Raw genomic sequence first — 68817 nt, 5'->3', positions numbered from 1 at the left:
TCAGGTTCCCTTTGCCTCCTTGAAAAGCTGGAGTTTTTGCTTGAATCTTTTTCAACTTTCACAAGTATTTTGGGGAGGCTGAAGTAGATTAGATTTTATAGTTACTCTCTTCCACGTTCCATACCTTCTTGTCCCACCTGTTGCGATGTTCCTCACTTTTTGTCCCCTGCAGCATTGTGATCTCTAGGAAGGACTTTGCAATGTGATTTGGACAAGTCACTGATACAATGTAGGGAAAGATTTGCATCTTTCTCAGTTTGCAGCTGCTGAGATAACAACAGATGCTCTAAACCCAAACCACCTTTCAGCTGGAGCCTTCTGGCATTTGTAATCCCATCCCTTTTCAGCTGGGGAGCTCAGGCTCCTCGTGCAGCTCTGTGCACAGGGATCTGTGCTGAGCCTGGCCCTGCCCTGGGCTCCTGGGAGGGAATGTTCACACCTGAGGGAATGGGGCCAGGGCTGCAGGTGGCCTCTGCCAACACAGTCAAAACAGAGCTGGGAAAAGCTTCACTTCTCCTTCGAGGAAGATGCTGTTGAAGCCAGCTCCCTCTTTCCAGGCAGACACATGGAGGGGGCTCTGCTGCTCATCCCTCTCATCCCTGTGCTGCATGGCAAGGGCTGGTGGCCACACATCTTCCCCTTGGAGACATTTGGCTTTGCCAGCCCTGCAGTGAACCAGGGCCAAATCTGCTGCCAGAGCTCAGTGAGGGATCCACCCTGCCACCATGGAAACAGGAAATGGTAAGAGGCTGACCTTTTTTTTGGAGCTCAGTTGCCCATTGAGAAAGTGAGGAGTTATTTGTTGCTCTTATCTAACAGTGAGACTTTGCTTCCTGTGTTATTGTAGGTAATGCAGAAGTCGTCTCTGTGAACCTCGTTTCTGCAAGGTCTTCTCTCAGTTCACAGCTTCTCCTTCACACACCATTGTGTAAAAGTTCTCCAGGCACATCTGGTTCTGAAGCTGTATCTTGAAGAGATGCCAGAGATGTGGGCTGAGTGGGGCAGGGATAACTCTGTTTGGAGTGTGGGGTTTGGGGATTTGAAGCTCCAGAGCAGGCAGAGAGCACAGTGCCTGTGAACAGCCTCACGTGCACTGATGGGCATGTGGAGGGGCATGATGGGCTGGGCAGCACATCTCAGGGGGCTGGCACCCAGGGAGTGGGTGATGTGCACCCAGGAGGATGGGCCACTCCTGCACTGTGCAGCTGAAAGGACACCCTGAAGGACACCCTTGGAGGCTGCAGTAACCAGGCTTGCTCTGAGCTTTTATTTCATTAAGTGTTAAGAAACATGTATTTGATCATCTTCTCTGGCATGGGGGAATTCTAAGCAAATAGATTTGGTGACATTTAGAATTCTTAGAAAATGTGCTGAAGGGTGCAGGAGAGGGGAGGGCTGTGTTCCCTGTGCTCTGAGCTGGGCAGGCTGCAAGGACAGATGTTCTTCCCCCTCCTTTAATTAGACAGTTAATCACCTTTGGAGGGAAAGCCTCGTCCCTGGAGGACCTGCAGACATCCCGGGAGGATTGGTGAGGAGCCTTTGTTCACTGAGCACTGCAAATGTTCTGACATTTCCTGCAGCACATCACTGCTTGCCTCTCTTCACCTTTTGGACTCACAAGCCACCTCCCTGGCAGGAGATAAATCATCCTTGGAATGGCAGCCCCCAAACCTGGGTGAATTGCTGAGCAGATCATAAGGGCACCACAGCCATGGGGGTGATGGCTCTCGTGGAACCCCTGGCATCCCTTCCCTTGCCCTGGGGCTGTCTCCACACAAGTCCCTGGAGAAGGGTGTGCTGCCTTTGCTGCCCCTTGTCCTCAGGAGCAGGAGGAGAGGGCTTGGCCTGCAGCTTGTGTACTTCCTCATCAGCTGTACAAGTGTGAAAACAATGGAGAGCAGGAGCTCAGAGGATGCTGAGCCTCTGAGCTGGCTGTGAAGTGCTCACGCCTGTGCCTGAGCCTGGAGAGTCACTGCTTCCCACCACAGAGGGGTTTGGCCTGTGTCACTGCCAGAAACAGTGTTTCACACACTCTGCCCATGCCTGCATGGAAATGGGATTTCCTGAGCTTGAGACAGGCTAAGAGGAAGCAGTGAAAGCAGTCTGGCAGGGAAAGCATGGGCAAGAGGCTGCAAGGGGCAGGGGAGGCATTGCTGAGCAGCCTGCAGCTCCAGAAATGCTCCAGAAAGCCATGATCACAGCCAGGCAGGCATAAAAATAACATGTGGAAAGGTTACGTGGCATGGAGACAGAATCAAGTCAGAAGCACTTCAGAATCCAATGGGAGCAAGTGAAAAAAGAGCCCACGTGTAGGAGATATGAGAAAGGCACCTTGCAAGACAGTGTGGGCATGAGGGCTGGAGTGTTCCTCATTATAAGTGGGAAAATATGGGAAAAGAAAGAGGGCAAGGCTGCTGTCATACCTATAAGAACTAAGTGTTAAATGCATGAAAAACAAAATTGTGGTGGCATTAAAAATAAAATATATGAAGAGAGCATGGGCCAAGCAGACAGCACTTAAAACTTGTGAAAGAAAATGGTTATAGCAACTGTGAAGAAATATGATTCTACACACCCAAATGATGGTAGAGGAGTCGGGTTCTTGTTGGCACTACAGAAAATCAAGGTAACTGGGGTCAGTCTTGCAGAAAGCAGTGGGTGAGACAGAGACTGTTTTAGAACAGGCTGAAGTTTCTCTGATACACCATTTGTGCTTCAGCGACTGGAAAGGGAAACGGGTTAGGAAGTGAGCAGGGAATGGAAAATGTTTGCCATTTTCCTCAACTTTAGAAAGTTTCCTCTTAGCTTTGTGAGGAGGGAAAGCAGTGGAATTACAGTGAAAGCAGCAGCAGTCACCCAGACGTGTGCAGGGTGAGAGGTTTCTGCATTCCTCATCAGGCTGGGAAGGAGGTGACAGTTTTAAATCAGTACCAAGAGGAGACAGCGGGTTTTTATTTTCCACACTGCATTTAAACCTCCTGCATCAGGCAGTCCCTCCTCTGTCTGAAGAGGTGCATCCATACTGTGAAAAGGGGACACAGGGCACATCCTCACCCTGCCATGGGCCTGGCAGAGCTGAGCTGCGAGCGAGGGGATGAGGAGCAGAGGGTTGGTGCCTCCAAGCTGGGTGTGCAGCTGTGCTGTACAGCAGGGCAGGGCTGGCACCCTGGCTGTGTTTGAACACAGCCCTCCATGCCTAGGGACAGTCAAGGCTGTGAGCTGGAGACCTCTTTGTGTCAGGCACTTTGAACAGGCTCCCTCTAAGGCAGGAAGGTTGCACCTGAGCTCTTTGAGTGTTCTGTACAGAAGCAGCGAGGTGTTGAGGCTGTTCCGTGTGGATGTTTGGGAGGCACCTGTCGCCCTGAAAACTCAGCTTCTGAGCTTGCTGACATGGTTTTCTAAGGACTTTCCCAGGACAGTAACTGTAAACATAGATATGTGTACATTCTTTCTGTTACACGTCTTGTGATGGGCATCTCTCATGGCCAGTGCAGTGAGAAAGTGTTATCCTGACCACCCAATCCCTGGCTGTGGTCAGAAACCTATAAATCCTGGGAAGAAAAATAAACTTTCTCTTTCTTTCACCACATCTCGACCTGTGTCCGTGTGATCTGTTCATCTTCAGCGGCAACAGGCACCTCTCAAACACTTCCACAGCAAACCAGAGCAAATGGCACGGGCAGGGTGGCCTCAGGAGGAAGGAGTGCTGCCTCCCAAATGTTTTGCTTGTGGCTGTAGTTTTGCAGTTAAACATATCAGTCAGTAAAAATCACTGTCTGAAATTCCTCTACATGCGTTATCAACCAGTGGCATCTTTATTTTCCCTGACTCCTTATTTATCTGGAATCTCAAGGTCAGAGGAGAATCCTGCATGTGTTTTCCTTCAGCACCATAAACATCACCTCTCTCTTGCCTCAGCTGTGTGCTTCCCAGTGGGCTGCAGGTCCCCAGGGTAATTCTGGTGCTTTCTGGAATACTGTGCTGTACCATAAGTGCTCTGGTGCCAGTGGGCATCCTGCAGAGCAGGGCTGGCCATCAGCAGAGTTCTACAGCAGCAGCCAGAGCTCTCCTCTGACCCTTGAATCCTGTAGCAGCTCGGGGAGTGGTCCCTCCTGGTGCCTGAAGGATGAGGCAGGACCAAGGCACAGGTAGCCTGGCTGTCAGAGCCTGCACTTTGCAGGACTGATGCCTTAAGGTTTAGCTTTCATATTTCCAGATTCTGCACTGCCTTAGTGTGTGACTCTGAGCTCCACAGAAAGTGGTAGCAAGTTCTCCTCACAGCTCAGTCAGACACAACAATCCTTTCCCAGCCCCAGAACCAAGGACACCGCTGCAGCTTCAGGCCCAAGAGGTGCAAACAGCAGCAAATTGAGGAGAGCAACCTGGGAGGATGGGACTGCAAACCTGGAGCTGGAATTGCACAATTAACCCCAGCATGGAAATGGAGCACAACTCATAAAAGTGTGAAAACTCATGGAACACCATCCTGGCTCCATCCTGGGCCCATCCTGGCTCCATCCTGGCTCCATCCTGGCTCCATCCTGGCTCCATCCTGGATCCATCCTGGATCCATCCTGGGCCCATCCTGGCTCCATCCTGGCTCCATCCTGGGCCCATCCTGGCTCCATCCTGGCTCCATCCTGGCTCCATCCTGGCTCCATCCTGGCTCCATCCTGGCTCCTTCCTGGGCCCATCCTGGATCCATCCTGGCTCCATCCTGGGCCCATCCTGGCTCCATCCTGGATCCATTCTGGCTCCATCCTGGATCCATCCTGGCTCCATCCTGGCTCCATCCTGGGCCCATCCTGGCTCCATCCTGGATCCATCCTGGCTCCATCCTGGCTCCTTCCTGGGCCCATCCTGGCTCCATCCTGGCTCCATCCTGGATCCATCCTGGCTCCATCCTGGCTCCTTCCTGGGCCCATCCTGGCTCCATCCTGGGCCCATCCTGGCTCCATCCTGGCTCCATCCTGGGCCCATCCTGGCTCCATCCTGGCTCCATCCTGGCTCCATCCTGGCTCCATCCTGGCTCCATCCTGGGTGTATCCTCAGCCAGGCTCTTGCACTGCCCAGGGTGTATCCTTTGAAGGCCTTTTAATAAATCCCCACTTTATTCCTTTAACTCTGGCCAGCCTCTGTTCCAGGGAGCCTCTCTGGGCACCAGGACAGTAGGAAGAGGGAAGTTTTTTTTTGATCCTGGCCCACAGGTGTAACCAGTATAACCTAGAGTTCCAATATTTTATTTTGGTTACTTTGACAAGTTATGCTGCTGAAGTTTCACAAGGAAGTGCTGGGTCTGTCCTGCACTGTATGCATGGCATGAGTGGAGCCACACTTCCAACAACAGGGCTAAAAATCTATCTGTATCTGCTGCTTTTGTTATTTTGTTTTTGCACCTTTTCTTTCCTTTTTTTTTCAATGAGAAACCAGCATTCACCTGTACTAGTGCTGCTGGGTGAGTCCAGCAGCAGCATGGTGAAGGACAGCAATTTTAATTTAATTTAAATTTAATTAAATTAAAATTTGATTTAATTTTAAAGACAGAAAACTTCAATTATCCTTGTCATACAAGTGGCAGTGGCCATGGAGTGGTCTGACACACAGGAGCCATTTGGTGGCCAGGCACTGGAGCAGTGACAGACTTTTTCTCTGAGAGTATTTTGGAAGTCACTCCCAAAAAAGTGCATCTTGAGTTTAAATTATAGTAATGGACTGACAAACTTTCCTGACAACCAACCTCCATGCTCTGTTTCTAGCAGAGGAAATTCTAGATATTTTATTAAATCACAAAGCTGTGGGGGTCAGGGTGAGCACGGTCCCAGTCCTCAGTTTGTCACATCAGGGCTCATTTGGAGTAAATTTTGCTGTGATTCTGCCAATGCAACCAAGCTTCACAAGCATTGTCATTCCTGGAAAGTGCTTTTCCAGGCACTGCTGAAGTAGGTGCTGTGTGAGCTCTTTTTAGGCCTGTTTTGGACATAGTTTAAAAAGTCAGCACAACAGATAGCTGCATCCTGTTGGATACCTTGCCTCCCCTATTGTCTTTTCTTACACAAGGATTCAAAGCATGGGCACAGGACGTGCTGTAATCAGCATTTATGGCCCCCTTACAATAACCTCCTCTTGCACTTCTTGAGGAAACCAACATCAAGACTGAGCATAAAATAATTTTATTTGTTGATCTTAAAAATCCCCTGAATAGCAGGCTCCAGAATTAGGAGGAAGTACACTTGAATTTCCAGTGAACTGTGACAACATGACAAAAAAACCTCTCACTACCCCAGACAATTCTCTGGAAATCTTAAAAATGCAGAATCTGCACGTTGCTTTGTTAAGCAACATCTTTCTGGGACTATGGGGTGGAGCTTCTTGCCCACAGGAGTGTGGGTCAACGGGATAAGGGCTTTAAAATCTATCCCTGGACTTCCACATTGGAGACTTGAAAGTGCAGTTATTTATTTTGCATACCTCAGGATGATGAGTTCAGCACCTGAAGGTGTAGAGTGTACGAAGGATTCAGGTACATGTATGATAATAAAACTATACCCAGGAGAACCAAAGGGAAATTGCAAACTTAATGTGAGTGATGCATGGCAAAAATATCCTGCTGCCTCCCTGCTAGGGGTGGTGGAAAGCACAGGACTGCTCAACACCAGGTAACTGATTACTGCAGGAGGAAATGTTACACCTTCATCAATTCAAAGCACAGTTCTGGATTTAGAGGAAAGAAGGGGTAATGTGAAGTTTGTAGAAGCAGGCAGGAATGGTGTGTATTTGGACATGAGTTGGCTTATCATGAGCTCACTGCAAAGGAAGGTCAGCAATAATTTCTTAATTTTTGCGTAATACATGCTTTACCTTCAGCCCTGGAGCCAGACAGCTCCATCAGTCAGGTGAGAGCCCTGCAGAGGTGTGGATGGAGCCTGTGCAGGACCCCCAGCGCTGGCTCTCTTTGCCAGGGACAGGCAGGAGCTGTGAGAGGTGACACCCTCGGTGAGCACAGCCCAAAATCACTGCTCCAGCCCAGCCCCTGCATACTCTGGGATCACAGAGAGGCCACAAAAACACTTCATGGCCCAGGGGACACTGAAAATGGGAGTTTCTGTTGAGCTCACCTTTCTCTGTTCAGTGTGTGCTGAGTTTTGATGCATCTTTAAAGATTTCTTAGACTGACTGGGCTGAGTTCAGCTCAGATAAGCTCCTAATTCTGCAGCTTCACACAAACACACAACAGACAGGGTATGAAACAGAGAGTCCAGACACACTGTTTCTTAATTCTGGGCTGGGCTGGAACATCTCTGTAGGAGATGTTGCATCTGTCAAGGATTCTGAGGATATCCTGATGAGAACTGCTTTAAAATGTTTTCTTGAATTTATTTTTCCAATTAACTAACCTTTTGCTGGTTGTTTTGAGTGGGTTTTTTTTTCCCTAACAAATGTAAGAAAAATATTTTTATTAAATTCCATCAATAAAAGCACTTTGAATTGAGTGGTTTTCATGTTGGAGTTTTTGGTTTTCATTAAAATGTTCTGTTACCACTAATGGCAGGTGCTGACCAGAGTGGCTGAAGTTTTTTTCTCGTGGTCTGACTCTGGACTGCCTTGTAATGAAATGGTTTATTGTGCATAGTCTAATTACTATAGACTGACAATCTGGATGACTCAGCCACTCTCAGAATATTCCTGGCTCACAATATTCCTCTGCACAACAAAAGAAAGACCCTGCACAACTTCAGGGCACTGTGACCATGTCAGATGTGCTTTTTATCTTTGACCTGTGATGGTTTAGTAGAGGAGAGGGGAGGAGAGGTTTTGGTGTGTTACTATTTCAGGACTGTGCAGTTCACATTCATGGGGAAGGCAGTTGTCTCCCCAGTCACTCCTTTCCCCACCCCTACCCCCAAAAAAATGAAAATAAAAGTGCCAAAACACACACCCAAACACTTCAGAGACCCAGAGAGTGAGAGACTAGGGCCTGTGGAAGCTCTTCACTCAAGTGCAAAGTCAGGCAGATTTGGGCTGGCTTTGCAGAGAAGCAAACTGCCACTCTCAGAGAGGCAAGGGGGATAATCCAGAGCTAACTAAAGTCTGGATTACCATGAAGTAAGCAAAATTTTGGGACTGTCTTCTACCAGGAGAGCTGATGGTCGTGTCTTGGCTGTGACAGCTGCACTCTGCATCAACAGAGGGAAGGGCAGCTCTTCTGCAGGCAGGAAATCTTTCAGGGATGGGCACTGGCCTCTGATGCCCCCAGGAATGAACACTGACCATGGGCTGCCTGCAGTCAACTGCACTCTTCCTGCCAGCCTGAAAAAACAAGTGTCCAGGAGAAAGAAATGAGACTCTGCACAAGGGCTCCTCTTGCCCAAGAGCCTGGGCTGGAGAACTCTGTTCTTGTCCAAGGAAATTTCTCTTGCTCATCTCTTGACCTCCCAGACTGTTGGCTGTGCTCCAAGAAAAACCTCCTCCTCCTCCTCCTCCTCCAGAGCACTGATGGGGCTGCAGCAGCCTTACCTTCAGGAAATGAGTTAGTGAAAACTTCCCAGTACTCCCTTTCTGCTTGTACAGCTTCACTTCAGCTGGGAAATCCCAGCTGCCTCCTGCTGCTGCTGCCTTCGTAGCTTATGGCTCACAGGGTAGGTGACACTGGACTTTCTTCCAGAATTAGGACATTGCCTTAGATGTTCAGATGATCATTTGAGGATGTTTCAGTTACATTCTGAATTTAACCAGTCTACAAATTGGTCTTTGGAAGACAGCAGGTTCTGTGGCAATAGCAAGGGCCTCAAGTTCCCCCCTGCAGATGTTGTGTAACCTCTGTGATTCTGCAGAAAAGGATTTCCTTATTTTCTTTGTAGAAAGGCTAACAGGCCACCCCCCTTTTCTTTTTTTCTAACCGTGATCAAGATAATGTGCAGGGGTTAGGGGAAAAGTGTCACTCATAATCTGATTCTGTTAAGCTTAAAAGTATATGAGTTCTTCTCTTACCTAAATAACTCTTGGTGCCATTTCCTTCCCCACTTTATAGTCTCAAAGAGCTGAAGACATCAGCAATGTACATAATCATGGATGATGGTTGCAGGAGTCATTCTAGGTCTTCATTGTTCAGACTCCAATCTTCTCTACCGTGTGAAGAAAACAAAGAAAATTCTACCCACAGTTTATTTTTAGCTTGGCTGGAACATAACAGTGAAGGGAGTGGTGTGATTTTTCTCACTGGCACGTTGCTGTGCATCATGATCTGGCTTCAGAGCAACCTTCTCCAGTGCCAGCATGGGAGGAGGTGGGAGGTGAGTGGGGCTGGGTTACCTGTGTCTGTGCATTTGCTGTTCTGCCCCACTGCTGTAAAATAATAATCACAGCCCTGGGAGGTGATAAAACAGTGTACTTGGGGTTGTGCTGTGCCCAGAGCACAGCGTGGGGCCCCTGAGGCAGAGGAGCAATGTGGTCATTCCCTGTGACCAAAAACCACATCTGAGAAAGCCCCAGATGCCGTGACCTGCCACACTGGGTTTCACCCATTCTGCAAAGATTCCAACGCCCTGCCAGGCCCTGGGCTGTGCAAAGAATCCTGCCAGGGCCTGGTAAATGCAGAGTCTGAGCAGAGCAAAGACTGACTGCTGTGTTTAATGTGTGCTGTACTTGACTTCACACCTTTCCCCCTGCCCTCACCCCTCTGCTGTGCACACAGGCAAACTTGGGCTGCCCTGGCAGGGAGCTGAGCACAAGGACATCCCTGCTGAGCCACATCCCAGCTCTGGCTCAGGCCCCCTCTCCTTCCTCTGACAGATGAGGGATGATGAGCTGCTGTGCCATCCTAAACTCTGTGTTTGTGCTGGAAGAATTGGAGAGGAAGCTGTGGCCCACAAGCTGCTGGGATTTGTGCTGACCCGTTCGTTTGCAGACAGGATCCTAGCTCAGAGTGAAATATTGCTTTCTTCCATGGGAGGCAACTCAGTGACACAGAATTTTCCAGCCAAAAGATGGGATCTGCCTGTTTTAGTTTGGGCTGTGTGTAGACTTGCATTTGTAACGTCTGCAACTGAGATCTGAGACAATTGAACCTGTCTAATTGTTGCTGTGTGTATATGCTGTGTGTGTGCCAGCATGGGTTATACATCCTCCCTTCTCCTTGCTCCTGCTGCCTGGGGAGTGCTGTTTCTGCCACACTTAAATGTGTCATATTTTTATTGAATAGCAACATCCCAACCAAAGAGATAAATACAACACAGGCATAATGAATCATGGGCTCTGTGGGCTTGCTCAGCCCCAGGAGGCTGGAGCAGGCCAAGGGATGAAACACCATGGTCTAACTCTTGTTTTCTTCAGTTTTGCCTGCTAAGTCCACCCATGGGAATTCAGAGAACAATATTCATCCTGCCTGTGCAAGAATCCAGGGATGCTAAAGAGGCCAGGAGAAAAGCATGTGCAAGGGTCAAGAGGGCTAAGTGGCATCGTGCACCCCTCTGCTCAACATCCCTGTCTGAGGAGGGGTCTGGCTGCTGCTGCTGCTGCTGCTGCTGCCTGGGGAGCCTGGCCAGGGGCTGGAGGACACTGATCTTACCAAAAAATCCTTGCTCGGGCTGAACATGAGCCTCTAACAACACTCCCACTATGAGAAAAATAAATGAAATGAAATGAAGAATACAGAAGTGCAGCCACTTGCAGGCTTCAGGACAGATGTCAAAAGATAAGGCCTGGCTGGGGAAGAACCAGAGATGGGCAGAAAGGAAGAGTGGAGGACTTGGAAACATGACCTGTGAGGAGGAATGACCTGGCATTGGTGAATCCAGAGGAATGAGGACCAGGGAGACCAGCTAAGCCTTTAAGTGTATAAAACACTACCACAGAGAAAGGCAGTAAATCAGCCTCCCACTGGGGACAGGGGAAAACTACAATAATATTTTTGAAAAGAAATTGAGAGGAACTTTCAAACTTCAGGATAAATAAGGACTGGAAAAGATACAGGTTGGCATATCTCCACCATCAGTTGTTTTTAAGACCAGGTTAGACAAACCTCTATCAAGACTGCAGGTTTTGGCAGCAAGGAAGGACAATGTGGGGTGTTAAGATTAATTTCAGTGTTTTTTTGTTAGCTGGTTTCACTGCACAGAAGCCAGAAGCTTCTGGAGAAGATTTCTGCCTTTGCAAAGGGTGAAGGTATTCCTGCACATCCTGAGCATGGTGGGACTTCCCTGCCACTGCTCTGCCCAGCACGTGTGGTTTCCCTGCAGTTCAAGGACAGTCAGGTCAGGCAATCGAGGAGATGGCAACTTTTTGTCATAAAGCTATTAGAGCTTTAAGCAAAGAGCTAAGAAATTGAAGATGTAGCAAAATATTTTTTCATATAAAATCCACTCAAACCCACCTTTATGAGCCTCTCAGTAAAGGAAGGAGTCTTTGAGGAAGATTCCATTTAGAAGCCCCATAAAATAATTGTTCTCAAACTTCTAATATTAGCAGGCACAGAGCATAAATATTAATCACTTCATTGAGCAGCTGAGTGCTGCTCTGTGATGTTTCCAGCACTGCACAGCTAAGTGTGCCCCTTCCCCACTGATTCATGACTGGATGTCACACACGTACAGCCCAGAAAATCAGTAGTGGAGGGACACACAGCAGCAGCTGCTGATGCTGGGGGTGGTACAGGAATCCCTGAACTGGCCTGGGATGTGGCTGGGACAGGAGAAGAGCATGCTTGGACAAGAGCCACCTTTATATGCTGTTATTCTGACTCTGCCCGTCTCTTTAGAGTGACAAATCGAGAGGGGTGACGATGACTCCCAGCCCTTTTCCCTGAAGTGCTTGCTCTGCAGCATAGGAAAAAATGACTTGGATGAAGATTCTGGTGCCAGCTTTGTTCTCCAGAAGGAAACTCTGCTGGAAGGTAGGAGTCATGAGCCTGAAAAAGCCAGCACTGCTCAACACAGCCCTCCGGAATTTGGATGCTCTCCCTCACTCCCCCTGTGGTCTCCTGTTGCTGCTTGCCTGGGGGCATGGCAAGGTGAGTGGGTGAGGTTCACCCTGCAGAGGCTCCTGGGCTCCAGCACATTGCTTTAGGTTATCTGCAGATTTTGTAAGAGTTTCCAAAGGTAGGGGAAAGGTTTTCTCCACCATGGGTGGTCCCTGTTCAGGTACCCTCATGATCTGAAACCCCCTTACAGCAAGAAGGGAGGGATGAGCAGTTTGTGAGTGTCTGTGGGTGTGGATGTTGGGGAAGTGTTACAGTGGTTTGGGGATTTCTGTACTATCCAGGCAGGTGAAATTGTTAAATTATGCTTCTTTCTGCAAGAAGCACAGCACAAGGGGAATCTGAGCTGGAGCCAAGCAGCAGTGAGAAGGGGACTTGTGCAAGAGGGGAGTGGGTAGAGGGAAGAGGCAGAAAGCAAGCCCCATGTTCCTGATCTGAAGCCCTGAAGGGGAGGGCAGGGGGCTTTTGTGCAGCTCCTTGCACTCACAGGAGGTACCTACCTCCACATGATCTAAGTACAAAAAAAACTGAGAAGATGCTGAGTGAAGGATCTCAGCCCAGGCTAAGACCTTTCTGAGCAAACATCCACATAAACATACCCCAATTAGTGGTAAGTGTGGGCTGGCCAGCTGCCCATCTCACCTATGTCCGCAGGAACTCATCTGCCTTCGGGTTCAGCACATATGCAAGGCTTAACCACCTTTTAAATGTCCTAAACCACTTTGTCTGTCCAGGAAAGAGTCTGCATGCTGTGAAGCCACAGCTTCAGCGCTCATGTTCCAAGAGCAGCACTCTCAGCCAAGGGTTCTGAAGGGCACGGGGTGTGTAAACCCACCTAAGACCTGAGTCCTGCACCTTCTCCAAGCAAGCAGGCTGTGCCTCCCTGATTCTCCAGGGCAGTGCATCAGGAACATCCCATCCAGCCCCTCTGCAGCCAGGGAGAGGCACCGGGAGACACCAAAGCCTCTCCCCATCAGCTCTTCCTCCAGCCCCTGGCTCAGGCTGCTTCCAGCCGTAACGGGAGAACCTGGGGAGTGCACACGCTTGCAGTGTGAACCTGAACGCTGCAACAGCTCTGGAAGCTATTTATTTTCTGAGTGTTTATTTTGTAATACTTTATGTATCCTTGCAGGTGTTTCATGTTCTCTGGTGTTGGAAAGCCCTTGTGAAGACCTTGCTCTGTCTAGCCAGAGCAGAGAGGTACATGGTGCGAGGGAACATCATCTGCAGCCAAGCTGGGAGTAATGCACAGTGAGATGCTGATTTTGGACACAAACTTGCAGGATATAACCCCGCATCAGATGCTGACTCCTTTCAAGTTGGAAAAACATGGATGAACCCCAGAAACAGCTTGCTTGCTCTTTCCAGTTAAGCACTGGAAGCACAGCAGCCGAGACAGGCACAGTGGTACCGTGTCCTGCAGCCCCAGTGGGGACTGGCACTGATTTAAGCAGGGCACTTGTTCTGGCTTGCTTGGCCAGGGCTCAGAGTTTGAGCTTTTACGGTCACAACAATCAGGTTGCCTTGCCTGGACCCTGATTAGTACATAGCTTGGCAAAACGTACTGCATGCACTGATCCCTGCTTGTGCTTTTGTTCGACAGAGAGGAGGCCAAAAGTAGTTTAAGGCTGTAGCCAGTCGCAGGCAGTCAGTAGCCATGTGCCCCATTTTCCAGCTGTGGCATCCCTGGGGGTGAAGGAGCTGGAGGAGCCATGGCCCGGAGGGCTCTCCCTGGGCACCACTGAAATAGGTGCTGGGGAAGCTGCCTGCGGCTCGCTAATGAACTATTGATGGATCTGCAGCGTGTATTCAAAATGAGCCCATAGTGATGGGATTGGCAGCTCTGCCAGCGCGGGGCTCTGCCCGTGTCCGTAACGGGCTACGATGGTGTTTTGTGCTTTTCCCCGCAGAGCAGGAGGCAGGGCCGGCGCTGGGGCTGCAGCGAGGCGCTCCGGGTGCGGGGTGTGGGGTGCGGGGTGTGGGGTACGGGGTGTGGGGTGCGGGGTACGGGGTGTGGGGTGCGGGGTGTGGGGTACGGGGTGTGAGGTGTGGGGTGCGGGGTGTGGGGTACGGGGTGTGAGGTGTGGGGTACGGGGTGTGTGGTATGAGGTGCGGGGTGTGGGGTGTGAGGTGTGGGGTATGAGGTGTGGGGTACGGGGTGCGGGGTGTGAGGTGTGGGGTGCGGGGTGTGAGGTGTGGGGTGCGGGGTGTGGGGTACGGGGTGCGGGGTGTGAGGTGTGGGGTATGAGGTGCGGGGTACGGAGTGCGGGGTGTGGGGTACGGGGTGTGGGGTGTGGGGTACGGGGTGTGGGGTATGAGGTGCGGGGTGCGTGTCCCGGCCGTGTGCGGCACCGAGCGAGCCCCCTGCGCTGGGGCTGAGCCCCGCTGCCCGGCGCCGCTCCCCGGGCGCACCCGGGCCGGGCTGGGGGGCGGCTCGGGGGCTGTCGCTCCCGGGCAGCCGCTCCTCCTCCCCGCAGCTGTGCCGTGAGGGGCGGAGGATGAGGAGGGCGAGGAGGATGCCCCGTGCCGAGGCTGCCGGGCTGGCGGCGCCTCCCCCGCGCGGCGGCCCCCGCCTCCCCCCGCCTCAGCGCCTTAAATGCCTCGGCCGCGGCGGCAACAAAGGCGGGCGGCGGCTGTGAGTGAGGGGCCGGCGGTGAGTGACCGAGAGCCGGTGGGGACTGAGGGGCTGCGGGGCCGCGGGGCCGGGCTGCCGGTGAACGAGCCCCCGAGGGTCGGCGAGGGCTGAGGGGCCGCGGGGCTCGCAGGTGCCGCGGGAGGACGGCAAGGGCCGTGCCCGGCCCGGACCCGCCGCTCTCGGGGTCTCGGCTCTGGCGTGAGGCGGCCCCCGGCTGTGAGCGGGCTCCGGTGGGCAGCGTGGGGCGGGCGAGCGCCAGCTCCGCTGCGGCGTAACTTCTGATCGTTCTTCTTATTTATGTTTATAACCACGTCAATATAAACTTCTAAGAGCGGCAGATGTGTATGGCGGCTGCCGGGGCTGCCGGTCCCCCCTGCTCCTGCTGCTCTCCCCGCTCGCCGGGGCTTTGGCGGCACAAAAGTCCTCGGTGGCTGCGGAGCCCGCCCGGTGGAGGGAGAGAGGATGGCAGAGGGGGATGAGGCAGAGCCCGACCCCTGCCTGCCTCCGGTTTGTGCTCACCCTCTCCTGAATTTGACAGATCCCTGCTGGCCTGGGTCAGCCCGCAGCGACCCGCGAGTCGTAGCAGGGGATTTACTCTGTAAGTAATTTTAGAAGTAGCTGCATTCGTCTCTACTAGCGCACAGCAGGTCAGGCTGCAGAGAGAATAAATAATGTGTAGCGTGTTTTTTGTGCTGCTGTGTACTAGTCTTTCAGGGTTAATCTCTGTTCCTGCGTTTATGAGCCCCTGGTAAATCAGGGCAGTGGACGGGGACCAGGGGGTGAAGCAGTGGGAACTGCTGCTGCTTTATGCTGTTCCCATATCTGCTTGCTGCAACTGGATCTAATCACTGACAGTGTCAAAACAGATATATCTGCAAGGGGAAAGGTGCCGTGGCAGAGCAGCTGGATGTAGCAGGAGATTTTCTTGGCTGTGAGGGAGTGAGAAACCAGAGCTGCCTATTAATGTGTGAGGAATGAGTCTAATTTGTGTGAGATCTCCTTTAGTGGCACCCGCACAGGACTGCACTTGCCTAAAGACTGGTAGCTAACCTGAAATACTTTTTCTGAGCTGGGATAACTTTAAATAGATGGGAGTGCTGTGATGCAAGGCTGCATCATCCCCCTGCTCTCAGAGGGGAAGAGTAGAAGCAGACCCCAGCAGAAAAGGGTAAGTATACATAAGGTGTGTTACTGAGGGGGAAGGGGTCAGCTTTCTGTCCTTGGCTTTTGCTGCAAAAACTTGAGTATTGTACTGACCTTGGTTGTGTATCTTTGAAAGTTCTCCTCATCTCCTGGTGTCCAGGACAAAATGCAAACACTCATCCATTGTGTTTCATCGCAGCACTGTGGTTACTGTGTCCCGGAAGGTTTAGGTGGAGTTCTGAATGCCTGAGGAGCTCGTTAGATGTGAGTGATGCTAAATCCTCCCCAGGAGGAAGAATATTACCAGGAAAAATCTTCCCCAAAAGGCCCCTGGGACAGAGGCCAAGAGTGTCTAATGAGGCAGACTTTTCCTGTTAGCTGCAGCTCTTGATGTGGGAGGGTGGGGGCCTGGGGGGTTGGGGTGAGCCGATGTGGGGATCCCAGAGGGCAGGCAGCCCATCGCCAGGTTTGCTCTGCTCTGGGCAGCTGATAGCTTCACCTGGGCATAAACCACTGCTCTGGAGGTGATGCAGCTGCTGAGTTGAGGCAAATTGCCTGTTTTCTTCTGGTTCAGCAAATAAATTGTTTGGTGATGGTGCTGCAGGGATGAGCAGCTCTGTAGTGCCAAGGTGTGTGCTGTGTCAGTGTTGGGGATAGGACAGCCATGCAAGGCTGCAGCTTGGCTCCAGATAAATCTATCCACTGCTTTTCTTCTCTCGCTTAATGCTTGTTTCTCTTGGGTAAGCTAAATGCGGTGGAAAGAGCTGTGTTTTGTGGGTTTAGGGGGAACATTGTGGGGTCCCCTGCCAAAATGTGTGCCTCTGGTAAAAGTGATGTGTGGCCTGAAAATGGAGATGGGTACAATAGTGAGCTGCCACATTATCACTGGAGCTGCAGCACTCAGCTGGGCGTGTATGTGTCTCTTGCTGGCAGCAAATCTGAGGTTAGGTTTCAGAAGAGAGGAATATCTGATCATATCTACTTAATTCCTGGACACAAAAATATTTGTTGATGTGGCTTTGAGCAGGCTGCCTGCTCTGGTGGCTGCTGTTCGTGTGCTCTGTAACTTGGTTAAAACCAAAGAATGGAAATGCAGGTGTATCATTGTTCATGGAGACCTGTATTTTTAGGGACAAAATAGGTGAGTACTTAAACCTTGTTTAGCAGTGACTGCTGGCAGAGTCATCTCCTGCGGGAGCTGGGAATACACGAGAGGAAATGGAGGTGCCAGTATGAGATGGTCGGGGTGGTCTAACAAAGGGCAGAGCAGATGCAGCCGGTAATGTTCTGTATCTTAACTGTCCTTGAGACAGTGGTGCAAGAGAAGCTGCTGCAGGAGCAGATCACTGTGCATTCAGAGCTGTATGAGGCTCTGTCGGAGGTCAGGCGGGCGCTGAAGGGCAGCCCTGCGCCGAGGAGCGTGTCCCCAGCACCCACACAGGCACCTCAACCACAGCACCTGGGCAGCACAGTCTCACCCAGCTCCTGTCCTGCTCCAGGCTGGAGGAACCAGCCAGGAATGGGAATGGATCAGGTTGTGTTGCCCTTTGCTCTCAGGCTGACTGACGTGGAAGAGACGATTGAATTCAAGTTCTTCGGCTGTCAGTGCTTCTCCTCCCACCCTTACTCTGCTGCACTGGCAGGTTTTGGAAGGGCAGAAATGATGCTGCAGTCGTGGTCCTCATCCCTTTCCACAGGAGAGGTTCAGTGGCATGCACAGCTGCCTGTGACAATGTCCTTCTTCTGTTCTGTACTCAACATTCTGTAAAAGGTCTGACAGAATCGTTTTGATGATACTTTTTCAAAGTATTCAGACCTTTTTCACAGCCCTCAGATTTTGGAAGAGTGATGTAAATCAGAATTCTGCACAGGATTAGCAATCGGAGAGCATTATGAATCAATCTGATACTTTGTCTTAGCCATAGCCCTTCTGAGAACACTGACCTACATATTACAGCTTTCACTGTAGCTGCTTCACCAAGGACAGGCTTTGCTCCCGAGGGTAAGGTGGCCTGGTGGCTGGACATGTTTGTGTTTGAAGAGCATTCCTGGTGGCTTCAGATGTGCTTCAAATCTGTGCTGCTTGACTGGGGAACTTGTCAATGAAGTGTGAAATACAAGTGGTTCCTTTGAATGTTCTTTTAATTATAATTGTGGTGATGAAAAAACTAGAAGATGAAATGAGATGCTTTCTGTATAAAGTGCTCTTAGATGTCGAGCCAGCAGGGATTGCTGTTATCAGATCCTCTAATCACTTGTGTGATTAAAAACCTTGCAAAAACTTATATGTTTGAGCCACTTGCTTGTAGGTAAAAATTGAGGTTTACTGCCTTTCTGAATGTCTGCTGCAGCTCAGCCTTTGGTGAGCTGTGAACCCAAAGCTTCTGTAAAATCCCTCCCTGTGGCTCACTGATGGCACTGAATGTGAATGCACATCTGCTTGTTCCACTTGCAGATGAGTTTTCCTGATTCCCAGAGCCACAGGGTGAACGATGGTAAAAAGTGGTGTCTGCAAAGCAGTGACTTGTCAGGCTTAAGTGCTGCCTTAAACCAATTTCTACCTGTCACTATGATTCCAGCTGCACAGGATAGATGCTTTGGTTTGAGGGCTGCTGGGAAGCCATGGGAAATGTGTGTACTGGTGTGCATGTGCTTCCCAGCACATTCCAGTAGCATGGACCATGGTAAAGACCCTTCCAGGTGGAGTGTGCGTAGAGCAGTCTGTTCACATGCAGATCTCATGTACAAAGTTGTGTGTGTGTGTGTGTCCAGGAGCTCTTCTGTGAAACCAGAGGAGGTCTGCCCTGTAGTTTTTTGTCTCAGCAGGTTCCAAGCTGTGCCTTTGCCTAGTTTGGGTTTGCTCATCACTGCAGCATTTGGAAGCTGCTTGGGGTGTCTCTGAAATAAAAGCTCTGCCACCAAGTCATGCGATGGTCTTGAATGTTTGCTTGTGGTCTGTTGCTCACAAGTTCCCACAAGCAGTGTTCTCAAACAGAGGTTGGTGTAGAAAGCTGCAGCACAGCATCTCGCAGTTTCTTTCTCTATAAATAGCTAAAATAAAAAGTCTGTTTGCAAGATTGGAAACAGTGCTCATAATATCTCACCTTCTAACAGGATGCTGAAGTGTGGGAACGCCTCTACTTTTTACCTTGTCTCCTGTGCCCCAGACTCCTTTGCTTGGGAATGGTTTGTCTTTACAGGCAGAAGGGAGCTCTGTGCCAGACTTTGCTAACATTTCTCTGCACTCCTGATGCGTGTTAGCTCTGGGAACTGGCAGCTACTGAAAATGAGCTGAGCAAAGCTGCTCCTGGTACCTCGGTGCTGCTGAGGAAGTGGAGAAGCCGAATGCACCCGGCACAGGATGCCAATCTGTCTGGCTGTACATCCCACACTGATCCCTGGGCACTGGCAGGCATGTTTGTCACAGAGCCCAGCTTGTGCCTGCGACTCCTGAGGCTGGTGGAAACTGGAAACAAGCTAATGCTCCCTTCTTAAATATTGCATCCATTCTGCTTATAGTCATTGCAGCCCTTTGGATTTTCAGCTGTAAAATTTTGTAGAAAAATAAAAGTTCTTGACAGCAAGGATGAATTTTTTAACATGCATTGCAGTTTGCCCTTTGTGTCTTTGTGGTACAGCACTTGCTGATTGGAAATCAGAGGGGTTCCAATAAACCTGTGTTCACTGGATTTTCTGCAAATACCCTGTGAGTGCCAGCAGAGTCCCAAGTGTGTGGGGAGAGTGTGATGACCCTCATTGGTATTGGAATGACAACAGAAAATGCCAGGGCAGTTGTGCAGCAATGACAGCTTTCTAAAATGGATCTCCTGCAGACTAAAGGATGCCTGTGGTCCTGGTTTCCCCCTGCTAATCTCAAGGACCTGCTTTTACTGTGAAATAATGTTTGAAGTATAACATCAGAGTAATGACTTTTTGTTCTGAATTTGTTTGTAAGGCAGAATCCTTAGGAAAGGCTGCAGCAGAGCTCTGTTGCCTGAGCTGCTCTCTTCCAAAGGCACGGAGCATCCCAAAAGCAATTAGTTTATATCTTAAATTAATATAAAACTTATCAGAGATGATGTCTTTATGCTGTGAGCTGCACAGCCTAGCAAGACTGAAAATTTGAGTGTGATCCTTTGTTAACTAAGTTGGGTTAATGTTTATTTATTTGGCTGATTTTTGTTTTAATCTCCTTCTCTTGTGTTTATTTATTTGGTTGGTTTTTGTTTTTATCTCTTTCTCTCACAGTTTAGTTCTTCCTAAATTCAAGATTTTACTTTGGTCCAGGGATGGATGATCACTCTGTTAATTCTTGGTTATCCCTGTGACTGTGGTCTGCCATTCTTTGTGCTTGCAAGGGGTCTTAAAGAAATTAGAAATTTAGATGTAAAATATTGTAATTGTTAGGATAAAACCTCCCTGTTGGTCTCATGAGACCCCACTTGGAAGGCTGCACCCACCTGGTCTGAGGTTCCCAACACAGGAAGGACATTGGCCTCTTGGAGCAATTCCAGAATAGGCTGCTGGGATTATTGGAGGGATGGAGCATCTCTCCTGTGGAGAGGCTCAGAGAATTGGGATTGTTCAGCCTGGAGAAGAGAAGGCTTCAGGGTGACCTCATTGTGGCCTTCCAGTGCTTGGAGGGAGCCGCAGGAAAGGTGGAGAGGGACTTTTTACAAGAGCCTGCAGTGACAGGACAAGGAGAAATGGCTTCAAACTGACAGAAATTAACTTTAGATTGGGTATTGGGAAAATTCCTCCCCTGTGAGGGTGGAGAGGCCCTGGCACAGGTTGCCCAGAGAAGCTGTGGATGCCCCACCCCTGGAAATGTCCCAGGCCAGGCTGGATGGGGCTTGGAGCAGCCTGGGCTAGTGGAAGGTGTCCCTGCCCATGGCAGGGAGTTGGAACAAGATGATTTTGGAGGTCTCTTCCAACCCAAAACCTTTTATGATGATTCTATGATACTTTATACTTTTTGGGTTGCTTACATTTTTATATAAATTTATATTTGTACTCCAGCTCTTACTTTTCCAGCAGAGCTTCAGTGTAAATAATTGTCGAGGAGTTGGGTGCTTTGTAAGTGAAGTCCATTAGCAGAAATGTAGCAAAGATGGAAAAGTTGTGTTCTGGCTCCTCTGGGCTGGTATTTCACAGGCAAGTCTGATGAATACTTTATATGTTTTATGAGGGTCTGGAAGGTGCTGGATGATTTTGTTCTCATCCAGATGATGGTGTCTGTGAGTATAAAGCTTGTTTCTTATTAACAGCTGTTCTTGAAATCCATTTTTCACAAATCCTTATATAGTCCATGAGTGTTGCTTTCTTGGGAAGATTGTCAAAGGGTGACTGGTTGTGTCTTAACAAATTCCTTCCAGAGCTTGATAACATTTATTTTGTGAAGTGTGTAGCTGCCTAGGGAGCTGCCTTGTAGCTTTCTGAACAGAGCCCATAGTGGAGAGAAACCTCCTCCCCAGTGAGGGATGTGTTGTGACTTGACTCCAACAAATGCTGCAGGGGCGGGTTTCAACCGGACAGGAATGGCATCTGGGGGAAAGAATTGGGAATAAGAAATTAAGTAGTCCCAAGGATATGTTTTAGTATTGGGGGCAGGGGGATTCCCAAAGACAAAAATGGAATTGGTAGAAATAAGTATTGCTTGTGCCTGTGACATGAAAGGGTATTTTTAGAGATATGGGAGTCCCCTGGAGAGGAAGGAAGAGCAATGGCTGGAATGCCTTTGTGTGATGGGTTGGTCAGACTTTCTGCTAATGGGACAAAGTGAGGGATCACTGGCATTTTTAGGCTCTTCAGATTTAATTTAATGTTTGTTTAAAGAATAGCTGTCTTGAATCCTGCAGACTGAGCAGCTTCCTGGGGATTGAAGTGTATGAAAAGGTGATGGAGCCTTGGAGCTGGGCAGTGGTTCCATGTTCATGGAGCACTGCCGGGCTGCCTGCTTTTCCAGAGGTGTCTGAACAGAACAGAAAGGTGGGGGAGCTGTGTGGATGTGATGCCATTTTCCGTAGATTTATCTGCTGATTTTCAGAGCAGTTGTTACTTGTATCTTCTGTTTTATTCTTTTACAACATAGTGTGGGTGTGGAGTGGCAATTATTTTAGGTTCTGTGGATGTGGCTCAGCAATTTCAAATGTGGTTAGAAGTGAGTTTTTAAAAATTGAGGTGAACTCCTTAAAGTCTCTACCTGGGGTAACAGTCAAATTAATTTTCAAGTGTGATACGGCACCCCTCTCCCTTTCCACTCTCAATTTTGGAGACTTCTCTCCACTTTGTAAAGCACTTTGCAAGGCACCCATCTCTTTCAGATTAACTGCATGTTCTAAGGTTAAGAAGCTTACCTAGTTATTAGGGGAGTGCAGTTGGGTAACTATTAGATATTCATGGATGAATTGTTTAATTTGATCATCATATGCTTGCAATCCAAGGAGAAAAATACAGAAAGGTTAATTAAGGAATGGTTAGAAAATTTGATGTCAGAAATGGTGTTAAATTTCAGCCTGGACTCTCTTAATTAAAATTAGTTTAGTTCATGCTGGAAATGAAGGAAATTTATCACGGCTGCAGATGTGGGAGTGTACCAAGGTCAGCGATGCATATTAACTCATACTTTTAAAATTATTTTCTGGCATTAATTTAGCTTGGCTTTTCCCCATCTGTCTTCATGTAGATAGCAAACCCTGTGGGAGCCTCACTTACTCGAGGTATTGCAGAAACGCCTTCTTCCTCCCCACTGCACCTTTGTGCCCTCTGAGCTGAGATTTTACTGAGCTGGGTGAGGACAGCAAGTCAAACCCTGCAGGTGATGTTTCAAATGCTTAATTGTGCACCTAAACACTGTCCTGCTGCTGCCAGCTCCTCGGCTCTGTGAGGAATTCCCACATGTCCTGCCACATGGAGGGGAACCGAGCATGGAAACAGCCAGCCTCGCTGGACAGGAAAGGAGCGGCTCTGTCCCTGCTTTGTCACAGCCGCTTGTCCCGGCTCAGCCCTGCGCAGCCCAGCCCGTGTGTCACAGCCCGGCTCAGCACCTCTGTGGATGCTAACTGTGAAACAGGGAGCACAGTGCCTGGGGAATAGCAGGCCCTTTCTCTGTCTCGCCTGAGAAAGTGGCCTGGGAAATCATAAGGAGGAATTAAAACAATCCTCAGAGACAGAAAACAGCCTTGCAGGTGCTGTTTGTCTGTTCCTTGTTTTCTTGCAAGAGAAGGTGGAGGAGTGGGGTACCCCACTGACCAATGATGGTGATGTGTTAGTTTACTAACCAGTAAGAGTTACTTTTCTGTACTTTCACATATCAGTCTATAAAAGGAAGATCTGAGGTAATAAACCTTAAGGAAGAAGAGAGGGGAAGAGCTCTCCTGTTAAACTCACAAGAGAGTCTGTGTCGTTCTTCTCGTCATTCCCAATAGAGCGACACGCCTCGGCCGGGGGCTGAGCTCATACAGCCAGTCACTGCTGTCAGAAGATCTCTCATCTTCCTTCTCACCTTCTACCCACGTGGATTTCCCCTGGTTGCTCTGACTCCCTAATCTGGAGGAAAACTAACGTGGGGTGTAGTTAAATGCTAGGCAGGGCTCCCAATAAGTGGGGAGAGCAGCTGGGAGCGTGTTGCCAGCCCCCCACATTCCTGAATGCTCGTGTTGTTCCTGGCCAGCTGGGGCAGGAGACTGCAGGATGCTGGTGATGACTTGGAGAGCCTGGGCCACCAGGGCTGCCCTGAGCCCACCTGCCGGGGTCTCAGTAACCACAGTCTGTTTGTGGCTTGCTTTTTCCATCATTGGCTGTTTCTCTGAAATGGAAAACTCAGCCTGGGTGAGAAGGTGGTCATATCCTGCTTCTCCCCATCTGAGACTGCCTCACAGGTGTGTTTTAATGCTGTGTCCTGCAGTCTTGAAGTTGTTTTAGAGCATTTCCTTTGACCAAATTCCTGGCTAGCCATATGAGCCAAGAAACCTTCTCATCTTAGAATGAAGTAGCATCGTATTGCTCCTTCTAGCCCCTTTCAGCCCCTGCAGATCCCTAAGCAGCCATCTCTTAGACAGCTTTTGGTTTCTCTGGTCCCTGAGCATCTTTTAGCCCTCCCACATCCTTGGCTTCCTTTCTCTTAGGTTTCATGAAAACAAACTCTTGGGGAAAAAAATCCAAAACCAAAAATACCACTGCGAAAACCCCTACCCACTCTCCAAATGTCCAAATGATTTCTGTCTTTTTTCTCTGTAGTTGCACTTACTATTTTTCACAAAACTGAATTTAGCTGTTGGTGTTATCAGTAGTTCTAATGATTTTTTTTTTATAGCCAGTTACCAGGAGACTATTAGCTGTGTGTTTGTGTCAAAAAGTAGGTGTAATGGTTTACAACAGATGAGCTGCAAAAACTACCCCCTTAAAACAGGCCTGTGGAGAAGCTAATTTGGTGTTGCTCACTGGAGAAAGAGATTCTTTATCTCTGGTTTGGGGAGGAGGATCAGGGAAGTTCAATTCATCCTGAGCAAGATGGGTTTGAAATGGAAATATTGGTCTTTGCAGTAGCTGGGAAAGGCAGTGTGAAAGTTGGGAGGTGTGGGAAAAGGCTCTTGCTGGGGCATTGCTGGGATGAGGCTGTGACTGGGTGAGAGGTTGGATCAGCCATAACTTGCACAGGTCATCCTTTTCCATGGCCACGTGTAGGTCCTGCTTGAGCTGTGGCTCTGGGCTTGGCTTTGTCCCTGTTGCTGCATTGTATCCTGGGGACGGTGGGAGATACAGTCCTGCTTCAGCTTGCCTTGCAACAAGTGAGTTTCTCTGTTCCTGGGAAAAAAGTCCAATAGCAGGAGATTTCCTCTCTAGGGTATCTGGATAATGGCCTGAGAATTGAGCCAGCCTAGCAATCAGTAACTGGATTTTCAATTCCTAGCCCTGTTCTGGGTAGCAGAGGTTGAGGTCTGGCAGCAGTGATCACATCAGTCTCAGATCCCCGACTAAGGCACTGCCCGAGTGCTTGTGCCGCTCTCTGTGCTCTTGATTCCTGAGCCTCTCTTCTGCAGAAGGGATGGTTTGGGGTTTCTTGCTCTTCTGTGGTGCTGCTGAAGTTACAGTATTTGCACAGAGCCAGTTCCTCTGAGATGATGATCATTCTTCTGTTCAAGCACAAGCTGCCAGCTTACAGAATTAATTGCCAGTGGTCTGCAGTAGCCCTTGACTTGTCCTAGAGTTTGCTTTAATAAAAGGAAATAGATCTTTGATAAAAGTGGAAGGAGTTCTGTATTTTCTCTGGAAATACAGAAGGGGTTGCAAAGCCAGGTTCTCAGAAGGCAGGGCAGCTTTTAATTTATACAGACCAAATTTGGCCTCTGTGTGTCTGCAGGTTCTGATTGCGTGGTTCCACAGCTGCTGCTTGGCTTGATGCTGCCTTGCTCTTTGTGCATAATTGATCTGTATTTGTGGTTCTTTGGTGGGGTTTTCATTTTCCTTTTTACAGCTCTAAGGTTGTGCTTTACTTGTGTACTTAAACCTTGCCCCAAGGACGAGTTGTCCAATGGGCCCCTCTGCAGTGCTGCTCATAAATGTGTGAGCAGCTGCAGTTCATGGTGTGTTTGTGGGAAAGCAGCTCTGTAAGTGGGGAGCTCAGTTCTTGGCCAATTCTGGGTGCTCTTCTGGGAAGCTGCCAGGAATTCTCTGCTCCTAATTTCTGATGTCCGTGAAATGGAGCTCTGTGGCTGAGAGCTCAGCTTGTGTGCAGACATGATCATGAGTCTGTCCTTCTGCAAGGGTCTGGCAACAAGGGATGTGAGTTTATTCTAAGGTTTGTTTGATTTCATAGCAGCTGTAGAAGAAGCAAGGCAGAAATCACTTTTTTGTCAACTTTGGCTTGCCTTTCCTGAGACTTTATTTGGCTTTTGTGACTTATTTACTACACCCTAAGAAAAAAAAAAAAAAAATCTACTGGAAAAAAACCCACCCAGGCAGAAAGTTATTTCATCACTGTCATTCAGTGAGTGCTTCTGCTGTGTGAAAGGAGTATGCTGGGACAAAATGAGGGACAGGATTAGGTCTTTTTTGTGTGTGTTTTATGGGTAGAGGAGAGGGCTGGGCTGTCCACCACACAGGCTCATCCTGCTTGAATCATCACCAGGCAGTGCTGATGAATCACTGTCCTCCCTGTGGAGCCTGAGTGGGGAGGATGGGCTGTACAGAGGGGATTTGTTGGTAGATTGACACCAGGAGAGCCATGGGATCTACCAGTGGCCTGAGAGCAGGCATTTGCTCCAGTCATTACTTCTCTTCAGGCCTGTTCCCAGCCTGCCTTCCAGTCCTTGCCTTAGTGCTCTTCATGGACCAGTCCTGGTCTGAAGCTCTTCAGTGTCTCATTCCACTTCCTTCTCGTCTGCAATGTCTGGGTTTCACATCCTGCTCCTTGTGTCTGGTAGACCTGCTCCATCCTGGTTTCTTTATTCCTCACATCTTCTCATCTGACTGATATGACCAGAGGGTACTGCTATCCCTGCCAGTGGTGGCATTGTTCATGTCCCTGCTCCCTCCCAGCTGTGCTGGCCCCTGTCTGATCCTCTGCTGTGGGGCTTGGGGGCATTCCTGGCTGGTGCTCAGCTCTGTAGAGGCTTTAATGATTTTCCATTTAACTGTGATTAACCTGGCAGGCAGGGCTTTGCCTATTGCATTCTGGAGGAGTTGTGGTGCAAGATTTCTAACTTTGGGATGAATCAGCATTAACAATTAAGCAATAAACAGATACCATTTCTTTTACAAGATGACAGACAGCAGGATGTTTTCCTCTGCCAAAGCATCCATCAGGCTGTTGGTTAAGCTGTAGCTGGTAAGGTAGGAAGGAGAAATAATTCCTCACTCATAGAAAAAAAAAAAGTCACAAGTCTGCATTGACTGCCAGTGGGAGGAATGCTGAATGACAGAGGAGGCTGTTTCCTCCTCCTCCTCCTGGTCCCAGTCTGGTGATTACTGGCTGTTAGTGCACAGACCTGTCACACTGGAGTCTGGATGTTACTAGAGTGCAGTAAATCTCTGCAGGCACCTGGGCTGGCACTTCATTTACAGCACTCTCCAGGATCTTTCCATACAGATCCTCTTAGGAGGGAAGAAGAATTAATGATTAATTAATGAAAACTTTTACGTTGTTCTGAATTGGGGAGTAATTTTTGGCCCCTAAATAACTTTGTCATCTTTCAAGCTATTGTCTCTTTTACTAATTACCTGCTTGTATTCGTGATGGGGAAATTTGCCACGTGGAAATGTTGTGTAGCTGAGTTCCTCATATTCTGATTTGGCCAGGAGGCAAGGAGGCCTGATCACTCATGTCCTCATGGCTTTCAGAGCAAGTGCTGAGGATTCAGGCTCTGCCAAGGGACACTGCCCACCCTGCAGCTGGTGGCTCACAGCCCCAGCATAGGCTCTGTGCACATCTGGAAGGTGCTGGGCTGTCAGAGGTGCTCCTGAGCAGCCACTCTTGCTGTCCTGCTCTGCTCAGGGGCACATGTCCCCTTGATCCTTTTGCCTCCCAGAGATGCTGGTGAATATTTTTGAGCATTTTTCCCTGTTAGCAGGAAGGAATGGGTAGATGACTGGGAAGCTCCCATGGCCCCAGCCTGGCTGATGTTCACCCTCTTACAGCTCTGTGGCTGCCCAGGCTCTGCCACAGCAGAACTTGCATTGCCTCTGGTGGCATCTCTGGGCTCACTTTCCAGTCATGTGTAAAGGCAGACTTCAGCAGGGAGAACGTAGCCAGGGGTGGATTGTTGTATATTTTTAAAACTGCTGCCCCTGAAGAAGTGCTGCCTGGCTGGACAACCAGTGTGCTGGCCTTTTTCAATTGTCTGTGCTTCTCTGCATACCTTTTACCTCCTGTTTGCAACATTTTTCTCACTTAAATGCACCCTTTCTGCAGGCCACAAAGGCTGGTGTGAGCACAGCCTGCAGCGAGGGGATCCTGCTGAGCTTGCAGGCTGGGGACTTCCTAGGCTGGCATGTGAAAGTGCTGGGGCTCTGGCTCACTATTACTCATGCAGCCTTCCTGGGCTGCCTTACAGCTGTCCTGGGGGTCTGCCTGTGCAGATTTCCTCACTTGCTGTGATGGCTGACCCCTTGCTCCATGAGGTACTTCTCAAAGATGCAGCCATGGCAAGACACTGCTGCAGGCTGGTGGACACCAAGAATGATATTTTTCAGTCTAGCAGGTAGCTGTTGCTGGTTTTTCCTTTCTCACCTAACCCTCAAGTATCTTTCTAGTTTCACTCTCTCATATGGCAGGAAACTTCACCACCCTGTACTGGTAGGACCTCAGTGCTTGAAGTAGGGCATTGTGTGCCTACGCTGTCCTACACTGCTGAACATGTCTTTGCATGTCTTTTCAATATCTTCCTCCTTTCTTGCTTTTTACCTCTCTTTTCTTCCCCATCTTCCTCCTTTTCTTCGTCACACAAAATATATAAAGCCTAAGCTTACCTTTTTCCTGCTTTGCCTCCCCTGCTGTGGTGTGCTGCTGTGGCTTAGGGTCCCATGGATGCTTCAGGCTGGCAGTAATTTGGGATATGGACATACTGGGACCTCTTATTAAGCTGTGAGTGCTTGGGCTCCCTACTGAGAGCAGAAAGCTGAGCTGCTGAACTTGAGATGGAGCATATGCCAGGCCATGCACATACACTGGAAACTTGCCCAGGGCAGGATAATTATGGGAGGTAGTGTTTCCTCAAGCGGACTGTGTGCTCTTGCTTGCTAAACAGTCTTGTGATTAATATCTTATTTAAGAGGATTTTAGGTTGTGTGCTGCAGTTACACCGAGTTTCATTTAGAAGTAGGCAAGAGGTTGGAAATAAAAACTCTGTAAAGGCTCTTTTGTGTTTCCAGCAAGGGTCACCAGGTAATTGCACTGCATCCCTCCTCTGTTGTCAGTAGGCAGTAGGTTTTGCTATGGATGGCTCAGTGGAAGAGGGATCCTTGAAGAGCTTTGCACACATTTTTGTACAGGCTGCATTCTTAAAATCTCCTTAGGGACCCATAGCTCCAGCACTCAAGGTCAAGTTCTTCTTGCCCTGATGTCAGCATTACCAGCTTTCCCTGGCTCCTGGCATTAGACTGTAGTGAGTTCTGCAGCCAGCAGGTGTTCACCAGCAGGTTTTGCCTTCAAAACAAGGCTCTGTGTGGTGTTTTACTGAAGTAATGTTTGAAGGTGTCAGCAGCTTGATTGTTGGCCTTATCCAGGACACATGGTGTGGACACAGCAGTGTCTGCATGCTCTGGGTGTTTCTGTGCCACTGCTGATTTGCTGTCTGGTCTTGGCTGGTGGTTGTAGTCTCCTGATCAGTCTGATGTGGCTGTCTAACATCTTCACCCTAATTTCTTTCCTAGGCAAGAGCACTGAGCTAAAAGGGACATGGGAGCATGAAGAATTGCATGGAGACCACAGATGTGCTGCTTGTGGTGGCATCTCCTACAGCTCTTACCTGGCAATCTGCTGCTGCCTGGAAGGGATTGACAGGAACCTCTGTGGACAGCAAAGGAACCTGGAGATGAAGGTGAATGACCATAGCTCTTCCTCTTTTTTTTCCTTGTGCCTTTTTTCACTTCCATGTCTGCAGCAAGAGCAGGGCTGCTGTCAGTGTGACAAGGCCACATACATTGAGGCACTGCTGTTTGCATTGAGGCCATCTCATGTTACAAGCAGAGTTGGGAGGATAGTAAAGAAAACAGGGAGGGCTCCCTGATACTCCCTTAGCAACTATCCTACATTTCTCCTTTAAAGCAAAATAAAACATTCTGCTTCTTGTGGGAGCCCTTGTAGAAGCTGACATGTATTGGTTTTGTGCCAGAGATAAGAGTCTGATATCCAGTATTTATTCTGACTTGCATAAAATGCATATGAGATGTTATAATACTAATAATGTTAATACTGGGGCTCGTTTTGATAAAGCTTTCCATAGAAACCCTTGGGGACATTGCCTTTGGCTCTAGGTTAGAGTGATCAGCTGCCTGCTTACACAGCTGACCTCTGCTGATCATGCCTGAAGTGCTTCTGTTGGTGGTGTCACTACTTTTCCTATCACTCTTCCCCACTGGTATCTTGCCCCTTATCACAACACTGCAATCCTTTGGCTGTTGCCCTCAAGGATGACAAGTGTCATGTGAGCCATTGCAGGGATTATTGCTGATGCTGGGACCTCCTTTTTTCTCTTGTGCACAGGAAGGCTAACTTGCTAGGAAGCACTTCTAGAGGCAGCTGCAAATGTAGGTATTGGGTTTATGCCTCTTTTTGTGCTTGAAGAAGGTTTGGGAGGACCTCATTGTATAGCTGCTTCTCTAAATATTTAACTTGCTGGCATCAAGAGTTCTAGCTGTCGCTCCTTACTTCCTCTTCTGCTGGAAACATGCTAATGTCCTCTCCTCCACTTAAAATGTGACCTTTAATATGGAAAATGCACCTCCCTTTCTTACTTTCTGGCTGAGCAACACTTCTCTCTCCCAGTGTTGTGTTACCTTTAGCATTGCAAACTAGAACACTTGGGTGAGGGTAGTGGTGTTCCAACAGCCTGCTTGCCTAGGGCCCACTGGACTTGTAACCCCAAAGAGGGCAGAGAAGAGCCAAAATCTGCAGAGAGATCAAGACAGAGCAGTGTGGAGCCTGGGGAGCATTGGCAGGAGTGGGAATGCTCTGCTGGAGGTGAGTGGAAAAGAAAAGGCATAGCCTTAGGCATCGCTGGCAGCTGCTCTTTTCTTGGGGAAAGAAGAAAACTAAGCTGGAGACAGTTTGATTTCTGGTTAGGTGGGATTTGGGTGGAGAATAAAGGATTAAAGAAGCAGGTCAGCCAGTCCTCTGCTGCAAAACTTCTTGTTTTGGTTGTTGTACAGAAACAAATTTTTTTTGTTCTGTTTTTCTTATTTGTTCCTCTGTGGAAGTCATCTGCTAGCTGGACAAAGATGTGACTTGAGGTGTGATGCCAGGTGAGCTGGTGAGTTGGCTGGATCTCATGTGGATATGGGAGCCATCCTCTCTGAGGCTGTGGCAGTGCAGAGCACATCCACGTGCAAGGCACAGGTAGGCAGCAGGGACTGGGACTGCTGGCCTTGATTGGGTGCCTGCCTTTGGGACAGCTGAAACTCAAGGCCAGGTTGACCTTTCAAGCTCAGATACACCTTCTTGTGTGGAGATATTCCCTCTCTTAATGAGCATTGGTAGCACTGAAGATTCACCTTCTGTTTGTGCCAGAACAAAATCTTGAGCCCCTTTTGAAATGCTCAGAAGTCTTCCTTGTTGAACAGTCAAACCCAGCCCTCTGTTACCAAGTCTGGTTTTAGACTAGGCAGGCCTGGTTAGGCCTGGCTTGCAAGATGGCAAGGCTGCTGGAGGAGATGGATATATGAAAACCACCAAAGTGATATATTTAGTCTGTAATATCTGTATATCTACCTACCCCCTTCTCAGCAGTTACATTGTTTTATATGTTAATATCTGAAGTGGGAAAGGGACTTACCTCTGAAATAGGGAAGTAAAACCAAAAATTGGCACACACCCTCCTTGATGCCCCTGTGGCTGTGTGGGGGCCTCTGACCCCCTCCTGCTTGAGGAGAAAGGGGCAGAGCCTGCCTGTTGGAGCAGAGGGTTTGTTGTGTGTTGGTCACAAATGGACAGAGGAGAGGGATGTGCTTCAGTGTGTTGTGTCCAGGTTTAGGAGTGGTTTTCCACAGAGGGTGTCCAAGCAAGTGGACACCAGCAGCAAAGCCTTCAACCATATACTGAAATAATTCCCATTAAGGTAATAGGATGATGCACCTGGAAAGATATTGTGTAGGATTAACAGTGCAATTCATTCTACTTGTGCTGAAGTGCAGTGTGAACCCATCTGCATCTGTTTTGGCTGCAGTTTTGTGTGTGCTTTAGAGACAGTCCCAGCAGTGCTGTGAGTTTTGGGCAGCTCTGTCAGGAGCTGGGTGTTGGTGTATGTGGCTCTGTGACCTCTCTCCACACTGCTGGCCACTCTGTTTTTGTGTAGTTGTGGCTTCTCTGTCTGAGGTCGGTGCTGTGGCAGGTGACACTCGTCTCAGGCACTGCTTTGCACTTGAAGCATTTTGTGGGACTTGTGCAGAAGCTCTGAAATGCCTGGATGAACAAGCACTGCATACAGTGGATCTGGGAGAGCTGGGGGGAAAAGCTGACCAAAACTGAAGGAAAGGACTTCCAAAAAGGAATGTTAGTGGAGGGTGGAAGGAGAGCTGGTGGTAGGATCTCACCAAGGCAGGAAGGCAGCTTCACTGTGGGGAAAGGCCACAGAAATTAGGGCATCCCCTTGTGCAGTGTGGATGCTGGAAGGGATGTGAGAGGCCTTAGGGGAAGATTTCCCCGGAGGAAGAGGAGAGTCCCGGGGATGCTGACACAGTAGGGAAGCACCACAAAGCACCTTCAGCCTCCTCCTGTGCTCCAGGCAGCGCTGTGTGTCCCTGGGCTCTGAGCACAGCTCTCACACAAATCACTGTGGTTGGTGATGGGTGCTCAGCACCAGCACTGCTGCTCCCTGGGCTGGGGCAGAGAGCAGAGCCCAGAGCTTTCATCTGCCCTGGCAGCAGCAGCACCATGGCCACGTCCAAGGCACTGGGGGAGCCAACACCTCCAGACCAGTGTGTGTGGTGAATTTCTGCTCTGCTCTCACACAAGTGGTTTTTCATCTCTTTGGGCCATAATCTGCCAAGATATCTGAAAGAACTCTGATGTTCAGTCAGCTTTAAAAGACCTCCCAAAAATGGCATGGGAGGTTTGCTGCAAGTTTCTGAAGCACTGGTGCTTCCCCTGTTTGAGATGCCTCTAGATAATGCTGTACAGAGATCCAAACATGATACAGAACCTATGAACTGGGGCTGGTTTTCAATTTTTAGCCTTGTACTTTGGGGAAAATACCCTTAAATTACTGTTCTAGCAGACTTCAGAAAATATTCATCAGGCTGATGCATTTTAACTGGTGATTTCTATATTTGTTACTTTGGAATGAGGAAGAAAAATTCAGACCTAATGACATGTGAAAGTAATTTCCTTTGACAACATACAACTCTGGCCTATATGCATGTTGGACAGCTAATGAAAAAGCTTTTATTTCTGAAATGTCACTGTATTATGAATACATTATTTCTTAACTCAAAAATAGATGAGGCTATGTATGTAAATATGTAAGTATATATATCTGTTACAAATCTGAGAGCATGTTTCAGTGGAACAGAAGTACTTTAGCTGAATTGGCCTGATTCTTCAAAAATAATTAGAAAAAAGCCCCAAACCAAAAAAGAAAAACCTACAAAAAGACCAGTGAAATGCAAATTAAAAATCTTAAAATAGTTTGACAACTTTGCTAGGCTGCTCTGCTGTTTTTCTTTGCTTTAATAGTAAGATGCTGTGGTTCTTCCTACATGAGAGGAGTTATTCTCACCAGCATACCCAGGGCTTGAGGATTCTCTACCAGTTTGGCCTCAGGGGATACTGGTACGATAGCATGAGGAGCGAGAAAAAAAAATTGTGTGCCTCTTGTCAGGAGATATCCAGGACTTTTTATCTTCAGATGCCTCTGCAAGCTTAAAGCACAGTGTGGAAGCAGCCAAGTTCCCATCATGTTCATCTGGAGGGAGTTTGTGGAGAGGAGAGTGAGGTACCTTACTGTTAAGGTTTCTTTTGGCAGGAAAAGGATGGAAGGGGGAGATGAAGGTGTGGAGGCAGGTGAGCCTGCCAAGGCTTTCCCTTGGAGAAATGTGCCCTGAGGGACCTGTAGGAAGGTCTGAGTATCTCAAGGCTCTTCTGGAGAGGTACCTCTTGAACAAGACCATCCTCTGTTGTCATGGTGAGAGCTCCAGCTGCCCCACCATGCTTTGATGCCGGTGTTGATTCTTTGTAACCCATTGGTTTTTCCCCCTTGTACCACCCTGGCTTTCCCCCATAAAAACCCCAGCTCCTGCCTGGTTCTGGCTCCCCTTTGCAGAGCTGCTGGGCAATAAAGGCTGTTTCTGTGGAACTGCCACATGGTGCTCCTGGCTCTGACTTGGCCCAGGAGAACCTCACAGGGTGAGCTGAAATCACTCACAGGCCACAGGCTGCCCCTTGCTGAGGTTACCCAGGGGCCAGGGATTGCCAGAGACCCCTGAAGCTGTCTCCTGCAGGGGCCAGGGATTGCCAGAGACCCCTGAAGCTGTCTCTTGCAGGGGCCAGGGATTGCCAGAGACCCCTGAAGCTGTCTCTTGGGGACCTCTCTCTAGGAAGGATGTGGCATCCTGGGTCAGACCAATGGACCTGGCCTGGCCCACCACATGAAGGGTCACCTGAGATCAGTTCCCATGAGACTATGGTGGCATTCCCATCTGAGGTGTTTAAAAACTTGTCCCTTAGCAGTGTACTGGAGTGAAGGTAGGCAGATTTGTTTAAATAAAATGAATGAGTAACTTTTAACCTAAAACTTGGTCTGAGCCAGGTCAAAAGTCAGCCTTGTTTAATGTTCAGTGAACTTTAAGCCCAGTGCTTTTCCACTTTGAGCTTGGATTGGATATTGAGCAGCAAGAAGAAATGGCCTTGTGCTAGAGGTGGCATCAGATCCTCTCCTGGTCTGGACCACTGTGGGATGTTGTGGGACTGAGTGAGATCACTGCTGTTGGAAACACCCATCAGATCTTGCTCCAAAGCAGTTAGGCATGGTGTCCCTTCAGGGTGTCCTGGGAACCATCACCAGCATGTGGAACATCTCTGCTGGATTTCTGCAGGCTCTGGATGCACTGGGGTGCATCCATTCCAGGTGTGACAGATGCCTGACTTCTGTGTCTGGGGAGAGTTCCCTTTACCAAGGAGGAAGTCTGGTGTCTTTGTGGCCAGGTGGCACTGGGTGGCCAGAAGGAGCTGTGTGCTTTTGAGCAAGACTCAGCCCTTGGCAGCAGCATCCTTCCCCCATTCCTCCATGAATCATCCTTCCTCCTGTATCACATCCATTCCTCCAGCATACAGCTGGCTGGTTGTAGGAGAAGATGAGGACCTTTCATTGCTCTGGGAGGCTCAGAGAGCTTTTTTAAGTCTTAGAGCCTCTTTCTAAGACCGCAGAAACATGTTATACTAAGGGCAGTATGAGAGCCAATGTTTAATGGAGGAGGTACAAAAAATGTCTGGTGCCTCCTTCATTGCTTTAGGGAGTAACTTCTGTTTTTGTTGGAATTATCTGTCTAGATCTCTCAAAGTCTCATGTACATGAAATGTCTTAAATAGCAGGGGGCAGAAATCTGCCTTCTTCAAGGAGTGCGGTTCAGATCCATGATGGATCCATCCACTTGTCATCTGCAAGCTCTGCTGCCAGACTTGGTTCTGAAGTGCTGACTGTAGGAAGTGAGTGATGTGTTTGGGAGCAGAAGCTGGGTAGTGCTTTCCAGGCTTTCCACCTGGTTTTCTGATGCTGAAGAAAGCAGGCTAAAAACTCTGGAGGAAGTGAAAAAAGACATTAAAGTGGCCTTTATTGCCTTCTTGGCCCCTCAGAACCACAGTGAGCTTTACATGTGTTTCAGGCGTGGTGTTTTCCTCCCTTCAGCAACTGTGTAGACTTGTTTCAGATCTATTCATGCCATGGCAACACTGATCCATCACTGGGATGCTGTCAGGGTATGTAAGTGGGGAGAAAAAAGGGAATTCTTTGGCTGTGATGTACGTGGCACCACAGAGCTGCCAGATGGGTGACATGCTCTGTTTGGGAGCTTCCAGCTGGACGTGGTGCTAGGCTTTGCCAGTCCTCCACCCCACCAAAGAGTGGGCATTGCACATCAGAGAGGCACCTCCTTGTTCCTGCAGTGTTCTCCATGCTGGATCCTTAAGCAGAGGACATAATCTTGGGTTTGGGTAGGAGGTGCTGCTGAACCTGCTTTTCTTTCCTAAACATCTGGGAGGATGCTGAGGGAAGAAAATAGCAAGGAGGTTTCAAATGCAGGCTTTCTCAGGAAGGTTGCATTAATGTTTTCTGTTCTTCTAAATACATATGTGAAACTTTGAGAGTGGAGGGGCATCTTAAGCTCTTTAAATGTATTCCAGTATGTCTAGGCACCTAGTTTTGTGTTACACATTTATATTGCTTATGATTTATAAAATTGAATTGTATTTAGGCAAAGTTCCTTCCCTGGCAATATTTTTGTGGGATTGTTGACAGTAGATACATTTGAAAGGCTGATACAGGAGCACAGTGTTCCCAGACACTAGAACAGGGCAGCTCTTGCTGTTACTGCTGAAGTTCAGCCATGCCAAGAGCTCCCTGTGGGAGGATGTGACTTGATGTGCCTTGGCAAAAGATATTTGACATCTGCTACTGCAGATACTCTGACTTTTGAGAACCTGGCTGCTGCTTCAACAAGGAACAGAATCCAGGATCTTGGGGTACATGATTGGTGTTTATCTACTGCAGCCTGACACTGAGCTTGGACCTGGGCTTTCTCAACTGCTTGTGTTGAGTTATACCTGGCATTCCTCTGGTTGTTTCACTCTGCTTAACCAGTGGAAATGGTGATGTGTGGTAGAAGTGGTATCAATTAATCTTTTGTATTGCTGGGGTTATGGAGACCAAAACCAAGTGGTTTTGATTTGTGGAAAAACATCTGATTATCGTAACATGGGTTTTTTCCTGCCTCATTTCTCCTTTCTCTATCAGAAATAAAATAATTAACTCTAATTTTGAAGTTTCCATTTGTCCTCTATGCCTCAAATTCCATAAAAAGGAACTACTCTGATTTTTGCTGGATAAATAATTGAACTGCTTATTACATTGTTGTTTTTACAATTTCTCTGGTAGTGTTTTCCTTTGCTGGCTTCTAGCTGGTGTCCTTTATAATTTTCTCTTAATTGCCATCAGGACCTGCCTTTTTTTCAGCACCTGATACTTTTTGATAAGCAGTCTTCATATCTGTATGTGTCTTTTCATTATAAAATATGGCTTTCTTAGTGAAAAACAATTTATTTTAAATACAGTGCAGGAAATGTTTTGCTTAACATTGTTTGAACGGGCTTTCTGAAGTCAATGGCTGGAACTGACACTTTGCTGCTTTCTTCCAGTGAAGTTGGTGTGGTAGAACACTGCTGTTTGTTGAGTGCCAGCTCTGCCATCCCCAACAGGGATGAACTCTGAGTACGTAGAGAAAAATAAACCTTGGTAGCTCTCTTGGACTGAAAACCAGCATTGGTAGATCCAGACTTGTGCAAGTTTATTTCACTTAGTGAAAGACTAGGTCTTAGGTTAAATTAGAGTCTTCTTTGAGCAAGTTGTGAAGGGCTACTGCATTGTCCTTGAGACAGACAGACACACAGACATTGTCCTCACCTGCAGAGGGTTGGTGTCAGATGTGTTATCCTGAAGGGCAGTGTCCCTGCAGCTGGCACACAGGGAATTTTATTGTCCTGGGGCCACAGAACACCAGTTATGTGTCTTGGTGCACAGTGATATTTGCAGAGGTGTTGAGGTGTTGACCTGCCACATGCTGATAATTTAAAATAAAGCAGCATCTCCTGTTCATTCTGAAGGATAAACGTCACAGAGGAACACATGCTTGGTGGGGAATGATCTGAAGGTGTAATGTTCTATGTAAAGTAAATAGTCACAAACAAATGATTGCATCTTGGACTTTAAAACTGGGCATGGTAGGGGGATTTTTGCTGTTGGCTTCAGTCTGGGAATGGTTGTGATAAAGCTGACTAATGATGAAATCCTCACTTGTAAAGCCCTGACACGGGGGCTCTGGGTATGGAAGAAAAAGCAGCATTTTCAGGAGTTAGTGCTATTCATGCATGTACTTTTCTCCAACTGGAGGTGAAACTGGCAGTTTTAGAAATGGAAAAGGTTTGTTCCTGGGAGGGGTCTCCAGGTATCCTGCTGAGTGAGAACCCCATGGGCATGTGCCCATCAGGAAATGGCTTGTGTGTTGAGCTGCACTGGGAGCTGCCATGGCAGATTGCATCCAGCTGGGAGCACAGCTGGCCTGGGGCATACAGACACCCCGGGCAGGTGGGCTCTCTGGGCCATTACTGCTAACAAGGAATATTCAGCAGGTGTCTGTCTGTCTGTGGGGTAGGAGAACAGGACCCACCAGCTGAGGGCTGGGTCCTTTTATGGAGTTCACAAACATTCTGTCCCTCTGGGTGAGTAACCCACCAAACAGGATGCTAAGCATGTTCCTCTATATTCACTCTTTATTTACCTCAGTATATTTCCTAACTGGAATCTGTATTATGAGCCACTAAAAGCACCCTATATAGCAAGACTAAAATGTAAACCTTTAATTAGATGAAGCACTGATAAATCTGATATCCTGGATTTGTGTGGCATCTTGTGACTCAGAAAGCAGTTTTAACATATAAATATTATTATCATTTAGAATACTTTCATGGTAAAAAATGAATACATGTATACAATGGTTAAGGTACTAGATCCATATAAAATACTTATTATATATAAAAAAGCTGCTGCTTTTTTATATAATGAGTTATAAGGGGAAGCAGAGTGCTGCTAGGCACAGCCACCCTCCAAAACCAACATGGCATGTAGAAAAGAGCAGGAGTAAAGGGCTGACAGAGTCAGAAATAAAGGCTTCTGACTTATATTAAATCCCAGTGTTTGTTGACATGTAAAACCAAAATGAAACACATGCTTAAACTTTCCCTGCTGCCTCCCCCAGAATCTGCCTCTCCTGTTCTCCTGGGAAGTTTTTTTTTTTTCAGCTGTGATAGCAGCATATTTTCACTGGCACATGCAAAGATTTTTAATGCAGGCAGGACTAATGGAATTATTTATTTCATTACAAGTGACCTGTATAGCTCCTCAGCACCTGAAATTTAACCAATGCTTTTTTTCCCTCAAATTTCTGTGTAAAGTTTCCTTATTCTCCCTGTTCTGTTTGGTGGCATTGGAAATGCCTAACTGTATGGCTCAACAGATGTTTTATTTTCACAGCACAGTGATATTTTGGAAAGAAACCAAGAATTGCTAGAAGCAAGCCTTCCCTGCTTATATATTTACAAAGTCATGATACACACAGTTGAATTAACAGGCTGAGCTAAATAAGATATCAGAGGGATCTGAAACTTGGCTCCAGAGGGACAGACCTTTAGCTTGGAAAATGTTTTATTGCCTTTCATCTCGTGCATCCAGCATGTGGAAAGTGTAGCTTCTTCATTTGCAAAATGACATGAACATAGTTTGTTTGTTACTGTTAAGGCTCATGATAAATATTTTTACCTCAAGACAGGAATAGGGAATTTTCAGAGCAGATGCAGTGTGGAGGTTACTTTCTGAATCCAAATTTTTTCTTGTGTTAGGTTTTCTTGAGTATGTTATTTTGAACAGAAGAATTCCTGACCTACATTTTCATGTCTTTCCTCTTTTCCACACACATAGGAACTTATTCAGCCTCTGGTACCAGCCACTTCTCTTTTCAGAGGTTCTTTACAGAGGGCGTTGGGTGGAGGAAAGGGTTTGCATTCAGAATGTACCAAAAAAAGAATAGAAAGGTGTAGTTAAGTAGAAAATGTTCATATAGGGCAGCATAAAAACATTTAAAAATGCATCAGCAAAAGTTGGGAACAAAGCTTTCCTACTTTGTGGGCAGGCACAGCATTGTGGGTGCAGATAGAAATGCATAAATGAAGGAAATCTGGAAAGAAATGTAAATGCTCGGAGTTTAAATATGAAATAGTTAGCACATTATCTAAAAAAAAAAGATTGAGGAAAAACTTGCAAAAGTAAAAAGCTTCTGTGCATTCATCAGATAGAAGAAAACTTCAGCTGAATGATTCTGATGTATGAATGGCAGGACCAAGGAGAGGTGTGCTAGACCACAGATCCACCAGTGGATGTGATTCCTGCATATCCTGTAATCCCCTGGGGTTATATCTCTCAAGTCATCATTTAAATTAAATTAAAGGTGTCATTGACATGGTTACATTTCAGAGGGACTCTGAATTGCTTCAGACTAGTAAGCATAATAAAATGAACACCTGTAGACTATGTAAGAACTAATGAAGAAGGCTCATCATGTGTTTGCAGAAGGGTCACATTTCAAATCTGTCTTTCCTCTTCTCTCATTTTCAGAAGGTCTTGAGCATGGAGAGAGGGAGACCTTGAATTTTCAAGGTTTTAGTGAGATTGCTCACCAGGAGCCTCAGAAGAAGCCAGCCTGAGGTGTTGTGGGATGAGACAGTTCCTGACTTGGATTAGTGGCTGCCTGGCAAGGGGAAAGCAAAGAGTCAGGTTTCACAACATCATAGAAGTCCCGCAGGGATTTTCTGGGATCCCCACTCTCGAATGCTGCCAAGGGCTCTGCAGCAGAGAAGAGGAAGGACTGAGCTCTGAGCTTGGCTGTTTTTGTCACCAGAGGGGCTGCTGGAACCAGGGGAAACCCTGAGCAGCTGCAGAGGAGTCTGGTGATCCTGGGTGGCTGGGTAGCACAGGGGCAAAGGAAACTTCTGCTAGCAGGAGTAAGAGAATGCTCTTTAGATGTATTTATTCCTGCACCAGGGGCAGCTTGCAAAATAACCTGAAGTCATTGCAGACTGTGTAGAGCTCAGGGCTCAGAAGTGGTCAGGAAGGGAAATAAAGGCAGGAAGTTTCACAAGGAGAATTAATCAGCCCCATTGTTGTGTTGCTGCTGGACCATGTGGCGTGAGCGTGTTCAGCAGGGGTGGCTGGTGTGCCTGCCTTGAGGGATGCTCACACTCTGCTGATGGTGCTGGAAGGTCGATCAGGAGCATCTGAAATATGGAAAAGCTGCTGTGTGAGGAGGAGTTGGAACGAGTGGGACAGAGCCTGGAAAAGCAGAGGGAGGAGGGGTTGTCTGTGCACTGTGTGCAGCTGCAGAGTTCATTGCCTCGAGCTGTTTGGGAGGTGTGAGTGCTTTCAAGAGCCAATTAAACAAATGTGCAGAGGATGGGCATTGGTGCAGCTGATGACACAACTTTTGGGAAGCTGTGTGCATTTCCTGGAAGAAATATCATCATACCTTTGTCCCTACTCGTGTGGTTGTCTGTGTGCTGGCTGTCAGGTGCTGTAGGAGACAGGTAAAGGCTGTTTGAGATGAGGATATTGTTAGCATTTTTAGGGTAAATCTGCTTTGGGATGTGGAAATCAGCATTGCTGAGTGTTCCCTGCCATGGCACTGCTGGATGCAGCTCCCTGGGCAGACAGCAGCCTCTGGGACACCAGAGGAGCAGGATTTTCATACTCCTGTGTTCTTTGCTGGTTAAGACCTGAGACAAGTGAGATAATTGGACAGTAAAGGTTAAGTATAAGAGTATGTGGACAGAATGTAATTCCCTGACTGCCTTGAAGATATCACATCCCTCACTTGTGTTCTCTGCACGGGATTAATTTACCCATGAAGGACTTGCTGTGTGCTGTACCCTACAGCTGTGTCAGGTTCTGGGTTTCAATAAGGCAGCTATTTGTTTAAGTATTTTTTCTAGGTATGGGGGATTTAATTTTTTTTTTGTCCTTTCTTTCCTCATACTCATAGCTGTCACTGTGTTTTGTGTATGTGGCAAGCTTCCAACACCTTTGGAAAAGTACCTTTGTACTGACCACTGCCAGACAGAAGTGCACACAAGGGGCCACTTGTGGGCTATCCTACTTTGCCAGGAAGAGCAGATGCTTTCCTTCTCCACAACAGTTTTGGTGGCAGAATGCTTAAGAGTGACCCCATCTTAGGGCACTGCTTGTGTAAATAAAATAAAATCCCATCCTATGATGTAGTAGTAATAATTAAGCTGAATTGCAAAGCATCCATGGTGAGCAGAAGGTATCTTGAAATGTTGTGGCTCTGCTAGAACATGTTTGCAGAACCTATTTTGCCAGCTTAAAAATCAAAGCAAATTAACTGTTCACATTGCAGCAGTGTGTACAGTCCAAGGTGGGGATAATTTGTGCAGAAGGTGAGTTTTCCAGGTACCTTTGAGTGGCCTCAAAAGGAGAGGAGTTGTTGTGACTTGCTGGGCATCCTGTGCTGTGCACTACCACAAGGAGTGTCCCAGCAGGAACTTGCAGAGCTGTAAAGTTGCCTCACTGTAATGAACCTGCCACCCTTCTAGATAATTCAAGTGTGAGAAGCAAAACTGATGGTTACTGAGATGTGCCTGCTATCACCTGCACCTGGAAACCCCTCAGGAGACCTTTTTAAGTCAAAGGAAGGGCAGAGTCCTGCAAAGAGCTCTGCTCTGCAGGGTGGTAGGCTCTGGGCACCTCTGACAGCACTGAGGCTGTGTCCTCCCTGCACAGAAGGTCTCAGTTGCATTTTCTGGAAGCCAGATCCTTGTCCCTTGTACAGGGAAATAGTGTGAATAAAAGGTTCACAGGCTGGGGGCTGTGGGCAGAGGGAGGTGTCTCAGAGGTCGGTAGGAAGAGCTGACACTGGACAGCTGTGTTTTGGTGTTCCTCTGGATTTGGAAAGCGTTGCTGTGTGTGTGGTTTGCCAGCAGAGCCCTGACAGTGTGGAGGCTGACTCAGCACTGCTCTCCCCATCAGTAAATGGCTTTGCAGGCAGCTGCCTTCATGTGGTGCTTTCTGTTCTCTGTGGCACTGGGCAGGCCCCCAGTGGGTTGTCCCAGCTGCAGAGGGGATGGCAGGAGGCAGCAGGGGCAGTCTGAGAGACCACAGCAGGAGAGGAACCATAAACAGTGGAGACCCTTACCCATCACAGAACAGAGCACAGAGGTGCCCTGCATCCCCTCCTGGTGCCCCCTCCTTGCATCCCCTCCTGGTGCCCCCTCCTTGCATCCCCTCCTGGTGCCCCCTCCTTGCATCCCCTCCTGGTGCCCCCCTCCTTGCATCCCCTCCTGGTGCCCCCCCCTTGCATCCCCTCCTGGTGCCCCCCTCCTTGCATCCCCTCCTGGTGCCCCCCCCTTGCATCCCCTCCTGGTGCCCCCCTCCTTGCATCCCCTCCTGGTGCCCCCCTCCTTGCATCCCCTCCTGGTGCCCCCTCCTTGCATCCCCTCCTGGTGCCCCCCTCCTTGCATCCCCTCCTGGTGCCCCCCCCTTGCATCCCCTCCTGGTGCCCCCCTCCTTGCATCCCCTCCTGGTGCCCCCCTCCTTGCATCCCCTCCTGGTGCCCCCCTCCTTGCATCCCCTCCTGGTGCCCCCCCCTTGCATCCCCTCCTGGTGCCCCCCCTCTCCACACTGCTGTACCTCTCCTGGTTCAAAAAGACTTCAGTGTGCCCTTCTAGTACATTTGTACTTCTGGAAATGAAAATTTGTACAGTTTGTCAAGGCAGGGCAAATAATTTCAATTATTGGAATTACTTGTGTTTCTTGCATCTTTTTGTTGTTGGTTAAGAACTGGAGGTAGAGCAATATTTGCTTTTTCATTGTGGAGTGCTCTAAAATAATTTTGTTGCTTAATAAAGTTAAAAAATAAGTTGTCAGCATTATGATGCTTTAATAATTCAGTATTTAGTCCTGGAAAGGGTAGAGTTTGTAATTTAGCTCATGTGGCATTGTATTGACTCAGACTTCTTGTAAAAGCAAGCTACTTTCTTGATTTCTCAGCTAATACTGTCAAATCTCCCTTTCTCTTGCTGCATTTCCTTGGCAGAGTGAAACTGTAAAGTCTAAAACACGTTTATCTATTTTGTGAAGACTTATGGATTAAGATACATTTTATAAAGCAGTCTTGTTCCAAAAAAGCAGGGAGTCTTCTCTGCAAGAGTGCCTGACTTACTCAAGGATAGGCAGCAAGATATTTCCCTAGGAAAAGTTAGCTTTTTCTTTCTTTTCCCCTGTTCGTTGTGTTGAGCACCAGCATCAGGTTATTTCCTTCACTGTATTATGTGTGTATCCAGTGAGCAGGCAGCCTGTGAGCTGCTGTCTGCTTTAGCTGAGAGCAGCTTTCAGATAAAGAAATGCCCATTTTGAGTGGGAATTTAGGCATTTTAAATGTTTATGTGGTGTTAATGTATTTGCTGCTGTCCTTCCAGGCCTTGGTAACAGCTTCTTTGGGACCACCAGGCTTATCTGAGGCAATACTTGCTCATCCCTAGAACTTTGAGGCTCTTCCTTAATAGGTTTTTCTTTTTTCCTTTTTTTTTATTTGCAGGTATTTCTTGAACTCTTCAGTACATCACAGAAGTGTTGTATTTGGGGATATCCTGCTTAAGCCCACGGAGGAAAATCTGCCAAAAATGACTTGAGTTGGAGAGCTGCTGCTTTATCCACAGGTAGTGTTTGTAGCTCAGTAACCTTTCTGCAGCCCAGTATTGCAGGGTTTGCTTTCAGCAGGTTGCTCAGTGAGGAAGTTGCTACTTGTGCCTCTCTGAGAATGATAGATCACTACCTGCATGTGTTTGTCTCCTGAGGACACCTGCAGTCTCCATACTGTTCCTGTGCTTTTGGACACATCTGGAGCAGCCATGCAGGGAAATGAGCAGCTGCTGTTCTGTCTTCTGTGCTCCTGTGTGCTGCTTGTGAGGTGTTTATGCACCAGTGTATGTTTTATACACCAGTTCCCTGTAAATCAGCCTAGTTTGAGCTGCTTTTTGGGCAGTCCTCCTGTTGGATTTCCCCTTTTATGGCATGATGGGAGCTGAAGGTATCTGCTAGTGTGAGGCAGTGCAAATGAAGACAGGCAGTGCTGTACAACAGTGTCTGGCTTTGCTTTCTCCAGAGGTAACTTACCTGGAATAATTGTTCATTCAGGTGCATTTAGGAGCCCAAATATGGCCCAAACTTTACTGGGGTTTAATTGGCTTCCAGCAGGTGTTCAGTGAGGTTTGATGTTGAGAGTGTACTCAGCCCACTGCAGACTTGGAGCACTTCCCTGGAAGGTCACCAAAGTACCAGGCTGGTGAAGCTCCTGGTGCTCAGGAACTCAGAACTTTTTTTCTCTCTCCAGTTCTATGCTTTATAATGTTCTTTATTAGCATTAAAGCCTGTGGTCAAGTAAAAACTCATTTCTGGAAGTGCATTTGTTGGCATTTGGATGTTGACTGTGAGGGATGGGAGATGAAGCAAAGCAATGTGGAGACTTACCCTGCCTGCTGGTATGATACTGGCAATGTTAAATTTGGCTGTCACTTGTGGAAAGGAGTAGAAATAAGGCTTGAGTGGCCTGACCATTACATAGCATGTGATGGCTGATAGCCAGCTCACATCTTTGTTTGGTGTTTGAGGTGGTAGACTTTGAAATGAGATGTTTAAACAGCCTGAAATTTTAGAATTACCCTGATGTTGTCTGTCTCCCCTCCCACTGCAGGCAGATCTCCATGACTTTACCTGTGTGTGTGTGCCTGTGCCTGCAGCCCTGACTGAGCTGTTTGTTTTTCCCAGGGCCAGCTTCCAGTGTCCCACCTGGATGCACTGTGCACTATGGTTCACATCAATGTGTTGAAAAAGTTCATGTGTGTTCTTGTGGTGATACTGATAGCACTGACAGTTTGCCTCTGGAGAGAAACAAGAAGAAGCTACTATGATCCTTTGAAGACCAGCAGTGATGATTTTCAGGGGCACAGGAGTTTGGAGAAATGGAACCTGGTTAAATCACAAGGCCTTTTCCATGAAGCTGCCGGTGAACTGGGGCAGGTATCCAAAATGTGGCTTGGTACCCAAAACAAAGTGAAAGGCATCACCTCTGAAGCAGCTGAAAAGTCCAAGAAAGCAGCCTTTGGGAAGGTATGGGATAAGGACAGCTCATCCAGAAATCTCATACCCAGGCTGCAGAAGGTCAGGAAAAACTACCTGGCCATGAACAAGTACAACGTGAGCTACAACGGAAAGAGGAACGCTAAGCTCAGCCCAGAGAAACTGCTCTGCCAGCTGCGGGACAGGGTCAATGTGACCATGATACAGAGGTCAGATGGTCCTTTTGGTACCTCTGAATGGCAGCAATACCTGCCAGGGAAAAGCCTCAGTGAAACAGTGGGACACTTGGGTCGCTGTGCTGTCGTGTCCTCAGCAGGGTCTCTGAAATCATCTCGCTTGGGACAAGAGATAGGTTGGTATCTTCCTGTTAGCATGAAGTCAAATATCATTTATAACTTGGGCTGAGTAGAAGTAACCTGCTGTCATGCTCTTACTGATAAGTCTCTTGTGGTCAAAAGGTGTTTAAAACAAGTTGAAATGTTAAACTTCTAAAGTCAGTAAATATTTCAGCCTAGCTGGAGATGGAAGTAATAGGTAGCTCTATTCTAGCAAGTCCTTTTGATTTTTGTGGTCCTGTTGGCATCATGAAGAAGGTTACATGAGTATTGGATACCAGAGAGTAGTCTTGGTTCCTCAAGTGTTTGTTTCTTGAGGGAGCTTGGGGTGGTTGTGTAATGCTTATTGCACAGTCAGAAAAAAAATTCATACAGGAAGACATTTTCAAGGAAGAAATTTAAAGAAAATGCTAAAGGGGAGAAAAAAAAAAAACCCTGGACATAGCCCTGAGCAGTCAGTGTTGAGCAGATGGCTGGGCACAGACAATCTTCAGAGGTATCTTCCAGCCTCAGTGGTTCTGGAATTCTTGCTCAAGGCTTTCCAAAAGTGGCACTGCCTCATTCTGAGCCATCAGGCAGCTGACTGAGTTTGAGTGCCCCACAAGACCATCAAAAGACTATAGAGGTTTATCTCTTTGGGCAAGGTTTGGTGATGCTTTGCAGTCTCATCTGACCACATTTACCTGAGAATAATGCATTAATTAATAACTGCTGAAGCTTTGGTCTTTTACTGTGGATTATAAAGAGGTGTGTTTTGATGCCAAAGTGTTTTGTGTCTTTGCAAAAGCAGCATGCTGGGGAAACCAGATCTCTGGTCTTCAACTGAGGATTTTGTACCAGGCATAAATTCTCCAGAGCCTGCAGCTCCCTCAACTTGCTTCATTTTTTGGTGTCTGGAGCTCAGTTAAGGTTCATGCTTTGCTGAAATGTAGCTTCACTGAAGAACTTTTAAAGTCTGGGAGTTTCCTCTCAAGTGGAAGTTGTTTGCAGGCTTTGTTGTATTCATAAGTTGTCTGTTGGATCAGATCCCTTTGGCCTGCACTAAGCTGTAAGTAGCCTTCATCTTCTGAAGCAGGTAGATGGATAGATTTTAATGCATCATTCATGGACAACTTTGGCAGAGCCTTCACAATCATAATCCCTCGTGGGAGATAGTGTTCAGTTCTTGCTCAGAAGTTCTCCCCCAAACTCCTCTGTGTCCACATGGCAGGTGAGCAGGAGCTAGAGTGAGGCTGAGCAGTTGGAATGTGTTTAAATGCTATGAAATATGCAATGAACAACAGCATTGCCTCCTGGTACAAATTGCAGGTGGGAGTTGGTTGATTAAATGTTTCTGCCTCTTAGGAGTGTTTGAAGTGAGATGGGTCAAGACTTGGGAAGCCAGTTCTTACTTTTCCTTCTAGTACTTGACTCAGCTTGTTTGGATGCCTCTTGGAGTTCAGAGCTAAAGGTTTGCCCAGAAGTGACCTTGTGATGAACAGCCTCCCCAGCTCAGCTGGCTGGTGCCCAGGGGTCTGTGTTAGGCTCCAGCACTGCTGCCAGTGTCTGTTCCTCTGGAAGGAGACCCTCACAGGAGTGGGAGGTGATGTTCTGCAGTGGTGGAATGCAGCCCCTGCTCTCTGGATTGGATATGGGAGCAGCCAAGTGGGATGGGCTGTGCTTTGGCTCCTGCACAGATGTCAGACAGGCAAAGCCCTCTCTTTGTTCCCACAGCCGCTGTCTGAGCCCTCCCCTGACTGAAGCACTGGTTTGTTCCAGATCACAAGGGATGGATGCTGGGGAGGTCACTGTGTAGTGTGCCTGAGGCAAATGCCATTAACCCCTGCTGGTGTCCCTGCCCTGTGTTTCTCCTGCCTTGGTGACAAACTTTCACCTTTCTGCTCAATCACTTAACTCTGTTGGTGCTTCTGCAGAGTGTGAGCACTTGCAGCCTTGAGCTGGGCAGGGTGAGTATTAAGGATTCAGGAGCATTCCGTGTATTTCTGTAGGTTTTTCCCCACTTTTTCCATGTAGGAAATGTGATGTTGTTGGAGGAAGTTGTTGACAAGGTACTAAATCTTAAAAGATTAAAATGAAGTACTTGTGTAAATGAGCACAATGGATTGCTGAGTTACTGTTCCATGAAATATTTGTTCCATGTAATCATGTTAAGCTATCAAATGAGCAATTAGGTAAAGTAAGGGAGGCTGGCAAAGCAGCACAGGGTTGTAAACAACCACCTTTTCCTGGGCTCTTGGTATTACTGAAGGCTATGAATTGTCCCTGAAAAATCTGATGTGAGAGATATCAAGTGTAGCACAACCCCCTGGAGAGAGTGAGCCAGCTACTCTGCCTGAGCAGTCACTGAACACCCTTTTAATGTGCAGCCTTGGGGAATATTAATGCTTGGTGTCTGAGTGAAGTTGTATTTGGGGAAATCACAACCTTCTATTGCATCAGTGCAAGGTAGGATGTGGAGCTAAGGGTCTGTAGTGGTAACCACAGAGCCTCTTCTCAGCATGGAGACACTTTTTTCCAGAAACATCACCTTTCTTGGTTTTGGATGGTGCTTTGGAAGGGAGCCCCACTTGTTGGGGAGAATAAAATAGCTGAGAAATCAGTCTTTGCTGCTAGGGATTACTGATCCTCCAGCATTGCTTGTTAGAGCACTCCCATTTTCAAGAAAATTATCTCAAAAAGACGCAGTTCTGGACCAGATGGGTCCTTCTGCCCTGGAACTTGGCAATTCCCACAGACCCTGACTGCAGGTGCTGTGTCACAGTTGTGCCCTCAGTGTGAATGCAGGAAAGATGACCCTGCTTCTCTAACTCAGCCCTTCTGATCACTGGGGAGGTTTCTTATCCAAATGCAGCCACAAGGCAGGGGCAAGGCTGGGTGTCAGGCACAGCTGCCCTGCATGCCACAGCAGCAGGCAGACTCCAGGACATTACAGTGGCCTGGCTGGCTGTGCCAAGGCAGAGGAGGGTGCTGGAGGAGTGCTGTGCGATCTTAAGAGATGATTCCAGCAGAGGAAAATGCAGTGAATCCCAAGGCATGTAAGAAGCTGTGTCTGTTGAAGGCACAGCAGTGGGTTTGTTTCTGTGGGAGGCATGCTGGCAGGCTGAGGTCACTGTGGTTGGTGTACATGTTTCTGGAGCTGGTCAGCCTCCAGGCTGCAAGAGAGGATGCTGGCTTGCCACTGCTTCCTGGTTTCTTAGTTTGCAGCCAGCCATGTGGTAAATGAATTGTGTATTGGTCTATCTCCTGGTAAAGTGTTTGGAAGGAGGAAGAGGGAGAACAAATACTGGGGTTGTACTCTCAATCTGGCAGTGAGTTTGTAGTTTTAAAGAGCAGGTTTTAAAAAGTATATTGGTCATGAAGTTTGAGCCATTCCTTCCTCAAAGAATCTGACTTGCTGCTTCTAGATGTTAGGCTGAAAGCCAGGGATTAGCCAGATTATATTAGAAGTGCAGGTGAATAATGTCCCTTGTTTCTGGTATCACTCAAACCCAGTTGCTGGCTCACAGGTTTTCCCTCTGTTTGGCTTTCAGACAGCCACGACGCCGTCTTGCGATTCAATGGGGCTCCTGTCAGGGGCTTTCAAGATGATGTGGGGCAAAAGACAACAATTCGTCTTGTGAATTCCCAGGTAGGTCTGAGGAATGTGCACCAAGCATGCCAGAGCTGCACTGCCTGGGAGCTGGGAAGAACAGGGCTGTCCATCTGATTTCTCCTGTCCTTAGCACATTTCTATAGGATGGGGATGTCTCTCCTTGGATTGGGGACCGTTGGTAAATCCAAGGTAGCTGGAGTGACACTGGCACACACCTGCAAACCTGCAGTAGCCTGCTTGTGATTTACAGCAGGCACAAGGTAATTTGTGTTTTATCTTTGCTCAAAGGCTCTGTGTAGGCACAGGAGGGCCAGCTCTGTGCTGCTGCTGTGCCTTTGGAGAGAGAGGCAAGAATCAGCCACTGCAGGTCAGCAAGGAGGGGTGTGCCAAGAGATGAGCTGTGCCTGCCCCAGAGATGGGGATGAAGAATGAAGGACCTTTATTTGACTTTCAATAAAAGAACAGTGTTTCTTTACTGCCCAGCAGTGTTGCACTCTGTAGATAACACATTAACCAGGGCTGCTACATGGCTGAAGACATTTAACAAAAGACCCACCTTTAAAGCTGGAGCCTGTGCCCAGCCAGGAGAGGGATGGGATCTGGTGGCTCCAGGACCTCATTGCAGAGAATGGCAAAAAGTGTCTTCAATGCAAGGCCTTGCTTACAGGGTTCGATCCTCCCTGCCTCTGAGAGCTCTTTGTAGGTATCAAGGTGTCCCTTTGCTGATTCCCTTTGGCAGCAGCAGGCTGTGGAGCAAACTCTCAGGGGTAGAACCATGTATCACAGGGCATTAGCAGAGTCAGTCTGCCACTTGTCCAGCAATAGACCCTTGCTCTTGTAGGCACATCTCAGAGCTTTTGCACCTTTCCTCCACAGACCTGTTATCCTTCATGGTTGTCCTTTTTGGGGGGAGAAATCTTCAAGTGTAGACATGGCAGAGAAAAGGGGAAATCACAGTAGGATGTGTTGGTGAGAGAATGGAGGAGGACCAAACAGGCCAGGAGTCATTAGGTTAAGAGACCTGGTGCAGCATTGCAGCACTGAGTACAAGAATCTCCTCACCCCACAAGAGGGAGGAGGAGGCTTTGGGCACATGAAGGCTGAGGAACTGAGTGAGGGAGAGATGAATGGCTGAAGTTGTAGCTTTTGTAATCCCAAACCAAAAAGGCAGTTTCTTTTCCTTACCCCAAAGCTAAGATTTGTAGGTCTGGAGTTTTGTCACCTGCCCCTGTGTGAGGAGTGCATGGATGCTGCTGTGTAACGAGGTCTGAAGTTCCTCAGAACAGCAACAGGAGTTTGACCATCCTCTTCAAAGGCAAGAAGACACAGAACTAATGTGTAACCAGTTTGCCTAGTTCATTTTGTGTGTCTTTTAAAGGATATTCTTGCTCCTTGTGTGAATGCTGTTTCTGCCCTTGGGTCCCTCTTCCCTTGCTGCCATGCTCTTTGCTGTTGCTGCATCTCAACTCCCCTGCATGAAACCCCCAGTCAGAAGGGTGACAGTTTGTCCTTTCTGAGCCAGTAGGGTTTGAACAGACAGATTGGCTGCTGACTTCTGTGCCCTGTTTGAAATCTTTCTTTTTTTTAATCTTTCCTGTCTCTGTGTATTTTTCTGATGTCAGATAGGTGTTATCACTTAAACAAACTTTCTCTGGAGGATGTGCTCATGGCCAGGCTTACAGTGATATGAAAATACGTGCATGACCCATGTGCTGTCAGTGTTATCTGCACAGGGAGGAGGGTAACTGTGTGGCTGTGATAGGACTCTCCATGTGGATTCACCTACTTTGGACCAAATGTAGTTACAGCCATGTCATTACAGTGCTTCTGCCCTCCATTCAGCCTGCAGTCACGGCTCATGCTCCTTCTGAATGGAGACCCCACCTTAGAAAACTTCAGTTACAGGGAGAATAATATTGCTGCAGTTTTTAGGGGCTAAAGTTAACTCAAAAGGCAGCATGGATCTGGCTGCTGAACAGGGGGAAAGTTTTTCTGTGTTTATAGTGCAGGAGTCTCATCTCAGCAGCTGTGACTGCAGTCCCTGTTAACTTCAGAGACCACTGGATGGGAGGCCTGGTTTTCTTACCCATTTTCATTTGCACTTTGAGTGGTTCAGTGGTATTCTGGTCTTGGTGACATCATTTAAACCTTCTTGTTAGTAGGGTGGCCTGATCACGTTCTCTTTTTAGCTCACTGCAGGAGCTGTGCCTTATCTTGCCTTGCTCAGAGCTCTTACAGGCATCAGGTACTGGACAAGCTGTCATTTGTTCTTGTTCTGGGCTGGCTTTTCTTGTAACTGGGAAAAGGAATGGGTTTGGGGCTTGGCTGCTGTTATTTTGTCTCTTACTGCTGATCAGTCCTCAGTCCACTGCCAGAGTGAAAGAAATGGGATCTCCTGAATCTGATATGTGAAAGCTGGTCTGTATTGAGTAATATCCCTTTGGCACACATGGCCAGTGGCTCTGAGTTTCTTAATAATTATTTTAGGATCCTTTTCTGTGATTTGCTGGCCAGTCTCTAGGACATACGTGGGGTGGATGGTTTGAACAGTGGAGTATCTTGTACATCTGTGCACACAGAAAGATTTACAGACTGGTACTGACAGGAAGGCAAGAAATTTGGGACCTCCAGACCTGAGGATATGCTTGTAGGTCCACAAGCCTGGTAGTTATTCTAAATAAAGAATTTATTTAATGTTGCCTCATTTATTTTCTCAGGCCTTGACTGGTTCATCAGTACTGCTGCTTTTTTAATGGCATGTTTTCCTGCAGTCTGACTCAAGGCATTGGTTTGCCCTGGGAAAGCAGTCACATCTTGCAAAAAGAAGGGCTGAAGTGTGAGGGGAGTGCCAAGGTCATGCTGGAGGCCAGAGCTCCTTTCTGCAGAGCTGACCATGGCCAGAGTACCTCATTCCTCCCAGCCCTTGCTTCCAGTTCTACTGGGCTGGCTTCTTGCTGTCACAGAGAGCACTCTCTGCTCTGGCTGCCTTTGCTGTTATTGGCACTAACAGTGTGCAGAGAGGAAGAGAGAGGAGATAGCACATCAGTGGAATGGAGGAAGGCTGTGGTGGGAAGGGAGAGCATGTTTAGATTCCAGGACATTGACTGCTGCTAGCAGGAAAGAAGGAAATCTTTGTGATATGGCAAATAAATGTACTAAAAGGGTAGGGGCTGTATTAATAAGATATTGTTACACTGTGAACTGGCTAAAGAAGAAATCAGAAAACCAATAGATCAGTTAACTAATTGAATGAAAAATGTGGGCAAGACAAGTCAGTCATGTAGTAATTTAATTGAATTTTACTACTTAGAAGAATCAGGTGTTATTAAACAACAAATGGACAGTAAAGGTAAATGGGGAGCCAGATTCCTTCAGCAGACAGGTTAAGTGACTGACAGCTCACAGGCTGTGCCAGGAGCCATCTCTGCTGTGGGAGGACACAGCAAACAGTGGCTGTGCAGGTGCTCCCACCTGGTTTCTTGTCTGTTTGCCTTTGTGTCTGTCACAGCTCTCTTGGGGTTTGTGTGCTTCTGCCAACTGGCATGGCTGCAGAAACAATGGAATGAAAATGTAGTGCACGTGCTCTTTGCCATGTTCCTGCCCCTTTGCAGTGCTCCATCCCACTTGTGCTCAGCTGAGGGCATGGCTGGTGCCAGCTGCTGTGCCCTCCTTTGCCTCTGGTGTCCACAGGCTGCAGGCAGATATTCACACCTGCAGCACTGCACACTCCAGCTGTCAGTGGCCTAAATATTTCAGCTGCTGTAAGGAAATGAAACCAGGCAGTGCACGTGGTCAAGGCCTAATCCCATAGAGGTAACAACAGATGTGAGGAAACTCTTCTTGCTTTTGGAATAATTCCCATCTGGGCTGGCTGCAGTATCCTTTTGCTCTGGTTATGGAGACAGCCATGCAGGCAGCCAGGATGCTCAAGGACTAATTGGATAAATCATAATTAGATCTGTGGAGAAAATCAGGACAAATGGAAGCTGATATTTATGACTATGATTTATGATTACATTGTTTATGAGCCGTGCCTGTAGAGGTTATGGCTTTGGGTGGGGAGGACAGAAGATTAATTGCTTGATTAGGATGGTTTTCTTTCTGCTGCAGACCTGAGTTACCCTTGGGTGTCCCAAGCAGTGGTGGTTATGTCCAGAGTATAGAGAGAACTCTGTTTGAAGCTTTCCTTCTCATTTCTGCTCTCAGAAGATTCAAACCTCCCCTGCCTGAGCTGTCCCCTCCCTGCTCTACAGAGGCCATGGGGGCTTGGCACAAGGTGGAATTGACTGGGGATGTTGTAGTCTCTCCTCTCTTGCACTGATGGTCTCAGTAGGCTGAGCACTGGCTGCCAGGGTTCCTGTTGCTGAGGAGAAGTCATGAACCTACCTGCAGGCCTGGATTTTGGGTTAAATGAAGGTTCTTGATAAAGGCAGCAGTGTGTTTGCATTAGGCTCTGCCTGGACTGTCCTGGTGACTGCTGGCAGCAGCTGCTGTTCCCTCCTGCTCCTGGTATGGTGGTGATAGGATCCTCACCCAGGCTGGGTCACTCTGAGGCTCCTGTCCTTAGTTTGTTACTGCAGATGGATAGAAAACCTTGCAAATGCTTTTCTTGTGACTCTCCACAAAGTCCTTTTCTACTAGGTAGGACTGGCCTGGGTGCTGGAAGGGCATTGCTGGGGCTGTGTCCTTGCTGCACACAGTGTGCCATGCTCAGTAACCAGCACTGGGGTGGCTCTGGCTGTTTTCAGGTGTTTTATTGCTTGGCTGCCTGCTAATTCTGATAGCATACTGCATATCATTTATCTGTTGTTGTTTTCCAAGCTTGTAACTGTTGAAGAGCAGCAGTTCCTGAGGGAACCACTATATAACACTGGAATCTTAATTGTCTGGGATCCAGCACCATATCATGCAGAAATTCGTGAGGTAAGGCTGAGTTTTTTGTCAATAAAAGCAGATTCCCATGCTTTGAAGTGCTTCTGTTAAGCCACTTCCTCCTGATGTGGGCAATCACTCATTCTAAAGCCATTCTTGTTCACTGTTTTGTTTTGTGGATGTAACTGTGTGTACTTCTGGAGTATCCCATGCATGAGTAAGAAAACACCAGCCTGCTTCTGATGCCTGTAAAGGCCCTCAGGCCAAGGATAATGGATCACCACCTTTCCTTTCCCATGGGCTGATGTCACAGGGAGGAGCTCACTGCTGGCTGCAGCAGTTGTCTCATTATAGGATGATTTCCTCTCTCTGACAGTTGATCTAAGATTTGCTGATGGTTGATGCTTGGATATTTCAAGCACCAGGCAGCCATGGGATATACTTGATGCATTATGAATGGATTGGGAAACTCTCTGAAGATCTGTGTCAGCTTTCACATGTGGGTGTGCAATCCCTCTAGCAATTAACTTTTGATTTTGGGTACAAAAAAGCATTGTTGGATATGTGATGAGCTCTGAAGGCTCACAGTGAAAGCAGGTAGGAGTGAATAGTCCATTCTTTACTTTTATTTTAAGCTCTGGCTGTAACTGAGGTTCCTTTCTTTGGCCTGCATTTCCTATTTTCTCCTTGATGTTTATTTCTGTACTTGGTCCCAGGGCCTCAGGAGGCATAAGGGGCTATGGACAGCATGTTTAAGAGTCAGTAAAACCAGGATGGGGTACTTACAGCATAGGGGGAAAAAAAAAGTCTCTGAATAATTTTAGGAAAATATAAACCATTCCTTTGTTTTTACTGAAAGGGGAAATTTAAGGATGCAAATCAGCTCAGTCTGGTTCAGGAGGCTGAGCTGGGAACACTTGCCTGCAGAATAGGATGCTTGGTATTGCAATGTGGAGAAGGATCTGGTTCTGAAAGATTGAAGGCAGAATTCTCAACATCATCTGGTCTTGGGGAGTGCAGAATGAAATTACAAAAGATGCTGATCCCATTCAATGGTCCTTCATTGAGATTTGGGGTTTCCCTGCTCTGTTTACTGGGTCAGCTCACCAGTGACCCAAGGGGACAGTGAGTGAGGGTGTGCAGCAGGATCTCCTTCCCCAGCAGCAGCAGGTTCTCACTCATCCTTGTTTCCTGTTGGCTAAAGTAAAGTGGGCCAGAAATAAAGAATCTGACCTCCTGTTTCTGTTTTGCAGTGGTACAGAAAACCAGATTACAACTTCTTTGAAAGCTATAAGGCATATCGTAGAGCGCATCCAGAGCAGCCCTTCTATATCCTGAATCCCAAAATGCAGTGGCAGCTCTGGGATATTCTGCAGGAGAATTCCCTGGAGCATATTCAGCCTAATCCACCATCATCAGGAATGCTTGGTAAGATAATGCTTGGGAAGATAATTGCCCTCTAAACTTCTGGTACTTCTGGTTCAGTTTGCAGGCAAGAGCTCTCCAAGATGCCTTTTTTCAAAGACAACTACAAATTTATGGTGCTTATCAGAATTGTTTTTACAGTGTTTGTCTTGTGCCAAAACTTAAGCTTCCTGTCTTCAGAGCAGCAGCTCAGTTGTATTAAAGTAAGTGGTTTGCAGCACTCCCCTGAAACAGCAGTCACAAACATGGCCCAGTTCCAGGTGGAAACAGGAGAGCAGACTGCATCACTGCGGTGGTCTCTAGGATTTGTAGCTTCTAGTACCAGAGCAGTTCCCACAGGGTGTGAGAGGAAGGATGTGTCTCCTGCAGGCTCAGATCTGGTCAGGCAAATAAATCTGATTACTGTAAATGAATTCTAAACATGTGCCTTTTTCGTTTCCCTATATTATGTGTATGAGAATATATACACACACACACATACATATTTATATATAAAGACTTACTGGAGGTCTGTGTAAGGTCAGACTGAATAGTTGCTGAAAAGGTCAGTGATATGCCCTCCTCCCTCCTCAGCAAAGGAGCTTCTCCTTACATTCTGCTGTTGCAAAGGTTTTCCTGCTTAGTGGAAAGCAGCTCTTGTGAGCAGCTGAATAAAAAAGAGTGAACCTCTGGGGAAGCTGCCATGTATTTGAAATCACAGCATAGATGTAGAGTCTTGTTTGCCATGAATGTCCAACTGCTGTGCTTCCACCCTTTGTCTGCTCCCACCTCTGCTCCATCACTGCTGGGGCAGAGGCACTTTCTGTCTCTGTGTGAACAGAGTTGTTTCATTATTTGCCAGGCCCAGCACCTGTTAAATCATTGTTTGGATATGTGTGGAGCAGCTGTATAACAGCAAAGTCAATGACTTCAGCAGAATTGTTAACTGGAGTTGCACATGTCAGACAGCAGTTCCTCCGGGGCTTAACTTTGGGCCAAGTCACCTCGCCAAATTTTTGCTTTGTTAAACAAATCACCTTGGCAAATTCAAGGGCATAGATGAGCTCCAGTTTCCAGCTCTGTGTTCCCTGGAAGTGTGATCAAAAATTTTCATTTGAAAAGGTGGATGAAAACATATTTAAAATATACTTTAGATTCTTTTAATGTCTTAAAGTTCTCTGGTTGTGCATGGTCCGTGGTGCCTCAGACCCTGCATGAATTTTCTGTGGTGTTGCACATCGATTCAGTGTCTCTGGTATATTCTTGCTGTTTCTTGCACTTAGAAGAAAAGCAGCCAGTAGCTATGGCTGCTGTGGCTGTGCCCAGCACTGACTGGTGTGATGTCCTCGGGTGAGGAGACACAGGAGGGCAGCACTGCTCTGCTCCAGGGATCTGAAGAGCAGAGTGTGCTCAGTCTCCCTGAGCATCTCCCAGCACAGGCCCTTTCATGTTCCCTGTGCTCACATCTGGGACAAATGCAAAGGTCTCATCTCTGCTTATCCAGGCAGGTTTGGGATGGGCTCTTTGGATCAGCTCATTGCAGTGCATGCTTGGTAGACACCCAAGTTTCCATGAAGGTCACAGCTAATGGTAGCACTCTTAAAAATTGTCCTTTTGGCATGGTTGTCAGTGTAAACAACCTGCTGAAATCACATCGATCGTGCACTTGGCAAGGGAGGGCTTCAGAAAAGAGCCCAGTCTGGCCAGACTTGTTTTCTGCCCCTCTGCTCTGAATGTTAATAAAGGAAACCCCCTTAGAGCTGCCTGCTCTAAGGTAATTTTAATATGAGAGGTCTTTGTATTCCTTTCTTTGGCCTGCATTTCCTATTTTCTCACTGATGTTTATTTCTGTACTTGGTCCTAGGGCTTCAGGAGGCATAAGGGGCTATGGACAGCATGTTTAAGAGTCAGTAAAACCAGTCTTTTTGTTATAAAAAACCATGTATAACAGCATATATACCAATTTGGATTTTGGATTTTAGTTAAAAAGTTAAACGTAATGTTTCTGAAAAGTACTACAAAAGCTGAATAGCAACTTGCTGAATCTGTGGTGTTGTATTTTTCTTTCCTAGCAAAACTGCACTCTAAAAATCCTAACAAATTTAAGCATATACCAAGCAAATTCTTGTTACAAATGGCTGCCTGTCCCTCTGGAATGTTTAATCCTGTCTCTGGTGTGACATGGGGGTGTCTGCTCTCTGTCCCTCCCCAGGCATCGTGCTCATGATGACGCTGTGTGACCAAGTGGACGTGTACGAATTTCTCCCTTCCAAGCGGCAGACGGACATTTGCCACTATTACCAGAAGTTCCACGACCATGCCTGCACCATGGGAGCTTACCACCCCCTCCTGTTTGAGAAGAACTTGGTGAAGCACATGAACCAGGGCACAGATGAGGACATCTACACTCATGGGAAAGTCACCCTGCCTGGCTTCCAAAAAGTGCATTGCTAGATTGGTTTTACTGTGTTCAGTTTTCCTTGACTTTCAAAGCACTTTTTTAATCAGGGTTGTCAGATTTGTTAGGTCTAAGCACTGGTGTGTTTTGACAGCTCTTCCATGAGCAAGGCTTGCTCTTAGGACTTTGTTGACCAGCTCTGAGCTGCAAGGCTCACTGTGGTACAGCCACTCAGCTGCAATAAATGGACTCCAGTGGAGCCAGGCTCTCGCAGCACGTGGGTACCTCTGGCTTCATCTCAGCCAGTGATGCTGTAGGGGAGGCACAGGAGAGGCTTTCTAAGCAGAGATTGCACAAGTCAGGATCATACAATGAACACAGTTTGGTTTGTTTCAAAGGGATTGTGACAGCCAAAAACCTGGGCCATTGGGAAACATGAAAAACATTTAGAATTTGTTCCCATAGTCAGGAGCTCTTCAGAGTAGGGCTAATTTATGGAAATGCTGTCAAGATGTGTAATGATAAGCTAAACTTCTAGTCCAAAACATTTGATTTTATAAACAGTCTGTGAACTTCCTTCCAAATTGTAAGACTTCTGAAACCACTCAGGTGACATTTTTGGCAAAGGAAGAGGAAAGCAATTCATAATTTGGTGAATCTTGCAAGACTTTCTAATATTTTTACCTTTTTTTTATAATTTAAAATAAATTTTAGTAATCATTTCCTTTTCCAGTGCAGAAGAATCCTTATCAGGAAGGTTTTGGGAAGGTGCTCCAAGGCACAAATGGGAAAACTCACTGGAAGTTGGTGCCTTTTTCCAGCTCTCTGCTGCTCTACCTTTGCAATTGTTGATGAATTATTTGCTGTACCCATTCACACAAACATCACAGAGCTGCTGCTAGATGAGTTCCAGCCCTCTGCAAGCCAAGAGAGGGGATCTCTCGACTGCTGTGTGCTTTTCTGCATAGGTGGGGGGAGCAGGTTTGCCAATTCCATGCTTCATGAGTGGTGGGGAGGGAGAGCATGCTCTGCTTCTCGTGCTGAAACACAGGCAGAGCTGGGAAGGGCAGCATCTTCCTGCTGCAGGGGCTCCTGTGGCAGCATGCTGGGAGGGGTAGCTCTGCAATCTCAGTGTGTTGGTGAGAACACCTTCCCTGTCTTCTGTACTCGTGTGTTCCATGAGGTCTGGGAAGAAATCTTTCTCCTGTTTTGAATAAATCCTGTGGAGTCATTGGCCTGGCTTTGGTGAATGGTAAATGTCTTGTCCCCATGGCCCTGGGGGTTTGTGGCAGCCTTGCACCACTGCTGGCACAGCTGGTCCCTGCTCGCTCCAGGGAGCCCTCAGCTCCTGTCCTGCTGCTCCTCCAGCACAGGGGCTGCCTTTCAGCACATCCAGCTCTTGGGATGGATTGGATCTGTCAGTGTTTACCAGTTACACACAGGGAAAAAGATCCAGCTCCTTGCACCACATTCCACTAGGCCAGGGATGCAGCTTGGAAAGCATTCCTTTTCACTGCCAGGGGAGGAGGGAGCTTACAGAGGAAAAGCCATGAGGGGTTGCTTGGGACAGCCACAGTAATCCTCTCCCCATCTCTGCTCTTGGGTTCTGACAGCCCTATCTCTGTTCCTTGGATCAGGAGGAGGTATCTGCCACAGCAATTTGTCTTCTTTTACTGTGTATTTAGTTGAGATTCAAATAGCTTCTGACTTTTTTCCTAGGCTGTTTCATGTGTTAATTCTTGCAACATTATTTCCCACCAACTCCTCCACTGTGGAGACCAACCCAGCCATCCTCCCTGGCTCAGGCTGTGTAATGGGTGGATGGGATGTGGGTCCTGGGGAGCCAGCACAGGCTGCCTGCTGCTCACCTGGGCTCCCAAACCCACCTGCTCCCTGCAGGGCTCCTACAAGGAGACAAAATATCAAACAGATTCCCCAGATCTCTCAGAACCCTCAGTTACTTAGTGGCAATAGTCTTGCACTGAGCATGGAATTTCAAATGTTATGCTAACAGTTTTAGCTACATCCAGCATGTGATTCATTTACAGTCTAAACGGTTTTACAGGATTTATGACAGAGCTTAAAATAAGCCAGTGCTAACCCTTTTTCCTTCTTTTCTCTGCCTAGGTCAAAATCTAATATAAAGTACAAGTGATGACAAATCTGGTATTTAGAAGAGCCAGGTGTAAGTGGGCAGTAATAGCTAGATTGTAACCAAAGTCTTGTTCTCCTGCAGTCTTTACCATTTCCAGAGTGAGCAGCTTTCTGTCCATGTAGAAAGGGGCAACACTGCCTTTTCCAGTTAGCCACTGCAGGACTAAGTACTGGGAAGGATGCTCTGTAATTATATGGGAAGGCTGGAAAGTATTTCCAGCTGGAGCCAGGTTTTACCCCTCCTTGGCTTTGCATTTGGACATGGGTGGGAAGAGGTTCTCTGGTCAGACCAGAGCCCAGAGGAGGTAAGTGCCACTGTCAGCAGGTCATGGTTGAACAAGGATGAGTTTGGGTGTTGTAGAAGGAATGACAGTGTGTTACTGGCAGGGGAACACTGGACTTTGTTGTCATTAAAGATTTTTCATTGTCCGGGCTGACAAAGCTGCCTGTGGGTTTTTGTGGTTTGCTTTCACTAAAGAAAAGAGGGGAAAAGTCCCAGAAATTCAGGCTATATGCACCTGAGTCAACACACCCATCCTATGTGCCCTGAGAAGAATGGAGTGGGTGAGTGGGAACTAGGTCTGATGACACACCACTAAATCAACAGTGATGGTTAAAAGATACATGCTGGCATCCCCTGAAAAGAAACACAAGCTGGCCCAGCCCTTGTTTCTGTGCATGCACACAGCTGAAGGTGTGGGTACAGGCAGGATGGCTCATCCTCCTCTGCTCTGTGAAGTCTGACGCTCTTGCCCAGAGCTGTGGGTGTTTGATTTCATTTGTGAATTGTATCAACCTGGAAGAGAAACTGCAGCACTTGCATCAGGTGATGATACAAGGCACGGTATGGAAGGCTTCCTTTTGGGGCAGATAATTGGTGTGCATGGCTCTCCATACCTTAGTTTCTATGCCTGTGCATTTATAAGAGGTGAAAGTTGGGGTTTGTGGGGTCACTGTGTTCAGCAAAGCAGCACCTGCAGCTCGTGGGCTCCCTGGGAAATGCTGGGAGCAAGCTGAGCCCCAGCTGGCTGTGTGCCTCACTCCAGAAGGAGCTACAGACCAGGACTCTTTTTGTGAAGACAGAACTTACAAGGAGGAAGACTTGCTTGTTCCTAGCTTGGTTTTGGAAGTGCAGATGAAGGTGAAATTGTCTCTCTGAGCTCTAAGCAAACAACTGCTTCTCTTTTTGACCTAAACTCAGTGAGGTGTGTAACAGCCTTGTCTTGTGAAAGGTATGGAAAATGGCTTCAGTAGAGAGGAAGAGTGGAGGGATCTGGTGTCTCTTGGGACTGATAATGCCCAGATCACGTCATGCACAACTTGTGTGCTGTTTGTGTGCAAGGCTTCTTCCAGGGGATTGTTCTAGAGGCTTGCAAACATAGCCTGCTCACGGTGTCTCCACTGAGAGGGGAAAGAGCCCTTCCAGGGGCCAGCCTTGGCACCTCACCTTTCACCCAAGTCCTGTGAAATCCCTCTGTAGGTAGGTGGCTCCTTGCTGCTCCTTATCCTCCAGGATGTCACCTCTGCAGAGGTTTGTGTCTCCAAGTTTTGTAGGAGTTTGCATCCATGTGTTCCTTTGGCTGCAGTTAGCTTGTAGCTTCATGTGGGAAGAAGGGAACAGTTCATTTGAGTTGCATCTTTTGACAGCCAGGTGGACTTGAAGCTTAGTGCTCTACCACTAACTTGTGTTCAGTGAAGAAGACTAATTTAGGGAGAAAATTTAAGCAATGAGTATTTGAAAAAATAAAAAATCCTCCTCATTTTAAGATATGTTTTAGGAAGATACATGGATGTTTCCAAAAGTAGAATGGAAGATGAGCAGGGAAAATCAGGCATGAGAGATGGTTTGGAAAAGTGTTTAGTGCAATTTGTTCCAAATAAGTCTGTTAAAGCCAGAAAAGGGCAAGAGCAGAGAGAGTGGACTGAAAATAGTTTGGTTTGGAGTGAGTGATTTCTGGCAGAAGTTGGATCTCTTGGAGCAGAAACAGACACTTCCCAAACCCCAGTGAGCTTGGCTTGCTGTTTCCATCCAGGTCTGAGTGTGCTGCTGGTTTTGGATGTCAGTGTGCATGGAAAGCTTTGTCTGTGGGAACAAAACCAACTTGGAATGTCTTTATTTCCATTCCTGCCAATACCTTGCAGTGTTTTTCCTGCCTGGCCCTGGCATCCTTTACAAAAACAACAGCGAGGTGATGCCATGGGCCAGCAGGGTGACATACAAAGGATCCTGGTAACAAGGGGATTAAATCAGCCAAACGTTTGCTAATCCTGCTCCAGACACTCTGCTGTGTGTTATCACCTGTTCCAGCCCCTTGGAGTTCACACAGAGCCCTCAGGGGTGTTTACCTCTCACCACTGCTGATGCTGAACTGCCCTGGGCTGTTTCAGGTCTATAAACATAACTTGTCAAAATGGGGAATAGCTGAGTCTTTCTCTGATAGTTAAAGACAAATGCAATGCAGAGCCCTGGATGGTGGAAGTGGTACCAGCATTTGTAGCACTCCTTTCCCAAAAGAAAATAAAAATCACTAATATGTGTGAAAGTAGGCTGTATTTCATTAAAAGTGAATTTCAGGTATATTCAGCAGCATAAAAATAGGAAACCTGAATTGCATGCTCAGTGTGTAGTTCATATATTACAAAATCAATGTTATTTATGGTGCCTGAAGTGTTACATAAACACTCATTTTAACAAGTATATGGAGGGGGAACTTCCTTAGTTTTGTCTTGCTCAGCTGAGTGTTCCACACCCATTCAGAAATGCCAGATAGCTGTGTTACCATGTAAAATTCTTCCCAAAAACAGAAGCTGATCTTTAAATGGGATAAGTCACTGAAGTCACATCCTACTATCAAGGAAGGTATCAATAATTTTCATGAACTGAGAATCTGTCTCCCCTCTCAGCTGCCTATTTTTTCCTTAGATATCTTCACAGATATTATCCTACTTGGTTTACCAGAGATACATTAAAGGCACACATTTCTTAAGTAAATATGTGGGAGGGGGCATTTGCACTGGAATTTAGGAAGAAGGCTGAGCAAAGTGCAAGTTTCTTGCTAGGGGAACAGAGTTTTATAGGGAATTTGAAAGGCGCTGTCTTGTCCCAAGTGCTGGTTTTAAGTTGTTTGTACAGGATGTGTGAAGTGGGACTGAAGCCAAAGAATTTAAGGAAAACAACAAAGAAAAATTGTTTTCTTAGAACTGGGATGCTGAAAGCAGTTTTGACAAGAAGCAACTTAATCCTGTTGATTAAGTTGACATGTTGAACTGTCATGGCAGATAATTTGAGTCTGCCCAGGCTAATTGTGACCCACAGGTTAGATAAACCCTTTTCTTATTTTTAATAAGAGTTCTAATTTGCATAAATAAGATATGCAGTCTCTTGCATATTTCTCTCAGATATTTGTTTTCCTTTCCTGCTTCCAGTTCTAGCCCTTGTTTGTGTAGGGAGATTGGTGAGTGCCTGGGACAATGAGATGGAGATTTGGCTTTGGCACAAGGTAATTGTGTGGGTAAGTTGTGTATCCTGGCAGCAGCCTGAGCTCCCTGTGTCCAGCTGGGCTCCAGAGGTGCCAGGGGTGTGGAGTGCTGGAAATGCCCCATCACCTCCAAACCTCTGCAGCCTTGCTGTGTCAGCTCTGAGCTTTCTGAGAGAGCTTGAGCTGTCTTTGAGCTCACCTCCCAGCTGAGCTCCTGTGCAGGTCTGGGGTGTCACAGTGCCCCCTGCTCCGGTCATTCTGCCAGCAGAGGGAGGTGACACCGCTGTAGCTGCCAGGGGCTGCTGCATTCCACCATCTGATTGCCTGTGCTGGTAAGGCACACAAAAAAGAGCCATAAAATGGGTCTGTTCTCATAAACCGAGCCCACGCAGTTATTGTTGGATTGACTTTTGAAGCATCTCCTCCCTGGCTGTGTCCTACAAGGAAGGAAGGAAGGAAGGAAGGAGGTCTCCCCAGACCTCAGTTCTTGATTTGTGTAAAGCAAAGGCAGAATTAATGAGTGTGAGTGGGTCTGGGGTATGTAGGGACACCAGGGGTGGAAGCTGGGCTTTGGTGAGGCTGTGCTGCTCCAGGTTTCATGGTGAAGGTTTCATCCAGCTCTGCATGCCTGTCCTTGGCCTCCTGCTGCCTTCCTGCCTGTAGACACCCAAACCTGTGCCCTGAGGGAATCCTGATTTACTCTGGTTTAACTTTACCCTTTTAGTCAATAAAGAAATATCATGATGGTGCTATAATGCAGCATTGTTACATGTGGCAGAGAATGGAAAATATAACAAATGAGTGGCCCTGGTGGTATGTGCAAACGAGGAAGTGGTGTGTCAAGAAAGCTGCTTTTATCACTGTTTGCTATAAAATGAACAGTGCAGAAAATAGTTCTAAACTCTAAGCTTAATTTTCAATTCTTTTGAATAACTATTAATATTAAAACAAAGCTTCTGTTGCCCCCCTTTCTGTCCAGCCCTGGCACCCCAGGTGTGTCACTGGCCACGCTGTGTCCCCCCCCTGCACCCTGTCCTGCCCCAGAGAGGCTCCAAGGGGCTGGGAAGGGAGGAAGGGACAGGGATGGGTGTGGGTTTCTCCTTTCTGAGAGCTGTGTGTGTACCTGTGCTCTGATCCCACCCCTGTTCTCTGCCCAGCCATTCTTGGCAGCAGATGGTTTCTGTAGAGCTGTGCTTGATATTTCCACAGCCTCAGCGTTACAGGGAAGCTTTTATTCACTAATCTGCCAGTGTAAGCAGTAAAGCATCTTTGCAAAAGCTGATACACAGATTAAAAGCAGCTGAGCTATCCTATCACCTGAAGTCATGCTTTGTATTTTGCAAAGTGGAATTTGTCAGCACACTTAAATTCTGCATTGTGCCCAGCTGGCACTGTGTGTGTTGGGGGAATGGTTCTTACAGGGGAGCTGCTTAGAGAAAAAACAATAAAACAGAAAAGTTCAGCCCTGTGGTTTGCTGAAGCTCAAGCTGAGGGTGTAATGCAGCAAGAAGCTCATTGAAGGTGAGGAGAGGGATGCAGCCATGCAGGAATTTTCCAGCACTAAGGAGGAGATGTCAGTGTTGTACAGTAAATGTGTGTGGGAGCTGTGCACCACGCTGCTTTCAGCACAAGGACACTCCCAGGGCAGATTTTTTGCATCTCTGGTACAAACCATGTGGAGGTGGGCACAGCTGCTTTTGTGCCAAGTGTTGTGTTACAAAATCCCTGTACTGCAAATCTTGGCTTAATCCCTCCAAACTCCCCATAGCCCTTGGGAACACCTGGGTATCTTGCATGAGGTTTTCAGTTGTGATGAAGTTGCACTTCAGAGCTCTTCTATGGATCAGCAAATAGCAGAAACACTTTATATTTTATTTTCAAGCAGGGCTGAGCCTCCAGTGACTGCTCAGTGCAAACCTGGGAATTGCAGAGCTTGTGAAAACACAGAGTCAGTGCCATCTGTCTGACCTGGTCAAGTTAAAAATTTGCTCTCTGTTTATTTGCTAATGTACCTTTTGCTTGGATTCATAAAGATCTGGCAGAGATGAGTGCAGCATTTCCAAGAACACAGCTCTTAAAAACAGCTCTTCCTTTGAAGTCAGAAAGTGATTATTCTACCAAGAGCAGTACTTGGCACTTGTTCATGGCCAAACAATAACAAAAGCTTAGTAATCATTAGGGAAAGTAACCAGGAAATTGCATTTTGGGTGCAATCAGTTTCAGGAAATTCTATTTAATAACAAAAAAAATATCAAACCGTCTTATCAGCAATATATCCAACAGGCAAAGTACCCAACACACACCTTCACACTTTGCAATCAGGAGTGTCCTGAGGCAATGGGATTTTGCCTCATGATTAATATTTTAAGCTCCTTTACTGAAGTGAATTCACAGGCACCTGTAAGAAATCCTGCAATGCTGCAGCAACTTTGCATTTGCAAACATGAACAAGTCCTTGCCTGGTGCAGAGCCTGGAGCATCTCCCCTTGGGTGATTGATGCAAGGATTGATGTGGGGATCTTCACATTTCAGTTAAAGGCCATGTGTAAATGTAAATTAGTTTCATTCAGCTGCTTTTTTAATGAATTTAATGAATTTTGCCTGCCTTCATTGAGTTCCCAAGGTCTATTCCAGTCCATTCACGGTGCCATAGGTTGGGCAGTGCCTTCACTGCCACTCTTTGGTTGTTTAGTTTTGTAGTATTTGAGATTGTTAAAGCCCCTAGGTAGTCTAAACCTAGCTTTCTACTGTCTGCTGCCACAGCTATTCCTCAGTTTCTCTCTCAAGACTGGTGATCTGATTCTTTTAGAGACTTAGCTGGAAGAAAAAAAAAATCAGAAAAAAGCAAAAAAAAGGCCTGAATATATCAAATGGGATAAAATCACAACCTCCTCCCTCCAACTGCAGTAGATTCTGTCCACAGTAAAATGCACACTTAAATTAAAACAGCCTTTGGTACGTGTTACAGAAACTTGCACAATTGCAATGGTCTCATGACAGATCTAAGGAATTGAGTATTTTAAATGAGTATTAAACTTGAATTGTTTGAGGAAAAATACCTGGAGCCTGATAGTTTTCTCACATGAAACAATTCAGCATCACCTCAGAACAGCAATTGTCCATGTTTGGGGAATTTCCTATCCCCAGTTCATTCATTTCTGTTCAAATTCTGAAGGGCTCCTGTCCCCGAACACCTTGAGGAATGTGGAGTCAGCCAAGGGCTGGGTGAGCTGGACCATGGATGGTGGGGAAAATAACACCTGATGGTGTTGGGAAGGTAGAATTAGAAAAAAATTATAAATATGACTCTTTAACCAGAAAGGCCAAGTAAAAAATACAAATGAAAGCACGGTTTGAATTATTCAAAGAAACCAATCTGGTATGCCAGAACACATTCTGTCCCCCAATAAAACTGAGCTGGGACCCCTCTTCCCAGCCTTATAAAGAAAGGTCTGAAGGACCCTGAGATAACTAAAAATATGCAAAAGCAGCGATTTCTATAGGTTGCACACAAATGTTACTGTATTAGTATAGTTAGAAAGATTGGTTAGTAAAGGAATAGAATATTCAAATGTATAAATTATATAAGTAATTGTAAAAGAGTTATCTTAGCTCTCTTACTATGCTCTCTTAACTCTCTCTTAGCCCTCTTAGTTCTCTTGCTAGTCTCTTGCTATGCTCTCTTAACCCTCTTGCCTCACTCTTTCTACACTCTTGTTGCTCTTTTTCCCCGGCTCTCTCACTTCTGTTCTGTCACTCTCTTCTTAAGTCTTAAACTCATGTATTCATATTTTACCCCCTTTTGTATTGTTCCCTCTGAGCCTGCTTTGAGCTCTGTCTGCTGGCTCATAGCAGAGCTCCCTCTCTCTCTCTATCCCACACCCTGAAATAAACTTCTAACACCCAACTCGATTATCGAGGTCTCTGCTGTGTCTCAGCCCATCCACCCCAAAAATGTCTCCTACATGATGGATTCTTCCATGTTCTTTTGGGGGCTGGCAGAGGAGAACAGCTGGGAATGTGCTGCCTCTTGTTCCCCCTGGCCCTTCTGTGCTGCCCCTGGGCAGGGGGACAGGGCAGCTGCTGGGGCAGTGATTCCAGCTGCTCTCAGGGCAGGAGAGTCCCTCCTCCATGGCAGGTACTCTGTTGTACAGGGTCAGGAGAATCATGTCCCTGTTTTCAATAAATTGGGAAAAAATTATACCTTTCTATCTCAACCATTGAAATATGTGCATGCAGCTTTTCCCCTCTTGCACGTTTTTGGGGTTTTTTTTTGTAATTATAATTTTCTGACATACTTCCTGGAAGCCAAAGTTATTAATATTTATCCTCCTGGGACTGAATGCTCTGAGTCACTCTTCCAATTACAAATTCATTTATCCAGTATTGCTCTTTGCTGGGATGAGCAGCACTGAACAATGCACCAGCCTTAGGCTGAAATTGGCTGAAGGGAAGAAGTAACATGTCTGAAGTGTATTCCTGGGGCTCAGCTTCATCAGAGGAGCATTGGGACAGGCTGAATGTTTGGGAAGGGAATAGGGGCAGTGTGATGATTGATTTATTACAGTGTGCAAGTGGGAAAAGCCCCCAGTGCAGCTCCCCAGGGCTTCTCCCCCTCACCTTCCCTCCCTGACTCTTGGGGCACCAGGTTTTAAATCCTTTCTCCCTGCCACACTGCTCAGGACAGGATCTGGATTGCTGAAAGCATCTCACAGCTCCAATTTGCAAACCAACAGCAACTTGCAAAACAAGTGTTTGTTTAACTGGGTAGCTTAAGATCACTCTTCTGGTTTTGGAAAAAATGCAGATACTTGGCTGTTTGCTATTCAAAGTAGAAAAAGCTGTTTAAAGGATTTTTAAAAGATATAGGTAGTGGGAAATTACTAAAAAGCTGCTGGCTTTTTTTAATTTAGTTTCCACCACAATGAAATCTGCAGTGTCTGTAGCCCAGACTTTGGACTGACTGGTGAGGATCCCTGCTGGAATAGAGGGGAGTCAGAGCCAGCCATCCTGAGGAAGCCTGCAGGGAAATCATCAGCCTGAAATGTGGGAAATGGCATTTTTTCCTTTGGGATTCTCTGCCAAGACAGAGCCCTGTCATGATCAGTAAGTCGATATCTGGAGGGATCAGCATGAGAACCTGCTGTGCATTTGGGTCATCAGTGAAAAGCCATAAACTGAAATCCCTTTGGGGTCACCTGAAGTGCATCGAG

At 47.3% G+C, this 68817-nt stretch overlaps 1 protein-coding gene across 6 annotated transcripts; it reads left to right on the top strand.

Annotated features, from left to right (window-relative positions):
* The first annotated feature begins 14466 nt into the window (after positions 1-14466).
* Positions 14467-59212, top strand: ST6GAL1 (ST6 beta-galactoside alpha-2,6-sialyltransferase 1). Of its 6 annotated transcripts, XM_058843573.1 has the most exons (9): positions 14467-14624; positions 29121-29287; positions 30311-30429; positions 43830-43950; positions 45059-45722; positions 49236-49333; positions 54119-54220; positions 55423-55597; positions 57786-59212. In XM_058843573.1, exons 5-9 carry the CDS (start codon positions 45098-45100, stop codon positions 58025-58027), a joined length of 1242 nt encoding a protein of 413 aa, XP_058699556.1. In that variant the 5' UTR covers positions 14467-14624; positions 29121-29287; positions 30311-30429; positions 43830-43950; positions 45059-45097; the 3' UTR covers positions 58028-59212. The 6 variants fall into 6 exon arrangements, with proteins under 6 accessions (XP_058699556.1, XP_058699554.1, XP_058699557.1 ...); XM_058843571.1 differs by lacking the exon at positions 30311-30429; XM_058843574.1 differs by lacking the exons at positions 14467-14624; positions 30311-30429 and adding an exon at positions 27931-27949.
* Positions 59213-68817: the final 9605 nt, after the last annotated feature.

This window comes from Poecile atricapillus, chromosome 8 (assembly GCF_030490865.1).
Source record: "Poecile atricapillus isolate bPoeAtr1 chromosome 8, bPoeAtr1.hap1, whole genome shotgun sequence".
NCBI lineage: Eukaryota > Metazoa > Chordata > Aves > Passeriformes > Paridae > Poecile > Poecile atricapillus.
The sequence above is the reverse complement of the archived record's forward strand: the minus strand, read 5'-3'. Positions and strand labels throughout refer to the sequence as shown.

Coding starts and splice junctions, on each gene's coding strand:
- ST6GAL1 (XM_058843571.1), top strand. CDS start 45,098: ATGGTTCACATCAATGTGTTGAAAAAGTTCATGTGTGTTCTTGTGGTG. Junction 45,723..49,235: donor TCGCTTGGGACAAGAGATAG/GTTGGTATCTTC, acceptor TTTGGCTTTCAG/ACAGCCACGACGCCGTCTTG. Junction 54,221..55,422: donor ATCATGCAGAAATTCGTGAG/GTAAGGCTGAGT, acceptor TCTGTTTTGCAG/TGGTACAGAAAACCAGATTA.